This window comes from Cornus florida, unplaced genomic scaffold (assembly GCF_030987335.1).
Source record: "Cornus florida cultivar Cherokee Brave unplaced genomic scaffold, ASM3098733v1 CherokeeBrave_3.0.0_Hap2_Chr09, whole genome shotgun sequence".
NCBI lineage: Eukaryota > Viridiplantae > Streptophyta > Magnoliopsida > Cornales > Cornaceae > Cornus > Cornus florida.
In genome coordinates, this window is record NW_026775579.1 from 72,567,596 (window position 1) to 72,639,684 (window position 72,089).

At 34.6% G+C, this 72,089-nt stretch overlaps 3 protein-coding genes and 1 long non-coding RNA gene across 5 annotated transcripts; 3 read left to right on the forward strand and 1 right to left on the reverse strand.

Annotated features, from left to right (window-relative positions):
• The first annotated feature begins 26,826 nt into the window (after nt 1–26,826).
• On the forward strand, nt 26,827–29,128 carry LOC132273346 (uncharacterized). Its single transcript, XM_059774313.1, has 4 exons — nt 26,827–26,966; nt 27,952–28,424; nt 28,543–28,593; nt 28,786–29,128. Coding segments are annotated over exons 1-4 (714 nt in total). The 5' UTR covers nt 26,827–26,964; the 3' UTR covers nt 28,974–29,128.
• Nucleotides 29,129–30,347: 1,219 nt separating this feature from the next.
• Nucleotides 30,348–33,948, forward strand: LOC132274383 (ankyrin repeat-containing protein ITN1-like). Its single transcript, XM_059775653.1, has 4 exons — nt 30,348–30,633; nt 31,499–31,546; nt 31,635–32,119; nt 32,772–33,948. The coding sequence occupies exons 1-4, from the start codon at nt 30,510–30,512 to the stop codon at nt 33,402–33,404; spliced, it is 1,290 nt and encodes a 429-aa protein (XP_059631636.1). The 5' UTR covers nt 30,348–30,509; the 3' UTR covers nt 33,405–33,948.
• Nucleotides 33,949–41,686: 7,738 nt separating this feature from the next.
• LOC132274384 (uncharacterized) lies at nt 41,687–54,901 on the forward strand. 2 transcript variants are annotated; one of them, XM_059775654.1, is made up of 8 exons: nt 41,687–41,894; nt 42,680–43,152; nt 43,260–43,310; nt 43,500–43,649; nt 46,659–46,781; nt 52,888–52,935; nt 53,025–53,509; nt 54,131–54,901. In XM_059775654.1, exons 2-8 carry the CDS (start codon nt 42,879–42,881, stop codon nt 54,761–54,763), a joined length of 1,764 nt encoding a protein of 587 aa, XP_059631637.1. In that variant the 5' UTR covers nt 41,687–41,894; nt 42,680–42,878; the 3' UTR covers nt 54,764–54,901. The 2 variants fall into 2 exon arrangements, with proteins under 2 accessions (XP_059631637.1, XP_059631638.1); XM_059775655.1 differs by having other exon boundaries at nt 43,500–43,559.
• Nucleotides 54,902–60,472: 5,571 nt separating this feature from the next.
• Nucleotides 60,473–64,625, reverse strand: LOC132274386 (uncharacterized). Its single transcript, XR_009470410.1, has 3 exons — nt 64,538–64,625; nt 64,309–64,401; nt 60,473–61,150 (listed from the first exon to the last, which is right to left on the reverse strand). It is a non-coding gene; the product is annotated as an uncharacterized LOC132274386 (long non-coding RNA).
• Between the last annotated feature and the right edge of the window lie 7,464 nt (nt 64,626–72,089).

The following is a 72,089-nucleotide window of genomic DNA, read 5'->3' on the forward strand; positions in this document are numbered from 1 at the left end:
AAGAAATTGGGTTTGAAGACTATGAATAGAGATGAGTGTGAGATGTTTAGAGAGAGAAGAAAAATGTAAGGGCGGTAAGTGTTGTGAAAAGAGGAGAGAGTATATGTAATTCCTGTTAATGCAGCCTTAAGAAGAAAGGGGTCCTGGTGTTTGTTCTTAATCCAGAAAAGAACAAAAAAGTGAGGAGAAAAGAGTGAAAAAGTGTGTGATTTTGACATCTAGTTGTATATTCTCTTCCTTAATTTATGAAAATGAAATTTTATGTCTTTTCATTTTCTTTGCTTTGGTTTTATATAGTTTGTTTTAAAAATCTACCTATTGTTGGAGGATCCTTCCTTGCCATATCTATTTAAGCTATTATTGATGTATTAAAAGGCAATTTTTGATGAATTTGAATGATACTTAAGCTTTTGAATTCTTAAAAAAGAATTCTTCTTGTTATCCTTACTTTGTATCTCTTGGTAGATTCTATAGAGTGGTCAGGTAATTCTTTTTTTTTTTTTTTTTTTTTTTTTGGTCCACTTGTCTTACGTGTCACTAAAATAATAGAAAATTGTATTGATCAATTTCTGTGAGATCTTGGCCAAAAAGAGAATGCCAACAATGTTCAAGTTTCACTCTCAAACAAGAAATTTAAGTGGACTTGCTTTAGGAGGGATCAAGTTGCACTGAATTAAATTTAAGTGGACTTGGGGGTAATAATCACTGGCCTACCAACCCATCATCAATTGGACTAGGCTGAATCGTGGGCCTACCAAGTTACCAACCCATCATCAATTAGACTAGGCAAAATTGATTGATGTTTGACTATCAATGGTTATAGATTCCAGAACTGCAAGAAAGTAAAATAAACGCATACAAATCATCACAAAATAATGGCAAGGTATGAAGATAGGGAAATGAATTAGTGAATTATTAATTGGACACTAAATTATTACACATAATTGTTCACCCTCAAATACTTATTTTTAATTAAATTTACGTTCGAACCCTTCATCCTTGAGGATGAAAAAGTAGTACCACTTGAAGCTAGAATGACCCTAAAATTTCCATATGATATGTCACAATGATTGCTTGAACTCTAAAACCAAGGTATTGAGTTCATATTTTCAGCTCCCGTGACCGTGTTCAGTTCTATAGGAGCTTCCTTTATCAGTGAACTTTTAGCTCCCGTGACTCAAATTTTTGACTCAAATAAAGTCCCATGCTTGCCTTCTTTCTTTATCAGTGAACTTTAGAGTACTATATTATGAATTTAAATACAATCAGTGATATATAAGGAAGCAAAAAAATAAAACAGGAGTTGGTTTCACAAGAATCACAAATCATAAAACAAGCCGGCGAGCATCCTCTGAAGTTGCTATCCCTGTAAATGTCCTGAAGTTAAGGTCGCGTTTGGGATGGGTCAATAGATCATGTGATTGCTGTTTACTTTAAACGCTAAGTTGGGGATAAAAAGTAAGATGTGGCAGATAGGATGTGAGCCTTGTTGACTTTTGAACCAGTCATTTTCTGCAGAAAGTTTTCTCTCTACCCCTGTTCGATCATTTTCTTCTCCCCTGTCCCTCTCATTTCACCATTGTTTCTCCAATTTCTTCTTCCATTTTTTCTCCCACTTGATGAAAACCCCGACCTTAAAAAGACTGTTCATTTTCTTCTCATTCCGGTCCCTCTTATTCCACCATTATTTCCTCAATTTCTTCTTCCATTTTTTCTCTTCTTGTTGTTCACCTTCCATTATTCACGGTTGATAAAAACCCGGACCTTAAAAAGACGCAGTTACCCAATACAAATTCATCTTCCTCTATGAAACATGGATATGGACAATACGAAACCACAATGCTTAATATATATATATATATATATATATATATATATATATATATTAATATGTATGTATGTATAATGTATGGATTAATTTAAATAATTATTATATATGTTCTATATATTGTTATTAATATATTTTATTAAAAAATATCATGATTAACCAAAAAAAAAAAAAAAGTGACATATTGCATATTTTGCATTAATAAATTTATTTTAAATCATGATATATATTTCTATAGTCCCTTGTTTAAATAAACTTTTAAATTTTCTTAATAATTATATTATAATATTATTATTTGAAAAGTTACTTTTTAAATTATAACAACATATATGTGGTTCCACTGCGAATTAAAAAATACGGTATACTATGAATATATTTAAAAAAGTAAACACGTACATATATTCATTAATGTACAACAAGTTGAACAGATGGAACCTCTTCAGCATTTAGCAATCTTCAATAACTTGAGACACAACCTAACATGAGTTGGTAGAAGTGGGATGACGATGAGGGCTCTCATGGCGAATTAGATCGTGAAAGATTTAGGTATCTGTCTGTCACGCCCCAAGACCGAAACCGGATTGTGAACACCACACAAATAAGAGTAATTTACACAGACCTCTCCTATGGTTTGCTATAATTACAGGCAGCACCCTTCCTGTTTCGAAAATTACGCGGACTTCCCTTTCGTTACGGTCACCGCCAGTCAACGACGGGAATTAATGATGTCATCTACTATTTTTTTAAAAATTCCTAAAACACCTTTGTCTATATATATATATATATATATATATATATATATATATATATACACGCACACACACATATATAACCGTTCAAGTCCCTCAACGGTGGTGAGCTCCGGTGACTTTTTCAATCCACGGCGAAGTCGTGGCCCTTCCCTAGTATGATCTTCGGTGCCACGTAGTCCTCCGTGGCATTTTTGTAGGACGCCGGTGATGGCGGTGCATTTTTGTAGGACGCCAGAGCGACGACAGCTCGAGGTCTTCTCCAGGTCCCTATGCGAGAAAGAAAATTTGATAATTTCACATTTTGGATAAGAAGGATCACTGAGATCCCAAGCACTTTAATTTTGTTGTTTTTTCTTTTTTTAGACGGCCTTTACTGTCTCTCTCCTCTCAACCTTTACTCTCTTTCCTCTCTTTTTCTCTCTAAACTAACCTTTTCTCTTCACCGCCGCCGCCCATAAACACCACCTCTACTGCAAAATTCATCCAAAATACCCATCATGAATCAATTGGCTGTGGATCAGATGGCAATGGAAGCAAATAATTTGATCATGAATCAAGCGGCTGTGGATCAGATGGTAATGCCGCCTTCCAGTTTCTTGGCTTCTGACCAGAATTATCAGAATTTTTCGTTAGAAGGCACTGGTTTTGGTGATGATTTTGATTTTGATTTTGGTAATTATGATTTTGGTAACTTTGATTTGGATTATTAATTTCTAGTTTCTTGGATTTGTGATTTTGATTTTGGTAATTGTGATTTTGGTAACTTTGATTTAATTATCAGAATTTTTCGTTGGAAAGCACTGATTTTGGTGATGATTTTTATTTTTGGTAATTGTGATTTTGGTAACTTTGATTTGGATAATAAACTTCTAATTTCTTGGATTTGTATGTAAACCCTAACTTTGAGAAGGGTCTGCTAGTGCAGCGCTTTTGGAGAAGACAAGCTGATGTCATGCTTACTCAATAATATATGGGTAGTTTAGTAATTTCAAATATCAACGAGAGGGTATTTCAGTAATTTTGACAAGTCCGTTAATGTATTTAACGGTCCGTCACACATAAGGGAGGTCCGTGTAGGATATTTTCAAAAGTAGGGGAGGTCCGCATAATTTTCAAAACAGGAAGGGTGTTGCATGTAATTATGGCAAACCATAGGGGAGGTCTGTGTAAATTACCCCCACAAATAACCACAATCTCAAATACCAACATCCCTGTAACCTGTCTCACATATACACCATCCACCTATCCTTTTTCTATTACAATTCCATGCAAGAAAGTATACAAATAAGATACATCATTTACAACTGTAAGGTCTCAAAGTCTGTAATAAAGTTTATTACACAACATGAATGTACTGAACTAAATTTATACAACATATTGTCTCACTATTATACATTGTCTGTTATACAGAAGAAATACCACAACCACACGCCCTGACTCTATCTATAGCTGAGGAGGAACATCCTCCACGACATGCTTGCCACGACCTGAAAAGATATGTATAAAATAGGAATGAGCAACCACAACTCAACGGGAGTTGCCTAAAGCGCACTCCTTAACACCTCGATAAATCCAAACATAGAACAGATACAAGATAAATGAATCATATAGGCTCGGGAAAACATAATATCATGTGAGATAATAAAGTGAAGTGCAATGCAATGCTAATGCCAATACCAAAGACACTTTCCACTTCCTGAAACCTCATCCAACAACCCTACAATCACATAGTTAGTGTAACCCGGTCCTAGTCATCCCCCTGGCACCTCGAAGAGAAAATTTGTCATCTATCACTGGCCTAGGTTATCCCCTTAGCGCCATTTGGGCCCTAACGACTCAACCACCCGTAGAGTATTTCCCTACGTCTCCTCTAGATTCCACTAACTACACAGACACAAGTCATCACCTTGCCGTCCGGTTTACCCCAATTCACATTCTTTTCTAATTATTTTCTCAAAAACCATTTAATGAGATGTCTTCATTCCCAAACTCATTCCAAAATCATGCAAAATGAATGTACATTTGTAATGATATAATGTACAACATTTTAAAACCAACTATCCAATCTCAGTTCCATATACAATAAACATGGTTATTGCAATTCTCTTAACATACTAGCATGCTCATTAACAAAATAACATCATATAATCACATTATGTTCTAAATTGCGTTGTTAATGAACATAACACATAAAACATGTTTTCTTCCTCGCATTTATATTATAATAATAATAATAGTGCTCAATAATAATTCTAGCATTCAAATACACCTTCCCACATAGAGAAATCTCAATTAAACCTTTAAATTTCAAAAGAAGCTTGAAACTTTGCTAGAATAATCCAAAAGCCACACAAAGGAAGGATTAAAGCCACAAAATGGAGAAAAATGATGAACACTATTCCTTTAAAATATAACCCGACCCTCTTCTTCCAAGATAGCTCTTGTAACCCAAAAGTGAGGAAACGTATACAAACTTGATAATAGAAGGAAGCTTACAACCCCAGAAACATTTTTCATTCACCAAGTTACATCAAATTCTCAATACGAAGGCACCAAAAATGCATTCTAAGAAAATGACTATGAAAAAGAAGCAAAAGGAACGAAACTGACTTCTGCCGAACTTCTCCTCACACATATGCATATAGAATTATATCTATCACAAGCCAAATGTGGACAAGTGCCAAGCCTATGTGTCAGGCGCACATGATAGTCTTACATAAAACCTTGTGCAATGTCTAAAACACCCTCCAACTACTACCAAATTCCCTCCATGCCTCTTGCATAGAAAAAGTCCACAATACCTCTCTTAAAATAAACAATTGACATAAATATATATATATATATAAGATAAAATTTGAAAAGGGGTAAACCATTACACTGTCACTTACTCGAGTAAAGAGTGTATACATGATCCGGTGTGCAATGACTCTACTAATGTGATTTTTCATAAGATAATGATTGAGTGGGTAATCTCTATAATTGTACATCTTCATTGAAAAAATAAAAATAAATAAATAAATAAATAAAATAGTATTCTCTTTCCTATAGTAGATTTCTTCTTTATGTTGACATAGCAAGGTAGGGTCGAATCACGTTAAGCATTGTGTTATTATTATTATTATTTGTTTTGTCATTCAATCTCGTTTGTTTGTGATTTAATTATTTTTACTGTGCCGAAATGAGCCAAAGTTTTGTTATTCTTCACTTTTTAATGTAATTAGATATGTTTTGCTCAGCAATATCCCTTTTTTTCTGATGTATAACAGTGGTCCATTTTGTGAAAGAATTAAAGGTTGTTATAAGTACGTACAAGGGTACAACTATTCATATGGTTTCTGCTTAATTTCCCACTACTTTTAAATTAATTTTATTTTTTAATAATATTTCTACTCGAATAAGAATTGCAGATATTGTGGCTGAAGTACGGAAAATGAAGAAAAAAAACAAGGAAGCCCAAGAACTACTGAGCAAGATGTGTTCCCCAAGGTGGACTTTTGATCCTAATCATGTTGGAGTATACTTTGGGGCCATTAAATGTGGAAATGTTGAATTAATTTGTTGAGGAAATGCTGAGGTCAAATCCTGCTTTGTTATGGCGGATGAGGATAGTGGAAGTATATTTCACATTGCAGTTGCTTGGCGTGAGGAGAAAATATGGAACCTTATTTATGATTTAAATACTCAACAGAGAAACAAAATTGCTGGAAAACTGGTAAAATCAAACACCATTTTACATGTAGCTGCATGCCCACTAGTAACAGATGATCAATACATATGGGGAGGACTACTTTCAAAGGAAGATTCAAAAAATCAAGGAGAACAACAGTCCCAGCCCAAGGTATTCAGCAAAGCTAAAGATGCAGCAATGAAAATGCAGAGAGAACTACAATGGTATAAGGTATGTACATGGTATATGTATTAATATACATAAAAACTGTACAAATTATTTTGCAATATATATATATATATATATATATATATATATATATATATATATATGCATGCTTATAATGCATTTTAGATATTAAAGATTTTTGCAACTAGACAAAGTTTTGCTCCATATATATATGATGTTAATCACATATCATATATTTATGTCAAAAGCTTAGGCGGCTAGAAAGAGTGTAATAAACTTTAATATCTAAATATTTTGACAAGTATTTAATGTCTTTGAGGCCTTCTGTTGACCCATATATATAATTCAATTGTGGAAATTAATAATTAAGCTTCTAGTTATAGCTAGAATATATATTGAAAGTAGTAGTGATGGGACCATTAATTGTTAATTTAATTTGTTCTTTCTTATTAACTGTGCATGATATGAGGTGAAGAGGATGATACCATCTTCATACAAACTTAAAGTTAACAATCATAGAGAAACAGTTGGGGCACAACGGAAGCAAAAGAAAGAAAGAAAATAACAATTCAAACCATAACACAAGATATATACGTGGTTCACCCAAAATCAGGGTTACATCCACGGATGAGAAGAGATTCACTATATATGTAGAGATATTACAATAGTAGAGAATTTTAACACCGGACCATGCACACAAACTCTTGACCGAGTTCTCCGTGTACTCCACGAGACTCTCTCTCACCATCCGTGTTCACTCTATCAAACCCGTAACTCCCCCTACCATCAACGTACTCCCTCATAAGACTACATCTCTCAACGCATCACTCTTAACAATAGCCCAAGTATCCATTTATAGAGTCACATACCCAATTCCTTTGTGGACAAGGATTACAATTTCTTATAGCCCAATTCACATCTCTATAAGAAATTATCATAAAAATACACTCTAAAATAGAAACTAATAATGGGAATTTGAGACATAATTTCAAACAATCTCCACCTTGGTTCAAATTCTATTATGTCAATCATCACTTCTCATGGCAATTGAATCTGGACAATTCTCTGCCACTTCAATCTTCTCGATCTTATTGCAGAACTCGGATTATCCCCACTATACGTTGCTCAATCAGTCAAAAGCCCAAGACTCTACCTTGACTACTCAAGCTCCATGCCATGTAACCAAGCCGATTGACTCCACCTACAACTGAAGCCCGTTGTAGCACATGTTGAGACTTCTTGTGTTTTTTAGATCTCCTTCACCTTTGGCTCTAATACTAGTTGTTGGAGTTGCACTGCACAATCAACTAGATTTGATACCAGTTGTTGTGGCGGAAAAGCAAAATAAATAACACTGTTCAAGGAATAAACAAGCAATCATGAAGAATAAAAAAATCACACACAAGAACACAAGATGTACATGGTTCACCTAAATCTTAGGGCTATATCCATGGAGGACACCAAACAAATTCACTATGAAAAAGATAAAGAACTATAATAGAGAATTCTCTCTCAATCTCTCTCAATTGCTCTATCTTGTATTGGTACAAATTTATCTCTGATTTTTCACACTCTGAAATCTTATTAGAGTTGATATTTATAGATCCCAAACTTGTCATACAAGAACTTGTCTTTTATAGAATCCAAAACCAATAAGGAAGTTAAATCAGATCAGGAAACTGAATTTTCTTTAAACCAATAAGGAAGTTAAATCAGATCAAGAAACTGAATTTTCCTTAAACCAATAAGGAAGCTAAACCAGATCAGGAAACTAAATTTGCCCTAAAATTCAGTACTCTTGAAGTTTCCATATAATTTAATCTTCCAAAAAAACCAATTACCTAATCAGCTCCACAAAACCACAACAATCTCCCACTTGGAGGCTGGAGCACTTGTAAACCCATTCTATCTTTTTCTCATACATGTCCCATACATGTCGGTGCGCTTGTCTCTGTCTTCAAGCTAGAAGACCGACTGAAGTTGCCCACAACTTCAGTTTCTCTATGGTCACTGTCTTGGTCAACATATCAGCCGGATTTTTGGTGCCAAATATTTTCTCAAGTGTCAACATCCCATCTTCTAACAAAAATCTGATAAAGTGATATCGAAGTCCTATATACTTGGTCCTTGAATGAAATGCTGAATTCTTTACCAAATGTGTCGCACTCTGACTATCACTGTGCAAAACATTCTTCACCTGTTCGAATCCCAACTCTGTTAACAAACCTTGTAACCAAATCATCTCCTTGCTGGCCTCTGTCATCACCATATACTCTGCCTCTGTAGTAGATAATGCTACAATCCTCTGTATTTACGAAACCCAACTAATTACAGTTGTACCCACCATAAACACATACCCAGTAGTACTTTTCTGTGGTCCACCTCACCAGCAAAGTCTGAATCTACATAACCATGTAGCTTCACTTCACCCCTTCTGAAACATAAGCATCTGTCTCTGGTACCCTGTAGATATCTCAATATCCACTTTACTGCTTTCCAGTGTAGTTTGCCCGGATTCTTCATGAACCAGCTTACTGCTCCAACTGTATATGCAATGTCTGGTCTTATGCACACCATGCCATACATCAAACTTCCAATGGCTGAGGCATATGGAATTTTAGCCATGAAGTTTTTCTCATCTTCTGTCTTCGGACATTGATCTTGAGATAATCGGAAGTGATTAGCTAAGGAAGTACTTATCGCCTTAGCATTATTCATGTTGAACCTCTTCAGAACCCGTTCAACATACTCAGCCTAAGACAACTGCAAAGTACCTTTCTGTTTGTCTCTGCTAATCCTCATCCTAAGAATCTGCTTCGCTGCACTATGATCCTTCATCTCGAATTTACTAGACAACTGCTTCTTCAATTTGTTGATTTCTTCAAAATTAGAACCTGCCACTAACATGTCATCAACATAAAGTAGAAGGATAATGAAACTTGACTTAATCCTCTTAAAGTAGCAGCAATGGTCAGCGTTGCACTTGTTGTAGCCATGTCGCTAACTTCTTATACCATTGCCTCAGGGCTTGCTTTAAACTATATAAGTTTTTCTTCAACTTACACACTAGTTTCTCTTTCCCTTTGACTGAGAAACCCTCCGGTTGTTGCATGTAAATCTCCTCCTCTACGTCACCATAAAGGAAAACAGTTTTGATATATAACTGCTCAAGGTGCAACCCCTCTGCTGCAACAATGCTAAGAACTGAACGAATGGTGCTTAGTTTCACAATCGAGGAAAAAATATATGCGTAGTCAATGCCTTACTTTTATTGAAAACCTTTGACCACCATTCTCGCCTTGTACCTCTTGGAACCATCATGTTCCTCTTTCACCCTGTACATCCATTTGTTGTGAAGAACTTTCTTCCCCATTGGCGACTTGGCTAGTTCCCATGTTTTGTTGGAGATAAGGGATTTCATCTTATCTTCCATTGCAAGCTCCCACTTGCTAACATCTTCAACCTGACATGCTTCATCATAGCATTCAGGCTTACCATCATCTATGAGCAACATATAATCTAAATATTTTCTATTTGGTACATGAGGTCGCGTAGACCTTTTGGGTTCAGGCTTAGGAATTGGAATCTGCAGTGAACTATGCTTTGTGAGTTCTGGCCAAGAATCCTCATCTGTCTGTTCCGCGTCAATACTTTCTGGATCATCATCCAACTCAACAAACTCAGGCTTACTCTGTAACAGGACTAGTTAACTGCATCTCTATCCTTGTACATCACCTTTTCATTGAAAATCACATCTCTACTTCTGATGATTTTCTTGTTCTGATTATCCCAGAGTCGATAACCAAACTCATCTCTGCCATACCCAACGAAGATGCATTTTAGTGACTTGAGGTCGAGCTTTCCCCTAACATGGTCACTAATATGCGCATATGCAATACAACCAAAAACTTTCAACCATGAAAGATTTACCTCTTTGTCACTCCATACCTCTTCTGGTATTCGATACTCCAAAGACACCGATGATCCACGATTAATTAGGTAGGATGCTGTATTGATTGCTTCTGGCCAAAGCTATTTGGGTAGACCTGAATGTATGCGCATGTTTCTGGCTCTCTCTGTCAATATTCTGTTCATCCATTCTGCCACCCCATTCTGTTGTGGGGTTTCTTGCACAGTCCTCTCTAATTTGATCCCATTATCAAAACAGAACTTCTTGAATCCGGTGTCTTCATACTTACCACCATTGTCTGACCTCAACCTCTTGATCTTCAAACATGTCTCATTCTCCACCATGGCCTTCCACTTCTTGAACATATCAAATATATCAAATTTGTGCTTTAAAAAATAAACCCATACCTTCTTCGTGTGATCATCAATGAAAGTCACGAAGTAGGATTTTCTGCCAATGGATGAAACAGTGGCTGGCCCCCAAACATCTGTGTGAACTAGCTCAAGTTTCTCCTTTCTGAGATCTCTGCCACTCTTATTAAAACTGACCCTCTTCTTCTTGCCCATCAAGCAACTCTCACAGAAGTCAATATCAATTGCCTGTATGCCTGGTAGTTTCCCCTTTGAGTGCTTAATCTTGAGCCCCCTTTCACTTATGTGACTTAGTTTTTAGTGCCAAAGGTTATAATATTCTTTGTTTTCTGTAACTACTATAGACCCACAAACACTAGTAGTTGTGTAGAGAGTGCTAGATTTCTTACCACTTGCAATGGTCATAGCCCGTCTGGAAACTTTCCACGAGTCTCCATTGAAGGTTGTAACAAAACCTTCATCTGACAATTGTCCCACCGAAATCAGATTCTTCCTCAAGTTAGGGATGTGTCTCACATCCTTTAACTTTCAAGCTAACCCATTCAACTTGATTTGCACTTCACCCTTACCAATGACGCTGCAAGGCTGATCATTACTAAAATACACCTTGCCAAGGTTACTCGGTTCATAGCTATTAAATAGCTCTTTGCTTATGGTGCCATGAAACGATGTACCGGAATCTAAAACCCATGACTCCGTCTTGCTCTCCAAAGAGCATATCAATGCATCATATGATTCTTCTGAGACAACGTTTGCTTCAGTTTTTCTTTTGGTTCCTTCTTTAGAAATCTGCAATCAACACGGTAATGTCCCTTCTTTCCACAATTTCAACATTCAACGTCACTGAGATCTGTAAAATTCCTGAAATTTTGAGACTGTGTCCTTCCATTCCTTGACTTGGATCTGCCTCTGTTTTTATTATTGTTGCCCTTCTTCTTGTTTGAACCCTTGCCTTTGCTTTCAACATTCAACGCCGAACCACTGGTGGAAACACCTACTGTTTGCCTTCTGATTTCTTCAGTCAGAATCATGCTCATAATTTCATCAAACTTCAACTTGGTCTTCCCTACAGAGCTACTGATCGCTGAAACTGTGCCACTCCAACTCTCGGGTAACTGCTCTAGAATTAGCAGTGCTTGGACCTCGTCTTTAAAGTCGATATTAACATACTCTAATTGCCCAACTATCTCGTTGAGTGTATTTAGATGTTCGTTGAACTTATCACCTTCGACCATCTTCATGTTGAACAACTTCTTGATCAAGTGCACCTTGTTCATTGTAGAAGGCTGTTTATATATACTAGAAAAAACTGCTATGAGAGACTTCATCGTTTTCTCATTCTTGATATTAAAGGCGACTGACTTTGATAACGTCAATCTGACGGTGCCAATATGAAGTAATTCCCAATCTGCATCCTTTGTATCCTCTGGCTTCTCTTCCAAAGGACAGATCTAATCGAAAGACTTTCATAATTTCGTCAAACACCTTCTGTGGCCTAGGTTCTCAACCAAACTTAAAGCTAACAATCATGGAGAAACTTCTTTGGATTTGCACGCAAGCTATCACAATGAATTAATGAAAGAAGGAGAACAATGGATGAGAGATACAACAGGATCATTTACAATCATTACGGCTCTCATTGTCACTATTATGTTTGCAGCAACCTTCACATTACCTGGTGGCATCGATGAATCGGGGAATCCGGAGTTCCTAAAGTATACCTCATTTATGGTGTACGTTATAGCAGACGCAATCTCTCTATTGACATCAACCACTTCATTGCTAATGTTCTTGAGCATTATCACTTTACCATATATCTAACAAAGTTTCTGATGGTCATTACACACGAGACTGATAATTGGTTTGGCCACCTTTTTCATTTCTATTGCAACCATGATGGTAGCTTTTGGTGCCACTCTTATTATGGAGCTTGGCGAACGAATTAGTTGGTTTACTACTTCAATCACTTTGTTTGCTGGGGCAGCTAGTGTCCCAACAGTCATGTTTGGTTTGTTGCAACTTCCGCTGTTTGTAAACCTAGTCTTATATACCTATAGACAAGGTGTGATACCCCTCGGATCTGAGACACGGGTTGATCAGGCCTAGGCCCAAACCCGAGGGATATCGAACAATTAATATGTTATAACGAACACAGATTATAAAATGAAATAAGAATTAAAATTTTAAGAGCTGAAAGAAACTAAAATATAAAATCCCTTAATATTAAATATACTTAAATCCCACTAATCCAAAACCTCCATAAGTTAAACAACTCGGGAATCCATATCCAGTGGACCCCTAATAAAAATCCCAAACTGAAATGAACGTAAAACTGAAGATAAAATCCAAAGCTATTATCTGGAAAGAAGTCCTACATCGTCGGTAGAGTGGAAGATCGTCTCTGCTCAGCACGCACAAGTTCAAGCTTGGAACTGACGTACACCTGAAAAATAGGAGTGGGTCAAGCCCATGAACAAGTTCTATCCTACTACAATCCAAGCAGAAACTCGATACGTATGTACATACTAAATAGTTCAACAATATCTAATAATCCGTACATAAATATATTCACACTACTGGACTTTCGCTAGACTATGAAGAGGGTCTCAACCTGAATAGAAGGCATCACACAAAACGCACCTGAGTGGGCATGAGTACCTAAACCTAAACAGAGTATACCTCAACCCTCACAGCCAGCTATACATCCAACTGCATATACGCCCCCTAACCGTCGACTTTGTGACTCAAGCTCATGTGACGGTAACATAAAAATATATTTAAATTCCGTTCCTAACCATCCACAAGAAATCCAGTAAGTCGTACGGCGTATTCAACCGCATTGACTCATATATATAAGGAGGATTTTATTTAATAACCCGTACCTTTATTCCAAAATAGGTAGGACTTTAACAACTTATGCTATTCCAAACCTAGTATGACACCGTCCCATACCGATGCATACAATTCCATCCATCCAACAGTTGATAAGGCATTAACAGTTAAATAACGATATCAACAATTCCATACTAAGCATTTTAGAATACATTATCACATATGATTAAATAAATCCAGCAGTTGATGGAACATTGACAACATAAATATCAATTTCAACCATTCCATGATAAGCATGAGAACATAATAAATATAATATTTACATGCTTATATAACACCGTTACATAGAAACCATCTCATAGAAACACATCACAGGAACTAATACTTAACCCCGTGAAGCTGTGTTTGTAAGTATAAAATTACTTCCCAGTATTCATAATTAACAGAGCCTAAATAAATATTAGGTTACTTAATTCCTTAACCTGTATAATAAATTTAGGCAATTTATCATACCTTTAACCTCCTGTTCAACAAAATGATGCATTAAATTTTACAATTTGACCATCAATTAATCCTTAGCAAACTATAGATTTCTAGCATGTATTTCCATTCCACGAATACGTAATTAGCAATGGACAAGCTCTCACAGAAATTCTTATTATAATTAAGAAATATAAATGCCCGAAAACAAATAGGTCTGCAAAGCACATAAGAAAATCCATACAGTTTTAACGATTAAAACTCGGTATTTAAATCTGTATTATTCAATCCTTTGGAACTTTAATCCCACTCCAAACCACTGTTAAACCATCCATTACAGTGTTTAATTCTCTTAGAACACTTAGAAATTCCATAACCAAGCACCTGTCTCAACGAAAACCAAAGAAAACCAATAGAACGCAGAAAACTGAGAAAAACAAAAATGGAGCAAGCTCCAAAAACATGGAGCTGCCTCCATTGGCCTTGGAGCCGGCTCCAAAGGTGTTGGAGCCGCCTCCAAACCAAGAAGAGTCGGCTCCAATCCAAAGAGGAGCCGGCTCTCTCCCTCCTCTGTCTCGTTTTCTTCTTCAATCGTCGTCTACACCTCCGGCACTTCACAGTTTAGGTTCCCAGAGATTTTAACTTAGTCCCAGTAGATTCCAACCCTTGTTTTAGTCCTTATTACAATTACTAACAGGGATTCAAATAGAAAACAATGTAAGAAAGTTTACAATTTAACCAGTTAAACAAGTATAACACGCACTGCTACAATTTAAATTTCAAAGATGTAAACAGACAACGTTTTTGTTTTAAAACATGTAACTCATTCCTGGAACTATTTACGTATGCAAAGAACATGAAGCCTAAGGGAGAGAGTTAAGACAGAACTTGTCTTACACCGACGTTCGTCTCAAATTTCCGGCGAATCCTCCGTTTGCTCTCTGTTCTTTCCCAACCGTCTCCAAAACTTCTCTCAACCTTACAATGTCGTAAGTTTATTCTAAAAACCCTGGGTAAACAACTTAGGTGAATATTTATAGGCCACACTAATCCTAGGCTCCTTTAAACCCTAATTGAAATTACTCGACCCATAGAAAACTACGTTAAATTCAATGTCGGCTAACCTATATACAACCAATCCTACAGTCACGATAACTGATTAAAAATAATTAAAACATAATATTGAAGCAATAATTAAAACAACAAAGTACCACAAAATAATTAAATAACAATTAAATAATTAATACAATTAAATTAATAAGGAAAATAGTAACGCAAATAAACAAATTAACGACAACCAAATCAATAATTAAAACAAGTACATAAAGTAACAACCATCAAAGCAATTAAACAATTAATCATTTAAAAATTGCAATTAATAATTAATGAAAATTTCAGGACTATCCTTTGTAAAATTAGGGGTATTACACAAGATCTCTTCAACCGTAAAACAAAATGTTCCTTCTACCACAACCTACATGATCCTTCAAATTAAACCCAATGAGCCGTAGGTATAATTAAATATTATTATGCAATTAATGCTTGTGGTGTGGTGTGGTGTGGTGTGGTGTGGTGTGATTCAATAAATTGTTATTTGTACTTGTAATTATATGGATGATATATGCTTCAAGCAGAATAAGAGTATGCTTATATATTTCTGAATTATGAAATGGCTAATTTTTAATTTCTCAATTATTTACTTAGTTGTTAAAAAAAAAAAAATTTATTGTCTAGGTGAATAATGCTTCTTTCCTGAAAAACTCTGAGGTATGTTGTGGTGATACTAGATTGTTTAATTTGAGGAGTTTATAGCTACCAAGTTGAGATTTCTTGAGAACTCCAATGCAATGCAAAAATTCAAAAAATGGTTTTGATCCCGTCTCAGTCCTAGTTTGGATGATTCAGAGGCATTGGCATGGTATTATTGTTTACGATAGAAAGAAGTAAGAGAGAGAGATAGAGCTGGGGGGGAGGGGGGGGATCTTTTGTGCTAGAACAATTACGGTATTACCTATAGAGAAATGGCTTTGATAATATATTTTGATGTCATGAAAACGAATTATGTTGCCTCATTAATTTAGGACAGAGTTTAAAACAAACAGATAAAAGACATTGAAATAAACAAGCAAAAGAATAATAAATAAAGGATATATATGTGGTATGAATTCAAGTCTGCCTCCATAATCAAGAGAGGAATTAATTTGACTAGGAAAATTATATTGTTGCTTATAATTCCAAAAGATTCTTCATTTCTTCACAACCAATAACTCAAGCCAGCCTTTAATAAATATGGGATCCTTTTCATTTTATAATTCTGCTAGGAATATAAGAAGGAATCACATATGAGTTTATAATAACATTTATGCAAAACAATTATACTTATATATATATATATATTTGGAAGCTTAAACAAGTATTATATTGGGATAATTCCATAAAAATGGAGTTTTGTGGGTCAAAGGACAAAAGAATGGAGTCGTCAAAATTAAGTTCTCCAAATTAATGGAATTTTCTCAAAGTCTGAGGTAGACATGAAAATTTATTATACATCATCTTTTTATTCCCAAAAGACCTTTCTGTTATGGATCTCTTTCTGCCTCTGCATTTGACGCACAGTAAACCCATTTCATCATCAATCTATCTCACACCCCTAAACCAGCCCCTTCTGAATGTGTTCATCTGCAATGGCAAAAATAATTCTTTCTTTTTGATTGGACATCTCTCTCTTTCACCCACCTAACTAGTATACCCATTTAAAAAAAAAAAAACAGCAAATCCATTTAATCATTAGAAAAGTACAAATGACTAGAAGTTTTGGATGAATTTCTCAGGTTTGTTGGTTGTTCGTTTGGGAAGAAGGGTTGCCATAGATGGGTATCTCTCTCTAGATATGAGGGGTAGTAACATAATTTCATAGCAACAATAGAAGTGTATTTTGGAAATAAAAATATGTTGTACAGTAAATTTTCATGTCCACATTAGATTTTAAGAAAATTCCATTAATTTGGAAATTTTGATTTTGACTCCATTCTTATGCCCTTTTGACTCCCAAAACTCTATTTTTATGGAATTATTCCTATTATATATAAGTAAAAGTAATTACAACGGGCTTTAGCTTGGCCTAGAGCAACAAAACCCAATGGGCCCAAAGGAAAGTGCATATATAGGCCCGAGGACACAAAACAACTGAAATGATCAGCCGAATAGAATAGTGTGCTTAATATTAAATTATTGCATGTGATCTGAAATGCTCAAGTGCTCCATTGCTTATAGCTAGCTTTTAAATGCTCTTAAAGTGCAGATTGGTAGAGGATTTCTTAATTTTCATAATAGTGTTTAATTGAGATGGAGTTATGGGACATCTTTGTTTGCGGTGAAGTTATGAAGAAGCACATGAAGACCGAATTCAAGTCAATGTGGAGATTATTAGGTTTTGTGGCTCGAATTCGGTATACCAGTAGCATTATGACATAAATAGATAGGTTTAAGTTATTTGGAACTGCCAGTTCAACTTTCTCTTGAACTAGTTGGACGTGATCGTAACTCCAATTAAACCAGTTCAAGAAAAGTTGATTCAATTGGACGTGAAAGCCAGAAAACTACTATTTTAGAGTTAAAACTGATATGATAAGTACTTGTAGGCAAGTTGGGAAATACTTGTCCAACAGAAAATTGGGTTTGAAGACTCTATAAATAGATATGGGTGTGAGATATTTAGAGATATAGAAGAAAGATGTAAGGGGTGGTGAGTGTTGTGAGAAGATGGGAGAATATATGTAATACTTGTGGATGTAGCATTGAGAAGAAAGAGGGGGTTCTGGTGTTCTTAGCCTGGAAAAGAACATAAAAGTGAAAAAAGAAAAGAGTGAAAAAGTGTGTGGTTTTGACATCTGCTTGTATGTATTTTCTATTCTTTGATTCATGATAATGAAATCTTTCTCTTCATAGAGGTAACCCTAAAGTTTAGTGAATCATGTAAAATATTGTGTTGTGCATGGATGTGTATGATTATTATCTCCATATATGTTTGTGTGTGTGATGAATGGGGGATTTAACTCTCAACAGCAGCCGACAGTTGAGTGAGTTAGAGGGAGTTTAATATCCCCTACATATAGACCTATCAACGAATCAGATTCAGACCGGATCTAGCCTGATCCGATCTGTAATACCCCTAATTTTAAAAAGGCTATTTCTGGTATTTAATTTATGATTTTTATTACAGTTTTTTATTTAATGGATTACTTGAATTAATTGACTTATTTGCTTTAATTAATTATTTGCATTATTTGCATTAATTGTGATTAATTGAGTTAATTGTTTTAATTATTTATTTGGCTTTAATTTTCATTAAATTGTATTATTTGATTTAATTACCTGATAAAATTGTTATTAATTAATTATTATTATTTTTTAATTTACTTACTTATCGTAAGTTAGGTTTACAAGTTTAGGTTTAAATTTACATGGGTAGCCGACGTTGATTATAACCTAGGTTTATCTATGGGCCGAGTTATATCTTTATGGACTTAGGGTTTCTGTAGTGTTTATATATATGTGTGTATACGTTGGTTTAGGGTTACAAATAAAACCCTATTCACCATAGTCACGTATACAGTGAGATAGGGGGAAAATAGAGCGAAAGATTGAAGGGAAACACAGAGTGAACTTGGGTGGTTAGCAAAGCATCTCAAGGAGGAAGGAGCGGGGTAGGGTGGAACTACAGGGTAGGACACGAACATATCACACAGAGACGGTGAATTAGAATTTCAAATATGAAATTCAAAGGCAAGTTCTGTTCTTCTCTCTCCCGTTAATTCATGTTCTGTGCATGACTAGTTGGACTCTAGGGGTTAAATAAAGGTTAAAACAGATTTAAACCAACATAGTAACATGTTTTATGCATACATGAATTTAGTTTAATCTTTGAATTAACATCGTGAATTATCTGCTTTGAATAATTTTTGATGTTCTGCTATTTGTATCATGTATGGTGGATGTTTCAGTTTTGTTGCGGTTGGGATTAGTGATGTGATTAGATGTCTTGTAATCACTCTAAGACTGAGTTTGAACTCTAAAACAAGTGCTTAGAACAATATTTAATTGCACTAAATTAAACTGAAGTAAATTCTGTTGGAACTTGCTTAGAATTGGACAACAGAGGTTTTGTAATCATAGCTTTTAAGCTTGTGTTCCATGCATGTTTTAGTTGAATATCAGTGGTTTAATATATGCCTAGGACTGAGTTTGAACTTGAACAAAGATTTAAAAACATCTCAGAGACTCTGTAATCACCGGAGTTGGAGCAGACGAAGCTGGATCAGGCAACGGTTGCAAAGGGGAAAGGAGCAGGCTCTAAATTACCAATAGAACCGGCTCAAAGTGGATGGAACCGGCTCTATAAAGGACTTGGAGCCGGCTCAATGTTGAAGGAGCCGGCTCTAAGTGAATTTTAGAGCAGGCTCAATGTTTTTGTTGAGCCTGCTCTATTCGTGCCTCGCACAGTAGTGTTTTAAGGGGCTGTTTGGGTTTTCTGGGTTCTGCACTTCATTTAAATTGTTTTAGGTGATGTATGGAACTGTATAAGACTGGTATTATGATGGAAAAATATAAATTCATAATTGGATTGAAGGATAGAGCAAGGAGAACCTAAGAGGAAACGGGTAGCTTGCACACTGTCTAGTTGGTTTTAATTACTGTAACTTGGCAAAGATATTTTATATAATTTAATTATATATAATTGTGATACCCCTCGATTCTAGAACCACGGGTGATCAAGTCCGGGCACAGATCCGAAGGATACCAGATAATCAATATATAAACAAGCAGGAATAAAACTGAATTAAGAATAAAATAATGATATGTTGAAAAGAATTCAAATTGTAAAACCTCCAAAAATAAAAGTTTTAATATAAATTAACTTTCCAATCCGTACAACTCAGAAATCCAACTAGTGGACCCCTAATAATCTCAACTGACAAAACTTTACAGAATAAAATCCAAAACTAAAACCAGAAAAAAAAATCCTATTTAGTCGGAAGAGTGAATGACTGTATTTGCATCACCACGAACAAGCTCTAAACCTGTTATAGACGATCACCTGAAAAATAAGGGTGGGTCAGGCCCACATGCAAGTTCCATGCCACTACAATCCATACATAAACCCGATACACAGATACATCCTAGATAGCTCAACAATAGCTAAGATAGTCCATATAGATATAAGTACACACTATAGGACGTTCACCAGCCCACATAATCCGTCTCAACCCGAGTAGAACAACCAAGGAAACATCATCAGGCCTGGTTATCAATCCTAGGCGATATACGCACCCTAACCATGATCAGGAGACTCAAGCTCGTATCACGGCACTTAAGTATATATTTAAATCTCTTCCAGAATACAGAAAAGTAAAGCAACCATCCATTATGTCGTTCAACTGTTTTAGTTGACAGGACATGCATCCATGTAGGAGTTAACTGTTTGAGTTAATCTATTCCATATGTATGAAAGGGGTAGGACTTAGCTTTTTTTGATCTAATCCATCCCTAATATGTCACCGTCCCATACCGGTACATATAATGCAAATGATCCATCAATGATGCACACATGTTTGAACATCAAATCCATCCGGAAACCAACACAATAGAAATCAGATATTGATAAGATCCTATCCTGCATCCAGTATATGTTTATAATCATAGATCCTCCTTTTAAATTGTTAAAATAAACAATTTAAACCATCCATTTCCATGTAATTGACAGAACCAAAATTAAGACAGTTCAGCAATTATCCTCCATAACATAATATAATGAATATCAGAATTTTAAACTGCACATTATACTAGAATTCCAAATCAACACATCCATACTAGTTCGTTTTAAATGTTAAAATGATGACTAGCATTTACATCATCCCAAATCCTTTACGGCGTGCAATCTATAATTAAAACTCATGGCATCTATGTAATTCCCCATTATAAATTCTATGTCGGATATAATGACACTCCAAAGTTTAAGTACATCATATGAAACTTCAAAAGTATTTTATACTAGTTTCATTTAATTTGCTAACACGAAACTAGCAACTAACCTTCCACTACTCCCGACAATATACAACTTATTAGATACGAGTACATGACGTCATAACCAACATTCCTGGAACTGAACTATGCTAAATATATCATTGATATAAATTCTAATAATAATTACAATGTCAGTCCAAATTAAGTTGTCAAAACAACTTAGCAAAACAAGCATTCTTCCTTCCTTGACAGTAGGCCTATTATAAGCTTATGTTTTATAACATGCATTTAGGTTTAGCACCTTAGCATAAACCAACTATTTGAAGGCTTTAACAAGTTAATTTTAATCATTTAAAACCCCCCATCACTTTCCAGTAATTACCTTTAAACCCCTGAACTTCAGAAAAATTGCATAAAACACCCGTAGGGGTTTTTTCCCATGGGAGCCGGCTCCCCTTTATTGGAGCCGACTCCTAGGCTTCTAGAGCCGGCTCTCCCTCATGGAGAGCCGGCTCTCTCTTCATGGGAGCCGGCTCCCACCATTTAGGAGCCGGCTCTCACCCCTGAGAGCCCCTCTCTGCTTCACTGCTTCGTCTTTGCTTCCGCCAGAAGTTCCAACTGTCTGTCCTAAGTTTCTTAAGGATTTTTTAAATGTTCAATTTAAGCCTTAATACTCCTATAACTCCCTTGATTCTACTACCAATTGTTCTATAAAAATCCAAACAATTACAGGGCAGTTGATGCAGAAACACTCACCGTTCCAATTTCAAAAACGCAGAACTAATTACAGAAATACTCTAACCTGCATACAATCCATTTTAAAAGTTTAATTAACTTCCTAACCATCCTAGAAACTCTTTACATTCCATTCCAAATTAATTTACAGAGGTTTAACTCCAGCTCACAATAGTTTATACATACGAAGTAACTTCAGTTACAGAATGTGAAACAATTATACACAGATTACAATTTAGTTTGTCATGCATACACATCTGTTTTAAAGTTTACTTAACTTCTTAACCATCCTAGCAACTCCTCACATTCCATTATGAATTAATTTACAAGAGTTTAACACATAATCCTCACCGTTTATGCAAAGAAACAAGCTTCAGTTATTTCAAAGGTTCCTCAATTACAGTCCGGCAAACATGCATCAATTATTAGTTTTAAAACTTTAATTAATCCCTGGAGACTATTTAGAATGCACAGAACACAAGTTTACAGGAAGGAGATAGAATGAAACTTGCCTATGAGATTTTGAATTAAAACCTCTACACCGTCTCTACGTTTCAGAATTCCCCAGATTGTTTTCCTCATTTGATAAACCTTCTATTCCTTTGTTGCTTCTTGACTTACCCACGAGCAACTCCTCTGCTCGTCCTCTATCCTTCCTCCATTAGCCTCACAGATTCTCTCAAGAACCCTCTCTGTTTTCCTCTCAAAATACTATTTCGTGAATAGGGTTTTGTTTTTGTTTCTCCAACCCTAGCAGACCATACAGTTTTATATATATAGGCTATTATTTAACCTATGTTTAATTCAATTAAATTTACAAGTCGGCTACACCATGAATAAATGAAACCCTAACTTAAATTAAAATAACCCTAAAATATAAACCATATAAGCCATAAACAAGACACGTCAGTTAAAACCAATTAAATTAAAATAAATAAATAATTAATTTAAAACACCAATTCAATTAAACAATTAATTTAAAACCAATAAACAATTAAAATAAATTAATTTATCTAAAACAAATAATTCACATTTAATCAATTAAACAAACCAATTCACTATATAACAATTAAGAAAACAAAACACATAAGTCACATAATTAAAATAAAAAAAAATGCAATAAAAATCAAAATTAAATCCCCATTTTATCCTTTTGAAAACTAGGGGTATTACAATAATCATATATTTTTACAGTGTTATGAGTACGGTAAATTAATTACATTTAACTATACTTAGCTTGGATTTAAATTGATATTTAATTTGTATCAATTTATTGGCTGTTTTGGAGGATTTAAATGCTATGTCTTATTCTAGCTACTTAAATGATTGGAGCATGATATTTTGGTTCTGTAGTGAATACCTAATGTTGGTATATGTATGAATTTATACAAATGCATATACTGGAGGATGGTTGTTGATTATATAGTGTTATTTTAATAACTATGTTATAATGGAGGATTGTGTGTATCGGTATGGGATGGTGACATACTAGGTATGGATTAGTCAAACACTAAATCCTATCTAATTTGGATTAAGGTATGGATTAACCCTATGAGTTAAGTCCATCACCTACTGGTGTCATATCAATCAAATAATTGAATGACTTAATATGGTTTCAGGATGGATTTGCTTTACATTTATCAAACCACTTTTCAGATGGTTGATATTTTGTAATAGGAGGACACGGACTTTATATATTTATTATATGTGCCATGGTATGAGCTTGAGTCTCAGGACCATGGTTAGGGTGCGTATACTGCCTAGGATGGATAGCTGGACAGAGGTGTTGTTCCCTGGTAGGTCTAGATACACATGACCACAGTATGTGCGATTTGCATGGTATCTCTATTCAGGCTGAGACAGACCTTTTTGGACTAGTGAGCATCCTATAGTGTGTACTTGTACATATATGGACTACTCTAGATATTGTTAAGTCTTTCTAGTATGTATCTGCGTATCGGATTCCTGTTTGGATTGTAATAGATCAGGACTTGCATGTGGGCCTGACCCACCCTTATATTTTTCAGGTACTCGTCAGTTCCAGGGTTAGAGTTTGATCGTGTAAAGCAGATACAGACTTCTATTCTACCGATAACGTAGGACTTCTTTCCAGATATTAGATTTGAATTTTATCTTCAGTTTTCTTCCATGCAGTTTGGGATTTTATTAGGGGTCCACTAGAGATGGATTCCCGAGTTGTTAAACTTATGGAGTTTGGATTGTCAAGATTTAAATATTTATATTTGAGAATTTATTTTAGTTTCTTTCCGCTCATTATATTATTTCTTTAATCACTTTGTATTTCGTGTTCGTTTTTAAAATATTAATTGTCTGATATCCCTCGGATTTGGGCTTGGGCCTGATCAACCCGTGTCTCGGATCCGAGGGGCATCACACGATCCGAATCCGATAAGCATTTTACTCGATCCGATAATCCGATGGATTTTTTGTAAGTGAATTCATATCCGATTTGTTAAAAAACGGATATCCAATCCAATCCGATAAATGTGTAGTTTTTTTATTAAAGAAAAAGAAAATAAAATAAATTAATGTCAAAAGAGAATAAAAAATATTCATTAGAAAAAAAAATTATAGAAAACAAAAGATAAATAAAATATAGAAGGAAAATTTTTTTTACTCTTTGTTAATGAATAAATATTATGACATTATTAGTATGTATATTATGAAATTTATTAGTACGTGGGTGAGATTACTTACACTATTGTACATATAACATTATGATATTATATATATATATATATATATTGGTTACCTCTAATACAAATCTAATAGGAGGATTGATATATATATATAATAAAATATATAATTTTATTTGGATTCAATATTTATCGGATCGGATTAATATAATTTATATTCGATTTGTTAAGTTAATAGGGTATTGGATTCGGATCGTAATCTATTTATCCTATTTTTTGTTCAATTCATATCTGGCTAATCAGATCGAACTGGAATGGAATTTAGATCAAAATCCGATTCATTAATAAGTTTATGTATACACACGGATCTACTATAATCCAAAATTTGTTATTCCACTTATATTTTTGAGGTTCTCAATATTATGTTTGGAGAACAATTTGGAGATACCAACTACAAAATTTAGAATGAGGAGATACTGTATGCAAGCACGGAGGAGTAAGCCCAATTGTGGCCGATTCCCCCACTGTACTTTATCAGTTTTCAAGTTTATTTTGCTGATTTTTAGGCCTTCTTTTGATGGACTTTTAAGTCCTTAAGTCTAGTTAGGTGTGAGTCAAAGAAATTTTATGTCTTTTCATTTTCTTCATAGTTTGTTTTGAAAATCATCTATTGTTGAAGGATTATTCCTTGCCATCTATATTTAAGCTGCTATTGATGTATTAAAAGGCAATTTTTGATGAATTTGAATGATATTTGAGTTTTTGACTTCTTAAAACAGTGTTCTTGTTATCCTTACGATGTATCCTTTGCTGGATTCTATCTGGCGCTGAGTAATTCTTCCTTTCTTTGTCTACTTGTCTTACCTTCTATTTTTCTAATTTTGGGCCACCAATACGTGTCACTAAAATAACAGAAAATTGTATTGATCAATTTCTCTAGATCTTGGCCAAAAAGAGAATCTAACTTCGTTCAAATTGCACTCTCAAAGCCTGCTCTGGGAGGATGAAGTTGCATTAAATTAAATTCAATGGACTTAGGGGTAATAATTACTGGCCTACCAAGCAATCAATTGGACTAGGCAGAATCGTGGCCCACCAAGTCACCAACCCATCATTAGGCAAAATTGATTGATTGATTGATGTTTGTTTATCAATGGTAGATTCCACAACTGCAACAAAGTGAAATAAACACCCACAAATCATTAGAAAATAATAGCAGGGTGGGAAGATAGGGAAATGAATTAGTGGACGCTAAATTATTTACACACAACTGCTTTTATTACCCTTAACAAGAAGAAACACACGCTTGCACACTTATTTTTTACCATTTGTTATAGCCCTAAAATTTCCATATGATATGTCATAATGATGGCTTGAACTCTAAAACCAAGGAATTGAGTTCATATTTTCAGCTCCCGTGACCGTTGATCAGTTCTATAGCTTCCTTTATCAGTGAGTTTGTAGCTATAGCTTCCTTTTCCAGTGAACTTGTAGCTCCCGTGACTCAACTTTTTGACTCAAATAAAGTCCCATGGCTTCTTTCTTTATCAGTGAACTTTTAATCTGTCTTTTTCTTTTTATAAGATTATGAATTTAAATACAATCAGTAATATGTTCTAAACAAGGAATCAATGAAATAAAACAGGAGTTGGTTTCACAAGAATCACAAATCATAAAACAAGCAAGCATCCTCTGAAGTTGCTATCACTATCCTGAAGTGTCCTTAAGTTAAGGTCGCGTTTGGCCTGGGTCAATAGATCATGTGACGGCTGTTGACTTTAAACCCTCGCCGTTCACTGTTAAGTTATATAATTTTGTAAAAAAAAATTTTTTAAAAAACATGTGACAAAAAGTATAGGTGATGTGAACGTTGTTGACTTTTGAACGCATATGGAGTCATTTTCTGCATAAAGTTTTCCCTCTACCCCTGTTCATTTTCTTCTTTCCGGTCTCTTGCATACTTTGCATGAATAAATTTTATATTAAATCTCTATCGTCCCTGTTTAAATAAATTTTTAAATTTTCTTTATAATTATAGTATATTATAATATTATTTAAAAAGTTACTTTTTAATGGTCAACAACATATATGTGGTTGAATTATCCTCCACTACGTGTTAGAATTTAAAAATAGAGTATACTCTGAATATTTTTTAAAAAGTAGAAGTATATGTATTTATTATTGACACGACACCAGTAACTCACGTGTAAAAATATGGGGTTCTAGTATTATATATCTAGGTTATCACATGCGACTTTTATTAATAGCTGTCAAAGTTAAGCCAGAGAATTTGAACAAGTGTCTTGAATGGGTATATTATATATATATATATATATATATATATATATATCTCGAATATCAACAGTAACTAAACAACTAAAAATCACACTCAGGTAGATCAAGACATGGGTATTGGCAGGTTCTCTAGGAAGAAAAAATAGACCAAGCAGCATCAGAATTCTCATTTTATTTCAAAAGAGGACGAAAGTGGAAGAGCGGCCACTTTTGTTTTCAGTAACCATGTAAGATATTTTTCTTTTAAGTTTATAAATATATATTACATTGTTGATTTAATTGTTAGATTTTTATTTTTTTGTCTTTATCTTTACTACTCCATATATTTTTATGGTATTTAATGAGAGTTGTAACCATTTTGGTTTTTGGTTCATTTAATTTTCTGCAAATGGTGATGGTCAGAGTTGTTTCAAATCCTAAGAAATGAAAGAAAATATGATACTTTACACAATTTTCAAACTCAGATAGAAAACAGAGAGCTTTGGCATTGGCATATAACATGCTATTATGGGTGAGAACCTGGAGGAAAAAAAAAAAAAAAAAAAAAAAAACCACTTTCTGAAATAATTTTAGGACGACACAGTTCAATTTTGTGTGAACCCTTTGATTGTCGTATAATTGATAGTGGATAATAGTAGCTCTGATATCTTATTAATATTAGTTTGGTAAAAATCTGACACTGTAGAATTGTTTGAACAATCAGATTTATTGGAATTGCCTATCAATGTTTAAGGCTAGTAATTACTGAATTAATTGGAGTTCTCCTATGTTCTGAAGCAAACAAGGTATGGGATTTTGTAGTGAAATATCATCTGTTTTTTTGTGTAATATTTTCAAAGTATACAGGTCTTCCTTCGGTGCTAGAAGTTGTGTGTTGGATTTTTTTGTGCTTTATTTTTCATTATTTTGTAATTTTGTTTGTAAATCTATCTATATATATATATAAATTATTCCCACCTCTCATTCAGGTTTATTTACCCATGTATTCTATTCAAGTATTAAATTATTTTCTGGATCCCCTAAATGTTACAGATGCCAATAATTGTTTGAGAATAGTGAATATACTGTATTATTTTAGAATTTTTGTCTTTCTGTCTGTTTGTAAAATTCTGTTGTAAAATTTGATAATTATAGAATAATTGTAGTTGAGATACATTAGAATGTAGGTCCAGGATCCGGTAAGTAACGGTATTCATGTGCATCCAATTTCAGGTCATCAGAGATTTATAGAGATACAACTAAATATTCACCCCTACATAAGGCCTTGGTGAAGGGTGACTTGGAAAGTGTGAAAGCTTTTCTGGAGAGAGATCCAAATGCAATATCAGTTCCGATTTCGACGATAGGGGAAAGAGCTATCCATATTGCTGTTGCGGAGGAGCACGTGCAGTTGGTGGAGGAACTCGTGACGATGATTAACCCTGTATTTCTCGAATTTACACAAGATGATGGTGACACAGCACTTCATATTGCTGCTAGAGGTGCAAACACAACAATAGCGAAATCATTGGTGGAAAGCAATGGCGAATTGGTAAAAATCACAGATCAAAATGGACATGTCCCAGTCACCCTGGCTGCAATTTTTGGTAACACAGAGATGTTTAATTACCTACATTCAGTGACTTCACAACAGGATATAATCCCTAGAATTGTTAATATCCACCGGCCGTACTTTGATTACCTTAGTGAGCTTCTTAATTTTTTTCTATTATTATTATATATGATTATGAAGAATCATTTTTTTCTTTTCTCATAGTCAACGATGATATATTATTGATTGGTCTCTAATTGTTTGATTTGCAGATTACAGGGTATATGCTATGTTCATTGATTCCATTAAGGGTGAGAACTATGGTAAGTATCTGGACTCTAGTAAAAAGTTATGTTGATGTATCAAACAAGTTCATTTATGCATTAATATCATCCGAACATTGCATTGGGATGACCTACCTTAGATGACACCAAATATATACAGCTGCTATCCTGATGCATTTCTGGGATTGTGCGCATTCAACAGACACCTCTAACTGACTGTTTCATCCATAGGTTTTGCTCTGAACATGCTGGAAGTCAATCCGGAATTGGCGTCTGGTGGGCTTGGCAGGGGTATAATGGCCTTATATACTGTGGCAGAGATGCCCTTTGCTTTCTCAAGCAGAAATCGACTTGGAAAACTTAAAAGATGGATGTACAACTGTAAATGTCTTTATTTTACCATCTCACTCTCCCTATGAATATTTGATTTGCCTCTTATATCTGTGTACATCTTTTAAATCCTTCAACACCATACAACTTCTATTGTTCCTTAAGTACTATGTGTAGCTCTAATAGCATCATTAAGTGCCGTTGTTACTTTAGATATTCTGGATTACTGTAAATCAGATAGAACGGTGTAACATTAGAAAGGTATCTGGAGACTTTGTAGTTGAGGCTCAGAAGAAGGCTAGAAGGCCATAATATCGATTGAATTTCATATGGGCTTAAAGGACGTTTTAAATGTTTGTTTAAGTTAATCACTATATTTACCAAAAGTAGAAAAGGGAAAGAAAAGAAAAACTAATACTACCACCACCACTTCCCCATAAACCAACCTATCACCAACACCTTTGTCGTGCAATTTCTTTATAGCAAAAATTAGTTGGTACGCAACACCACCATCACCAGCACATTCATCGTCAAACATAGCGCGAACAATTGAGTATGTATATACAAATATTTGTGTGGTGTGTGTTTGTTTATACACACTTAAAAACCGAAATCGTGAGACCCCAACATTTATGGATATCAAATTAAAAATTTAGGCAATTCTACTCATATAATTGAATTATGCGTATGGTGATTTGGGTGGGTTGGATGGGGTTGATTTTAGTAGTTCGATAGGGTTATGGTGGTGATGGGATGAGTTTAGTTGTGGTGGGTTTGGTAAGCCTGGTGGTTTTGTGCTTGGATGTATGGCTCTCTCTACTCTCTGATTATTGAACTTGTTCTCTCTCTCTTTCTGATAGGGTAGCTGTCTCTTATATATGATTAAAAAATACACTTGTATGTGCATAGATATATGTTTATATTGTGGGGTTTAATGGTGGAGTGAAGTGGCACTGGTGGTAGGGGTTTAGCTGGGGGTGAAGTGGTGAAATGGAGGAGGTGATGACTAGATGTGGAGTTGATGATAGAGAAGATGCAGGAAGTGGTGGTAGTGTTGGTTTGGCAATAGCGTATGGTGACTACAAGGCGATGACGGTGTCTATGGAATTTTATACATATAGAGAGTAAAATTTAAGGGTAATGCACATCCAATTTCTGTCACTTCGCTGTCATTAAGGGAAGAGGTTAGTTTGAGTGCATTCCAAAATTTATGTGTTTGTTGAATCTACAGGCAGGCAATTTAAATTTGGTGAAAGCGTATTTTCTCCAAAATTAATTATAACATGATGGCTTTATAATCTCGCCTCACAATTCCTAAGTCTAGCCACTCTACTGATCCTGCTATCAGCGTAATAGGACATCAGTTGCAATTGTCGCCAGCATTTCTCCTATATATTTATTCCAACTTTTGTAACGTTATATAACAGATGATGGAGTAAGTTTCTATTGGCTGTTAAAATACATGCTTAGTTAGAGTGATTAAAACTGTTGCATTTACAATCTGTTTTGTAGTATTGATAGTGTGACATTTTTTTTATCTTTTTGAATGAAGTACTAATAATCTTAAGTTTCAAAATGTGTTTCTATTTAGATGATATCAGCCTTTCTTTTCCTTTCTAATAGGTATGGATGTTCAACCAGTGAATGTCTTTTATAATAAGTACTGCGATGAAGAAAATATTCCCGAGCCCGCCAAATCTCTGTATCATTCCAATTTCAAAGGCTTCAAAGATGTAATGTATTTAATGGGTATGTTATCTTTTTCTCTCTCCCATGTTGTCCAATGTTTTTCTTTAAGGTCATGAATGCATCCATTATAGAAGAAATCTTGTCATGTGTCTACTGAAAAAGACTCAGATATTTGGTTTCATGTCAACTTACATATATTTATAAAAGAAGAATATAGAAACAGAGGAATCTGTTCATTTCAAATTATCAAATGTGAGCAAAACATTTTTTATAAATGAGATGCGAGGGAATCTTTCACTCATCATCCTCTTTGCTCGTCCGCTTAAATGAGGATGACATTGCAAAATGGTTGCAATTAGTTTAGAGGTTTAATGTGGATGGTCAATTGTCTCCCATGTTGACAAAACTAGGTGCCTCCTATGTTATCTGGGATCATGACTTCTTGTAGCACTCTTTGGGTCATCTACTTCATGCAAATTATGCCAAATATTAGGCCTGTATCTATTCAGCCCCTCTGAACATTTCATATTGGCTGGGTCATACAGTATTTGGACCAAATATCTCTCTCCTAAATGCACCTTTGTAGTAGTTTCCATTGCCCTTGTAATTTAAAATCCCGTCGTACTCTGTGGAAGACCCATACGTATTGTTGGTCATCTTAACCTTGGTAACTTTTTTTTCTCTTCTTGTGTCCTGGCAAATATTCTGTAACTCCCACAATGATCTTGGGAGACTCGAACACTCTAGCTTTGGCTTTGAAAGGAGAGGAGAAACCCATTGGGCCATAGAACTTGGTCTTAAACCTTGGTGACTTGAGGGCCAATATAAGGAGATGCTAGGGTTCAAACTCATTCTATGTTGTATCTTTTAGAAATGTTAATTAGATATATTCTGACGGTGTTACTGTTCTTTTTTATCATAACAGTGCTCCGTTGTCTGAAAGGACTAATGTCGAATGTTCTTAAAGTAATTGGTATGTAGAGTACTACTATTTATATGGTTATTGTACTGGTAATAGTTTTTATATTTTTAAACTATTTCTTCTTGGTTAAGAATTGTAGATGACAAGCAAGAAATATTTAACATGAAGAACAAACTCTTCCAAGCCCATGAACTACTCAAAAAGATGTGTCATCCAAACTCGACTTCTGATCCTCAACAGATTGCAGCATACTTTGAGGCGATAAAAAGGGCCATCAAATGTGGGAATGTTGAATTTGTTGAGAAAGTTCTGAGGTCCAATCCTGCTTTATTATGGGGGAATAAGGAAAGTGGAAGCATTTTTCACATTGCAGTTGCCTGCCGACAGGAGAGAATATGGAACCTCTTCTATGGTTTAAGTACTGCAAAAAGAAACAAAATTACAGAAATTCTAGTAAAATCTGACAGCATGCTACATATAGCTGCATGTCCTGCAGTATTGTCTAAAACCCTAGGAAAACCAGATGGAAACTCGGAAAAGCAAGGAGAACAACAGTTTTGGAAAGTATTCAGTAATGCTCCAGGTGCAGCTATGGATGTGCATAGAGAACTACAATGGTACAAGGTAATCCATTCTTAACTTTCTATATCATCATCCAAACCTCTGGTTTTAGTTTACTTTTGTGGAACTTCATGCCATAGATGACATTTTATATGAGTAAATTTTTAAATCTCATGCAGCATACTTTCTGTGGGAAAGCTTTCAAAATATTTTATTTCTTAAAGAATATAAAAACCATGATTTATAAACCTTATGAGAAAACCTAGGTTTATACAGATGTTAGACATCTTGTAGGAGTGGTTTGATGGGTTGTAGGTTCTAACATATATTGGTGCTTTTTAAGATCTAGCTCCTATAATCCCCTAGCTCGTTGTTGTAAACCTCAACTTCTGAGAGATTTGGCAGAACCTTTTCAAAAAACTTTGGCCTAGGTAGATGCAATTCGCTGTTACAGAGCGTGATGGGGTTGATTGATTTCTGCGCTGCAATAGAAATGCTAAAAGGTGGGGATAGGATTCTTAGGTTGGAGTAATTCATTCCCATCCATTCGGAGTATGGTTTTCCTTTCCAACTTCAATATTACCTATTGATGTTATTATTAGTGTCTTTGAGCCCTCCCATAAACTCATATATATAGTGGAACGAAGCTTTTAGCGTGACTGTAAGTACTTGTGAACTGACATTATTCCGTTCTCTTTCGTATTGATAATGATAGGAGGTGGAGAGGGTGGTACCGTGTTCACAAAAAATTCTCGCTAATGATAATGGAGAAACACCTCCAGCTTTGTTCTGGAAATGGCACTATGAATTAATCAAAGAAGGAGAAAAATGGATGAGAGAGACAGCAACATCTTGTACAATTGTGGCTACCCTCATTGTTACTGTTATGTTTGCAGCAGCCTTCACATTACCGGGTGGCACTAGTAATGATTCGGGGAACCCCATGTTCCTATGGCATAACTCCTTTATGGTTTTCATTATATCAGATGCATTATCTCTATTCTCTTCAGTTACTGCAGTGTTAGTGTTCCTAAGCATTCTCACTTCACGCTATGCGGAAGAAGATTTTCTAAAGTCATTACCCAGGAGACTGACAATTGGTCTGGCCACCCTTTTCTTATCCATTGCCGCCATGATGGTAGCTTTTGGTTCCACTCTTGTTATTGTGCTTGATGAACGAATACAATGGGCTGCTGCTCCAGTCTCGTTGTTAGCTAGTGTGCCGATAACCTTATTTGTTTCTTTGCAATTTCCTTTATTTTTCGAAATGGTTTCATCTAGCTATGGACCTGGCATCTTCAAGCGGAAAACAAAAGGCTTGTTTCTTCGACAACCCAAACTACTGTGATCCAGCTTAGATAATAATTAATTTTTTGCTTGTTGGAAATTTTCCCTATATATATATATATATATATATGTGCAATATACAAAAAAAGAAAAAAGAAAAAGAAAATAAAAATAAAATTGTACTATTATGTCATTTAGATGCTTATCAAAGGTTTTGCTTTATTGTTATTTGCACTTCTAGTTACACGGAAGCTTAAAGTAGAGTATAGTGTGTGCTTATTTCCTGAATGATGGAATGAACATTCTTTCAAATTTTATTACTGTATATAGCTGCAAATATCTTTTCGTGAAATAGGAAGAAAATTGTATTCTGACATTTCAAACTCAAGAAATAGGAAGAAAATTGTTTTTAAAGTCGCTAACTCTATTATGATCTTGAATTTTTGAGGAAAATGAAAAAATCGAGTATGTTGCAGTCCGAAGGTGGAATTATTGAACCACTAGTGTGAGGTGATTGATCATTGGTAATTCCAGTTGGAGACATTGCTAATTGAAATGCGATATATATATATATATATATATATATATCCTGTTAGAGACATCGTTGATGGGAATGTGACATATAATGAGGTGAACAAAGGTGGTCTTTGTTTTGATGTGGAAAATAGGGATTAATATTTTTTAGGTTTGCTCTATCCCTCCCTCCCAGGTTCTGGAGATAGCATCCTTTTACCATTTCGAGTATCTATTATGAGTGGTGGTAGTTAATTTACAAAATGAGGTTTTTGTAAATACGTGATTCACCCTCACAAATAGGGTTACATTCACGGACGGTAATGATTCGTATCACTATAAAGAAGAAGATTACAAACTGAAAAACTTTTTAGTTCTTTCTCACAATAATCTCTCTTCTCATATCACTAACTCACTTATAAAGAAGACTCACACAACACTCTCAAGAAATACCCAAATAGTATATGATTTACACGGAGAGAAAAATCCACTCAAAGACAAGCTTCAAGTGTCACTTAAAGATAGCACACACAAAAGGATTTCCTCACACACACAAAACCAATAGACTCTCTTCATCCGAATATTGTCTCTTGCTTGGATATTATTCATCGAATGAGTGCAAGCAAGGGCGGATCCAACCTTTCTAAATAGGGTGGACTAATTTTGGACTAGGTTAACTTTGGACTGGGCTACCATTATTATTATTATTTTTTTTTGGTGGGCTGAAGCCCAGCTTCACCCACCCTTAGATCCGCTCTTGAGTGCAAGGCTATATATAGCCCAAAAATACTTGGTGTCCAAGCATATTTCAAAGCTTTCTTTGAAAGCCAAATGGCACTTCTTGTTGTTGCCCAAGAATTATTCTTGTTGTCCAAGAATTTCTGAGCTTCCTTTGGAAGCTAATTTGGAAGCTTCATCGTTACACTTCTATAGCCAATAGATTTTGGCCATGTCATAAATGAATTTTAGACAAATTTCTAACACATGTTTGGGTCAACATGTACACAGAATTTGCTTATGATGTTTTTACATGTTGATGTTACTCAGGCCCTTTGCGTCAGCTTATCTACCCCAACATGGCCTCCCTACCCTGAACCGAAGCTGCACATCATTCGTAAATTCAACACTGTGTTCTCTGTAACAGTGAGCCCGAGTCCCATGATCAATTGTTCTTCAAATGCTCCTTTGTCAATCCATTGTGGTCATTTCTACGAACACGTTGCAGAATCCATATTCTACCTTCATCTTGGTCAGAGCTCGTTTCAAGACTCGCCCTCGCATCCCTTGTTTACAATGTCCGGTTTGAACACAACTACGCAAGGATCTTCAAGAAGAAAAACTCTCGCCGAACTCAGTTCCGATTTAAAAATGACAACTTCCCTCACTGACTCACAGGTTGCTAGACGTACACCAGCGAAGCCACCTGATCAACAAACTTGAGGAGTCCTGCCTCAAATGGCTGTTTCCGGATTGAGGATCTGCTGCTCTGTTCCAACGGTCTACTCCATTTGAAATGCTGCTGGTTGGCCCTCCAACCAATTGGGCCTGGTTTCCCTTTTCGGGTTTTGCAAATGTTATGTTTATTGGTTAGTTCCTTGGGCTAACCATTTCCCTTTTTGGGGCTTGTACACTTTGTTTACTACGTATGTATAATAGGAGTATATATTTTTTTAAATTTATATATATATATATATATATATATATATATATATATATATCTAAATCACAAGACTCAGAAGTATAGCTAAAGTGAATATGTAAAGAAAAAAAAAGTTAAATTTGTGTGAAGTGATCATCACCGTTTAATTAATGTGTGAAAAAATATCATAGTCCAAGCATTAGAATTCCCACATTACCAGGAAAAAAAATAATGTCCTGAATTGGAGAGCAAGGCAGAATCAACTGTGAGAAGAATTAACACTTTTATTTGTTTGTCTGGCGGAAGAGGAAGGAATAATATATATTAATATAAAAGGCAACTGTTGAACCTAAACCTATTTTATATAATTATAAACTTACAGAGGTGGACGAAAGTGAAGAGGAGTCTCAGCTTTTCCTTAATCCCATGTAAGAACAGTCCATCTAGGTACTTCAATTCTGTAGTATGTATTTCTTTTTTGTTTTTTGTTTTTACAGCATGTGGTATGTACTGATTATTTCTGTAAGTAGTAATTGTTATACATGTGAGTGTGTGTGTATATTGTGATTATATATAAATTATATATTTATTTATTTTTGAAAAAATAAAAAGAAACTTAGGATCTGATTGGTTCAATTTTTTAAAAACAATTTTTATGAATTCAAAAAATTCAAAACAATTTTCAGAAAACTACAAAAGACAATTATATGAAATCATGCGTGTGTGTAATTTTTTTTTTTTTTTAAACAGTTTTTTTAAAACAATTTTCAGAAATTGTCAACAACAAAAAAAATTTATACAACTTTCTAATGGAAAATGTAGATGAACAATTCCCACTCACCCTCACTGCAATTTACAATAATTGAGACATGTTATTGGCTTTAGTTGATAGCTCACAGAGCTATTGGGCAAACATGACAGAGTGCGTATACATTATCAACGTCATTCTTGTCTATATTCTGTACAAATAATGAAACACAAAAGCAGGGCAGATGAAGGTGAAGCATAAATGAAATTGAAAACTATGACAGTTTATTTCATGAAACAACAATAAATACAGTATATGTTTTACTTTGCTGACATTACCAAAGTAAATGACTCTTTTACTCCTCATTAAGCTATAGTTTGTCTTCTAATGTTAATTAGCTTGAAACATCATTATTTTATTTTTATTTTTTTTAAATTTTTTTTTATGTGTGTGTGTGTTTAATCAGCAAGTAATAAAATAACAGAAATTCCCCCCCTCTTTATTATTTATTTTTGTTGAGTTCATTATCTATTTTAAATTGTTGAAATGATTAAACACTTATCAGTTTCCCAATTAAGTACGTTTGAAGGTCACTGAAAAAGGTAAGTGACACTTAAAATAAGCTAAAATTTCAAGTGATAGAGATAATACTTATTATTGAATGCTGAAAATTCAAAAAATATATAAATATATATTTATTTATTAGTTAACGTTTAAAATTTTCAGCACTTAAGATTTTCAGTGCTTAATTTTCAATTTATCAAACAACACCTTAGTTTGGTTAGACGAAATTAGAAAGAAATGAAAAATATTACTTTGGTCAGCATGAAAAGAATTTTTTTGAGAAAAAGTAACTTTTCATAACCACTTAATTTCCCCTTAAATTTTTCTTTAAAAAAAACACAAGAAAATTTGTTTTTGTTTTTTATATCTCTCTAAACTAAATTGTGTTTATGCATAACATTTTATATTAATAGTATAATACTTTATATATCTCTCAAAATGTCTTACATAGTTATTTATTTCGATTTTTATATTGTTTTTATTTTCTAAAAAGACAAAGTATTTGTATTTAGACTTTTTATCTTATTTAATAAAAAATAAGGACAATATAGGTAAAACATTACATTTTATTGTAACTTTCATGTTATCTAAACTTTGAAATTCATAACTTTCAAAAAATTAAAATTCATGCTAGGCAAAAAAATTTATTTTTCGTATATTTATTTATTTTTTTTTACCTTTCACTTCTCACTATTACTTTTATCTAATCAAAACTGACCCTCTAAAAATTTTGTCCATCAATTTCTAAGAGGGCTTGGGGAAATTTTTTTACCCTTGTATATTTAGTTTTACACTACTCCCAATGAAAACTCCTTATATTATGTTTGGGAGTATCGAATTGGTACCTTGAATTTAGAATTAGAAAAATGCTTAGTTCAAAATTTGTACTAAATTTTCTCTAATCCTAAATTCAAGATGTTCGATTTGGTGCCGTCGAACAAAGCATTAATTTTTTTATTAATACGAAATAACAATTTCTCATTGGGTTTACCTGGGCCCCTATACTGAGTTAACCATCATTGGCCAACTAACCCATCACTAGGCAAAATTGATTGATTTTTTATTGTTAGTGATCACCGAACTTCCTAACATTTTCGTAACATATATTTCAAACTATTCTCACTATTCTGTAACATTTTTACTGTTGCGCCGGATAAGATTTTGATCTCAGATTGCATTACAATAACAATACTGACCAATTATTGAACTTTCATCAATGTATAACAATATATATATATATAGTGTAATTCCGAAGATTGGTATATATAAACACGATATTGTTATAAGTGAAAGAAAAGAATTTTACTTTTAGAAAAGGATAGGAATAATAAGAATTCCTTCTATATCTGCCTGAAGAGAAAGGAATATTAGTAATACTTACTATAAAGGGCAAGTGTTGGACCCATTCTAAACCAGTTAATCTTAAGTATTTCCAAAAGAGGACCAAAGTGAAGAAGAGGGACCACTTTTCAGTAACAATGTAAGCCATTTTATTGTAAGCTTATATATATCATGCTTTTGTTGTTGTTATATTCCCATTTATTTATTTTTTTTTATTTTTTTTATTTTTCTTTCAGAAATTATATGTTAGATACATATTTCTGCTAAATATACCACTAAGAGTTGTAGCTGACAATTAGTAGAATCAATGGCAAGATGATCACAAGAAAATAAACAAATAGATATATCTTAGGGAAAATTATATTTTAGTGATCATATCTAATTAAAATTGTTGAAAGTGATAACAAAGTCAAGAAAAGATGAATAATCACCAATTTTAAAATATAATTGTTAACAAGTGACCTTTCAAGAATAATTTAGTTAAACAATTAAAAAGTTTGAAATTTTTTTCATAAATGTTAGGATTTTAATTGGACGGTGGATTAAGGCTTTCACAAACTTTATCAGACCAATGATACTATGGAGATTAATGTAGTGCCAGTTTTTACTTTTTAGCTATAATTTCGATAATAAGTCTTCGATCACTGTTCTTCATTTGATCCTCTTGAAGAAGCAAAGGCTATTAAACAAAAACCTCTCATTGTCAAAGGTTGATATAGTGCCAAATTTCGACTGAGGAGCCTCCAACGAGGGTATTGTTTACTTGAACATAAAGAACCCCCTCTTGACGCACAGGTGCAGTGTCTGTATCCAAAAAGAAGAAGATAAATACAATATTTAATTAGTTTTTTTTTTTTCCCTTCCAAATCAACGTTTAAGTATATATATAGTCACCCAATCCATCCAAAGAGTTCCGTTCTTAAGTTTCGCACGCGAATTTGTGATTTGTACAAAATTTGTTAATTTAACTTTTACGATTTGTGAATTTGTTTTTCTAATTCACCATTTTCAAATGATTTCACTCCATATAAATATATTACTTACACTTCGAATTATATGACACACTTATATTATTATATATGCATTAATTACTTACAAAACTACTCCATTTAGGTATTACTAACACTCCACGCTAATTCAGTAATTACTAAGACTCTCACGTGTGTCCCAGCTGTATCGCACAGTTATATTGTTGTTACACGTGATTTGAAGAAAAGAATTTTACTTTTAGGAAAAGATAGGAAGAAGAAGAACTCCTACTGTATCCGCCCGAAGAGAGGAATATTAGAGCTATTTACTAGTTACTACTACTATAAAGGGCAAGCGTTGGACCTAATCTAAACCACTTAAGATATACATTTCCCAAAGAGGATCAAAGTGAGGAAGAGCGGCCACTTTTAAGTAACCATGTAAGAAATTTTATAGTAAGTTTTTAAATATTATGCATTTTTTTCTTTTTCTTTTTTATATTCTTATTTTTTTTCAGAAATTATTTGTTTGATATTTATTTCTGTCTCTATCTTTACCCCTTTTAAGTCATGTTTGCATCTAGGGAGGAGCCATAAATTTGTTTCGGTGGGTCAACTTTAAACAATAATAAAGTAAAAAAAAAAAAAATCAACTAATAATATTTAACTTAATTAAAAATTGAAAATATTTTCCCTCAATAAATTGACAAATCTCCTCAACTAGATTATTATTATTTTTTTTTAATATTATCTTCGACTAGTTTTTATGTTCGCAAAAAGTTGCTACACTAGGTGCTATATACTATCAAGGGTTGTAGTTCGGTGGTATTTATCCTACTTTTAAAAATGAAAGATTGAGAGTTGAAATATCTACAAAAGTAAAATGTGTAGGTGTGTTATTTTTAGGGGAAAAAAAATCCACACTGCAAAAATTGTATTTCTCAATCTCGACAATGACATTTTATTAATGGTAGAATCAATGGCAAGGTCACAATCAAATAAATAAATAGACATATCTTAGGAAAAATTAGATTTTAATGATCATACTTAATTAAAATTGCCTGAAAGTGATCACAAAGTCAATAAAAAATGAATAATCACTAAATTTAAAACATGATTGTTAGCAGGTGACCTTTCAAGGATAACAAATAAAATGTGTGAGAAAATTTCATAAATGTTAGGATTTTAATTGGACGGTGGATTAAGGCTCTCACGAATTTCATCCTATATATATATATATAAAATGTTTATTTACTTTTTCAGGGAAGAGTTTGATCGAGTTCTTGGCGGCTATTTGTGTGTGTTGTAGGAGTGTGAGTAATAGAAGGGAAAATCTGAAATGAGAGTTGTAACCAACCATTTGGGTTTTGGTTGATTAAATTTTTTGGAAATGGTGATTGCCAAAGTTGTTGCAAATTCTATGAAAATAAAAGAAAATGACATTTTAAAAGACTTTTGGAGACCAAACAACTTGGCATGAGAGAAAAAAAGCAAATTATGACATCAACTTCGTATTAATACATAATTGCCTAGTTAGTTTGTATAGTTGACCCATTTAGTTTCCTTCTATACCAGTGGGGTGGATAAGGGATACAGTCTACAATAATTCTCAAAAAAAAGAAAAAGAAAAAGGACACGTGTATGAAATGGATACGTAAAATAATAATAATAATAATAATAATAATAATAATATATCATTCTATATATATAAATTTATTTACTTATTTGTCATTTTATTCATATAATCATAAATAAATAATAATCATATTTTTGTTTTCTTAAATTTTATATTATTTTTTAATTGACCCATAATATATTTAAAATTGAGTATATTATGAAAGTGCCTAAAATATATCCTTGTCATGTCCATGCCGTATCTCAACTGTATCTGACCAGAAAAAAAAATTTTAAACACATGTCCGCATAATATCTACGTATTCGAAAAGTGTCTAATTACCAATACAACACCTTAAGAGAAGTATCTGTGTTTTCAAACTTCTTTATTATTTCTCGAAATACAATAGTTTGATACCTTACCTTGTCATAGTGATAACTCTAAAAAAATAATGTTTAATACCAAGTTTACTAATGCCTTATTATTATTATTATTGGTAATTAATTATTATTATTATTGTTATTATTATTATTATTATTGTTATTATATATACAAATACATAAATAAATATGTAACAAAATGGGTTTATAAAGAATTTCAAAAAAGGTCCACAATTATTGTAATTTTGTGGTATATCTTTGCCTTTAAAAGAAGAAGCTCCAAGGTTCGAGTTCCTCTAGGGGGATTATTGTAATGGGTGTGTGAGTTTATGCTAAGGTTTAAAAAAAAGAAAAAGAAAAAACAAATTACAAAAATACAAATGGGCAAATTACATGCTAGTAATGTAATAATGATAAAAATGTCCGCTTTCAATTTTTGACACAAAACTATCATTAATTGTGAGTAATGTACTACCTAATAATGATAAAAATATACATTAATATAAATTTAATTTTTTTTTAGATATTTTTAACAATGATTTTAAATTTAGTTTTTTTTTTTATTTAATAGAACTAATTACACGCACTTTCGTGTTCTTGACCTCGCACATTGCACCAGCAAACGCTTCCCCTATGTACGAGCTTCGACACACGCTTTGTATAACACTGAGATGGTTTGGTGGTCGTCGTCCAAAAAAAAACCCCTTGTTTTCGTTTCAATTTTCAACTCAGAGAGCAGAGCAAAGAGCTTCGGCATGAGCACATACATCTACGCTATGATGGGTGAGACCCTGAATCGAAAACCCTTTTTGAAATAATTTTTGGACTACCCATTTCGATTTCGTGAATGAACCCTTTGGTAATCGTATATATGATAGTGGATAATAGTCAATTTGATGTCTAATTAACACGATTTTAGTAAAAATTCAACAGTGTAGAATTGCTTGAACAATCAGATCTTATTGCCTATCTTGCCAAAGTTTAATGCTAGTAATTACTGAATGAATAGGAGTTCTCCTATGTTTTGAAGCAACAATGTATGTGTTTTTTTAAGTGAAATATCTCGTGTGTGTGTAATATTTTCGATGGAAGTATGCAGGTCTTCTCTTTGTGCAAGTAGTTCTGTATTGGGTAGGTAGTTCTGTATTGGGTGCTTCTGTGCTTTATTTGACATATATTTTTAATTTTGCTTGTTTTAAAAAAAAAAAAAAAAAGGTGTAAATAAGGGAAAAATTCAAGAGGCCTATTCACCTCTACCCATCCTTCAGGTCTATTCAAGTATCAAAAAAATTTCTGGATCGAGTAGCGCAATGCGTTCCAGTTGTAGAAAAATCGAATCTCTTAGTATAGGAAAATGATATTCTTACTTATGATTTTACACTAGAGGTTACAGATGCAGAACAATTCTTTTGAGAATAGTGAATATTATTTTAGAACTTTTGTCTTTCTATCTGTTTTTAAGATTCTGTTGTAAAATTTGAGAATGAGAGAATAATTGTACTTGATATACACTAGAATTTAGGTCTTAAATCCTGTAAGTAACGGCATGCATATGCACCCTATTGCAGGTCATCAGAGATTGATAGAGATACAACTAAATATTCACCCTTACATAGGGCCTTGGTGAATGGTGACTTGGAAAGTGTCAAAGCTTTTCTGGTTCAAGATCCAAATGCAATATCAGTTCCAATTTCCACGATAGGGGAAAGAGCTATTCATATTGCTGTTGCCGAGGAGCACGTTCAGTTGGTGGAGGAACTTGTGAAGATGATTAATCCTGCATTTTTGGAATTTGCGCAAGATGATGGTGACACAGCACTTCATATTGCTGCTAGAGGTGCAAACACAAGAATAGCGAAAGCATTGGTGGAAACCCATGGGGAATTGGTAAAAATCACAGATCGAAATGGACATATCCCGGTCACCCTGGCTGCAATTTTTGGCAACACAAAGATGTTTAATTATCTACATTCTGTGACTTCACAACAGGACCTAATCCCAAGAATTGTTAATATCCCCCAGTCTGACTTTGATTACCTTAGTGAGCATCATAAATTTTTTGTCATTATATATGAAAATGAAACATCTTTTTCTCTTTCTTATAGTTAACAATGATTATTGATTGGTCTCTAATTGTTTAATTTTCAGATTATAGAATATATACTATGTTCACTGATTCAATTTTGGGTGAGAACTATGGTAAGCATCTGGACTCTAATAAAAAGTTATGTTGATGGATCAAACAAGTTCATTTATGCATGAATATCGGAAAATTGCATGGGGATGACCTACCTTAGATGACACTATATATATACAGCTGCTATCCTTGTGCATTTCTGGGATTGTGCACATTCAACAGACACCTCTAACTGATTGTTACATCCACAGGTTTTGCACTGAACATGCTGGAAATCAATCCGGAATTGGCATCTGGTGGGCTTGGCAGGGGTATGATGGCCTTATATACAGTGGCAGAGATGCCCTTTCCTTTCTCAAGCAGAAATCGACTTGGAAATCTTAAAAGATGGATGTACAACTGTAAATGCCTCTAGTTTATCATCTCACTCTCTCTATGAATATTTGATATGCCTCTTATATCTGTGTACATCTTTTAAACATTAAAGTGTAATTAGAATTCCATTTAAACTTAAACATTCTAATTTGAATCTTTTGAAAATTGCATCTAGATGTAAATTAAATGTTATTTTATATATAATCTAAAAACTTGTTTTAGTATTGTAAGTATTGTTTAAATCCACTTACCAATAAAAGAAGTATTATCTAAGACATCCTAATTCAAATCCTCTGATTACTTCCTAAAATTTATACAAATCAATGTTAAGCAAAAGTAGGAAAGGTGGAAAGAACATTTTTTCTTCTTGGAAATCAACTACTGGCATTTGTTGGTTGAATGAGTTAGTGTGGTAATGGATAATAAGTTATACAATATTATGCTTTGGCTTTTGATATAAGGTTGTATGCTTATTGTTTTGTACTCTCAAAGGTTGTTCTTTAAAATATAGATACATTACATGTTCACCCCCTGAATTTATATATAATCTAAAAACTTGTTTTAGTATTGTAAGTATTGTTTAAATCCACTTACCAATAAAAGAAGTATTATCTAAGACATCCTAATTCAAATCCTCTGATTACTTCCTAAAATTTATACAAATCAATGTTAAGCAAAAGTAGGAAAGGTGGAAAGAACATTTTTTCTTCTTGGAAATCAACTACTATTGCTTGGCATTTGTTGGTTGAATGAGTTAGTGTGGTAATGGATAATAAGTTATACAATATTATGCTTTGGCTTTTGATATAAGGTTGTATGCTTATTGTTTTGTACTCTCAAAGGTTGTTCTTTAAAATATAGATACATTACATGTTCACCCCCTGAATTTAGGTCTGAATTTGATATCGCCTCCTATAGTTAATTTTTCAACACTTCAAATCCTTGACAAAAACATATTTGACTGATGGAATAGGTGGAAATTTTAAATTACCATAATACCTATATTTTTATATAGTATTCACCTCCATGAACCAAATCAATCACCATTTCTTTCGATTTACTCTCTCTACGAACATAATCTACCACCATCTCTTCCATTAACCAAACTCATCAAGATTACCACTTCCACCTATATTATGCCCCTAAAATAAACCCACCATCACCACCATTAATGATAACCACTACCACCGTCACAACTTCCACTCACTTTCTCTCTATGAGAAAACGCACCACTGTTGTCACCACTTTTTATCAATTTGTCTTTGGAGGTTTGATCTCCCTTTCAAGTCAAAGCTATAGTTTTGATACATGTGCTTATATGGGGAACCTCCCAGTGATGCTACACTTTAGTGATTTTAACATTTTCCATACAACTTCTATTGTTCCTTAAGTACTATATATAGCTCTAATAGCATCATTAAGTAGCACTGTTACTTTAGATATTCTGTATTACTGTAAATCCGATAGAATGGTGTAACATTAGAAAGATATCTGGGAGACTTAGCAGTTGAAGCTCATGAGAAGGCTAGAAGGCCGTAATATCAATTGAATTTTATATGGCCTTAAAGCCTAAACAGACATTTTTAATGTTTGTTTAAATGAAGTCACTATATTTACCAAAGTAGAAAAGGGAAAAAAAAGAAGAACTAACACTACCACCACCACTTCCTCCATTAGCCAAACTATCACCAACACCTTTGTCATGCAATTTCTCTATAGCAAAAATAAGTTGGCACGCAACACCACCATCACCAGCACATTCAACATCAAAACATTTCGCCACCAATTGAGTATGTATATACATTATATGATACATATGTTTGTGTGTGTGTGTTTGTTTATTTATACACACCTTAGAACCAAAATCATGAGACCCCAACATTTATGGATATCAAATTAAAAATTTAGGCAATTCTATTCATATAATTGAATTATGCTTATGGTGATCTGGGTGGGTTGGTTGGTTGAATGGGGTTGATTTTAGTAGTACGACAGGGTTATGGTGGTGATGGGATGAGTTTAGTTGTGGTTGGTTTGTTAGGTCTGGTGGTTTTTTACTTGGATATTTGGCTCTCTCTACTCTCTGATTGTTGAACGTGTTCTCTCTCTCTCACTTTTTGAAAGGTTAGCTGCCTCTCACAATACACATTATTTATATATGTATTGAAAATACGTATGTATGTGCATAGATATATGATTATATTGTGGGGTTTAATGGTGGAGTGAAGTGGTACTGGTGGTAGGGCTGGGGAGAAATGGTGAAATGGAGGTGGTGATGACTAGAGGTGGGGTTCATGATGGAGAAGATCTATGAAGTGGTGGTAGTGTTGGTTTGGCAATAGCATATGGTGACTATAAGGTGATGATGATGGTGTTTATGGAATTTTATACATATAAAGAGTAAAATTAAGGGTAATGCACATCCAATTTCTGTCACTTCGTTGTCATTAAGGGAAGAGGTTAGTTTGAGCACATTCCAAAATTTATGTGTTTGTGTTGAATGTACAGGCAGGCAATTGAAATTTGGTGAAAGCGTATTTCCTCCAAAATTAATTATAACATGATGGCAATTAACTATAACATGATGGCTTGATATCTCGCCTCACAATTCCTAAGTCTAGCCACTCTGCTGATCTTGCTATCAGCCTAATAGGATTTCATGGAGTAGTGATTTTGATTGCAAGTTTTATTGTTTAGTGTAATGGAGAAATATAGAGACAGTGCTGCAGATCTAGAGTCTTGTGGTACCCACCTCATCCTTAGCTGAGGGACATCAGTTGCAACCGTCACCAGCATTTTTTATATAATTATTCCTAGTTTTGTGATGTTATATAACAGATAATGGAGTAAGTTTCTATTGGCTGTTAAAATACATGCTTACTTAGAGTGATTAAAACTGTTGCGTTTACCATTTGTTTCATAGTATTGATAATTTGATACTGTGACTTATATATATATATTTGAATGAAGTACTAATGCAATAAGTTTCAAAATGCGTTTCTCTTTAAATGATATCAGCTTTTTCTTTCTGATAGGTATGGATGTTCAACCAGTTAATGGCTTGTATAATAAGCAGGATGAAGAAAATCTTCCTGTGGCCTCCAGATCTCTTTATCTTTCCAATTTCAAAGGCTTCAAAGATATAGTATATTTAATGGGTATATTCTCTTTTTCTCTGCCAAATTGTCCAATGTTTTTCATTGAAATTTTTTGATTGGTCACATATACTTGCATCCATTATAGAAGAAACCTTGTCATGTGTGTCTATTGAAAAAGTTTGGGATCCTACAATAGGTCCTAGCCAAAGATACATCAGAGTAAAGCTAATATTGTTAAATTGAACGATAACCATAGCATAATATATATATGTGTTTTTGGCGGCTCATATTTTACATTGCAAGTAGCAATATACATATAGATGATAGTTGTGGCATCATCACATAAAGCTATCGCAGCATTCATTGCATGGAATCTGAAAGTAATCTTCTACATGCATGAATATTTGGTTTTTTTTGGGGGGGGGGGGGGGGGTGGGGGGTTGGTTGTTGTGGTTGGGGGGATGGTACTTGAAAGTCCATCTCACTTTTATCGAATGTGAGCAAAACATAGTTTGTGAATGAGATGCTAGGGAATCTTTCACATGTCATTAACTTTGCTTGTCTGAGGATGCATTGCAAAGTGGTTGCAATGAGCTTAGAGATTTAATGTGGTGAATTGTCTTCCATGTTAACAAAACTAGGTACCTCCTACGCTCTCTGTGTCACGCCCCAAATCCTAGGCTCTGGTGCATGAATGGGTAAAACCCAAACCCGACCTGACACCGAGTCCGAAATGCTGAAGCTAAGGTCAAAATGGTCATTTACCGAAGAGATTAACACCCTAAATCATCGATACATAGCCTAAACTAGTCAAGGAGTAGCTCAAAGGAAGGTCCAAGTCAGCCTAAAGTCAATGGCCAACCGGCCTCAAACCGGCTGGCCGAAACTTGAATCGGTCGACTGGTTGAGGAATCCTAGAATGGATGCTCTCTGCCAACACTGTTCAAATTAAATGGAAGGATACCAGTCGGCCAGTATTTCCATTCGGCCAACCGAAAGTTCCCAGGTCAGCCAGAAATGTTCTTTTCATGATGCTAAGGCCATAGTGTCTGTCTAAGTCGCATATATGCAATCCAAAGGGTCTAAAAACGATGCCTAAGTCTGGGATCATGACATGGTTATTGTGAACCCAAAAATGTGTGTACAAATACATGATAAGTGTGCAATTTCATAGAGAATACTATGCATTAAAACGAAATGGCCTTATGGCCTCAGTTCATCTTTTGTTCGAATACAGATACATAGATGATAAAATAGGAATCACTCGGGAGCTCCAAAAGGTGTAAGTGAGTTCCCGGGCCATTTTCCTCTTCAAAAGTATATTACAATTAGCCAAATGTCACTAAGTTACATGTCCCAAGAATACATATAAAAAAATATGTTATACTAAGCATGGCAAAAACACCAACATAAGCCTCATCCGAGCTAGGGAATGGGTAGACCCTCGTGGGCAATGTCCTTAACTGAAAAAGATGAATTCAACGGGTGTGAGCAACGAATTGCTCCATAGGAGTATGGCATGAAAATAAACTACGTCTTTTCGAGTCCTAAAAGTGTGATGGAGCTATACAATGCAATGGGACATACTTCCTAACGTATAGTCACAAGGGAACCTAGAAGGAAGCATCATATACTATCATGTAATAACAAGATCATCCATTTCACTCTAAGTAAACATAAGCACAACAGTGAAATAAGTATAAGTCACAAGTTGCAATACCACATGAATGCCAACTTGAAAGTAAGATTCGAAATCAAACAAATGGGATTACTCGGAACACACCCACGCTCTCGGTTACATAGACAAGCTATGCGCCTAATATAAAATAGTCTTTCCCGGGCTATTAACCCTGCCTGAAACTAACTGAGTGGCCACTAAAAATTAGGGAAACTCATGTTTCACCCACGAGCTTGGAACTAGCTGAGTGGCCACTAAAAATTGGGAAAACTCATGTTTCACCCGCGAGTGCCAAGCTTTTGCATTCTCAATGTAACAAACCTTCAAGTATATCCCAAAAATCATCATCCCATTTCCACAAGGTAGCACATGCCGTAATATACCCAAATTGCACCTCACAAGATCATGCAACTTATGCTCTAGAGTCCGAAATTCTACAATGGCATGTTATCCAATGCAATGACATTTAATATGGCAACATAGTCATTTGAGCTCATATAAGCATTAACCCAATTAACTTCACATAACCATACTTTCAAGAACAATTTCACAAGTAGGTCAAATAACAAAGCATCATCAAAGTTATCTCATACATTCATTGAAGTGAGTCAATTAAGCATTATATACATGGATTTCAATACAAAGCATCATTGAAACACTCATATCATGCAATTACATCATCAAGACTACACTTTAATTCAATCCACGCATACATATGCATGTATGATACTATGTCACGCACCAAACCCATAAAACCCTAAAATTTACCTAGTTTAGAATCATAACAACCCCTACCTCAAGTCTAGGAGCAAACCCTAGACATTCCAAAGAGAAATGTGCTCTAAATCCGAAATAAAAACAAGGGTTTTGTTGCTCTTGTTGTCCCTTACGGTTTTCTCTTCTGAGGCAACTCAAGAAGCCTAAAGCATCTAGGTGAAAGGCATGAAGGGTTGAAGGAAAAGGAAAAATGGTGAGGGAGAGAGAAAAGAGAGAGATCAGATGAGAGAGGAGAGATGAGAGTGGTTTGGGCTCTCTCTCTCTACACACATATAAACATATATCATATATACCTCACACACAACCTCCGCCACACAATCCTCACCAAGTCAAACCGGGCCCCACCATCATAAACAAAATGCATTAAAGCCCTAATGCTACAAATAAATATGTAAATGTGTATAAAATGCCCCATAAGTGCCATGAATGATGAATGTGACCCCAACAAAAAAAATGGTAAGTGTCAGTATCTATTCCTGAACACTTGACCCAACCCAGGCCACATGACCTGAAAATGAAAAATGCAATAATATAACTGTGGGAAAATGGGAAAAGAACCCCGGTCCTCACAACTTCCCCAACTTAAAGGGATTTCGTCCCCAAAATCAAGTCATACCTGAAGTCGTGAACAAATCCGGGTACTTAGAACGAACCTTTTGTTCCCGCTCCCAAGTAGCCTCCTCAACGCCATGGTGTCTCCATAAAACCTTGACCAAAGGAATGGTCATGCCCCTCAATACTTGCTCTTTAGTGTCGAGAACCTGAACTAGTCCATCCTCATAGGATGCATCCTCATCAATTTCCACATCTGTTCATCTCAAGACATATGACAGATCCGGTTCATACTTCCTTAACATATAAATATGGGAAGACATTGTGAATCCTATCCAACTGTGGCGTTAACGCCAAGCGATAAATAACCTCACCAACGCAATCCAAGATCTCAAATGGCCCAATGAACATAGGAGACAACTTGCCACTCTGCCTGAAACGAATCAATCTGTTGCGTGGTGCAATCTTAAAAAGCACAGGGTCTCCCACTTCAAACGACAATGGTCGTCTCCTTCGGTTGGCGTAGCTCTTCTGTCTAATATGAGTTGTCACCAACCGTTGCCGAATCAACTTGATCTTCTCCGTGGTCTCAATGACAATGTTGGGTCCTAAGGTAGCTATCTCTCCTACCTCAGTCCAATAAACTAGAGATTTACAAGCTCTGCCATATAACGCCTTAAACGGTGTCATCTCAATGCTGGCCTAATAACTGTTGTTGTAGGCAAACTCCACCAAAGGTAAGTGATCCTCCTAACTACCTCCAAAATCCAAAATGTAAGCTCATAGCATATCCTCCAATATGTGAATGGTACACTTTGACTCAGTCTGAGGATGAAATGCAGTGCTAAAATGCAGGCCTGTGTCAAGAGCCTCCTGAAAACTCTGCCAAAATCGTGAAGTGAATCGGGGATCCCTATCTGAAACAATGGACACTGAACCCCATGAAGTCTGACAATCTGCTTTACATACTGCCTACTGAGCTTCTCAGCATCATTAGACACTTGCATAGGCAAAAAGTGAGCTGCCTTTGTCAATCTGTCGACTATAGCCTAAACGGCGTCATTCCTTTTTTTCAACCTCGGAAATCCTGTCATAAAATCCATGGTAATGTGCTCCCATTTCCACTCTGCTAGCTTTAATGGTTGCAACAAACCCGCTTGCCTCTGATGCTCGGCTTTCACTTCCTGACAAGTAAGGCACTTGGCCAAAAACTGCGTTACATCCCGCTTCATACCATTTCACCAAAACTGGCACCTCAAATTGTGATACATTTTAGTATCACCTGGATGAACTGCAAATTGAGAGTGATGAAACTCCCATAGAACACCATTACGACAAGGCTAGGGACAAACATCTTCCCCTTCAATCTTAGACCTCTATTAGAATGCAATGTCTAATCCTCCACAATCTCGCCACCCAAAATCAAAGTGTAAACGGACTCCATCTTGCCATCCTGTTTTTGTGCCTCATTTACCCCGCTAACAATTGGTTGAGCCATTAAGCTAAACAAAGTAGCTGGTGCACCATCATCACTGAAATAATGTCCCATGTCCGCAAAATCCTCCATCATCTTCCATTTCCAAATGGCAATGCTAGCCATAGTCCCACGTGACTTTCTACTCAAGGCATTGGCCATAACATTGGCCTTTCCCGGGTGACACTGTAAATCAAAACCATAATTCTCCATATACTCTATCCATTGTCGTTGCCTCAAGTTCAATTCCTTTTGCGAGAAAAGGTACTTGAGACTCTTGTGGTCGAAGAAAACTTCAAACTTCTCTCTGTACAAGTAACGTCTCCACCCTTTCAAGTTAAAAATCACTGCCGCCAACTCCAAATCATGAGTCGGATAATTCTGCTCGTGATACTTCAACTGTCTAGACCCATAAGCAACTACCCACTCTGTATGCATCAAGACACATCCCAAACCATCGCGCAAAGCGTCAAAATAAATCACGAAACCTAAACCACGCTCGGGTTTGATCAAAACTGGAGCTGAAGTCAATCTGCTCTTCAACTCTTGAAAGGCTAGCTCATAAGACTCATTCCATATGAACTTGATTCCCTTGCGGGTAAGTCATGTCATATGTACCGCTAAACGCGAGAAATCCTTTACAAATCTCCGGTAATAGCTGGGTAGGTCAAGGAAACTCCGAATCTCAAACACACTCTTTGGACTCTCCTAATCCATCACTGCTTCCAATCTTTGAAGGATCGACTGAAACTCCTCCTCTCGAGACATGTCCAAGGAACTTCACTTCCAATAGCCAAAACTCGCATTTCGTGTACTTGGCATACAACCGGTTATCCCTAAGGATCTGTAACACCGTTCTCAAGTAAGACTCATGCTCCTCCTCCGAAGATGAGTACACGAGAATGTCGTCAACGAGCACCACCACAAACTCATCAAGATAGGCACTAAACACACGGTTCATCAAGTCCATAAAAGCTGCTGGCGCATTGGTTAAACCAAATGGCATCACAAGGAACTCATAATGGCCATACTGTGTGTGGATGAGATGGTAGGGAATCTTTCACTCATCATTAACTTTGCGTGTCTGCTTGAATTTAGGATGCATTGAAAAGTGGTTGCAATGAGTTTAGAGAGTTAATGTGGATGGTGAATTGTCTTCCATGTTAACAAAACTAGGTCCCTCCTATGCTATCTGGGACCCAATTAACCGGACTGCCTATGCACATTTACTTGTGTAAATTTATACAAACAGCTTGGGATCATCATTTTTGTTTGTATCACTCTTTTAGGTCAGTTACTTCTTGCAAATTATGCCAAAGATTAGGCCTGTATTGATTCAACCCCTCCGAACGTCCCATATTGTCTGCGCCGTACAGCATTTGGGCCAAATATTTTTCTCCCCTAAATGCACCTTTGTGGTAGTTCCCATTGCCCTTGGAATTTAAAATCCCGCCATAGGTGTATCTGTAGAAGACTTATGATGCATACATATCATTGGTTGTCTTAACCTTGGGTTTGAAAGGAGAGGAGATGCCATTGTACTGCGTTGGTACATCTTAACCTTGGTAACTTGAGGGGCTATATAAGGAGGGTGCCAGGGTTCAAACTCATTTTTTGTTGTATCTTTTCAAAATGTGAATTAGATATATTCTGATGGGATAATTGTTCTTTTCTATGCATAACAGTGCTCCGTTGTCTGCAAGGACTAATGTCAAATGTTCTTAAAGTCATTGGTACGTAGAATACTACTGTTTATATGGTTACTGTGTTGGTAATATTTTTAAGTATTTTTAAATTATTTTTTCTTGGGTAAGAATTGTAGATGTCAAGCAAGAAATATTCAATATGAAGAACAAACATATCCAAGCCCATGAACTACTGAAAAAGATGTGTCATCCAAACTCGACTTCTGATCCTAAACAGATTGAAGCATACTTCGAGGCGATAAAAAGAGCCATCAAATGTGGGAATACTGAATTTGTTGAGGAAGTTCTGAGGTCCAATCCTGCTTTATTATGGGGGAATAAGGAAAGTGGAAGCATTTTTCACATAGCTATTGCTTGCCGTCAGGAGAGAATATGGAACCTGTTCTATGGTTTAAGTACTGCAAAAAGAAACAAAATTACAGAAATTGTAGTAAAATCGGACAGCATGCTACATATAGCTGCATGTCCTGTAGTATTGTCTAGAACCATAGGGAAACCAGACAGAAACTCGGAAAAGCAAGGAGAACAACAGTTCTGGAAGGTATTCAGTAATGCTCCAGGTGCAGCTATGGAAGTGCATAGAGAACTACAATGGTACAAGGTAATCCATTCTTCACTTTCTATATAATAATCTAAACCTCTGGCTCTGGTCATAGAGTGTCATTTTGAGTAAATCGTGGTTTAGTTTACTTTTGGGGAACTTCATGCCATAGATGACATTTTACATGAGTAAATTTTTAAATCTCCTGCAGCATACTTTCTTTGGGAAAGCTTATTTCTCAAAGAATTATAACCGTGATTTATAAACCTTATTAGAAAACCTAGAATGATACAGATGTTAGACATCTTGTAGGAGTTGTTTGGTGGGGTGTAGGTAGACCACAACTTTTGAGGGATTTGGCAGAACCTTCTAAAAAAACTGTCCTAGGTAGATGCAATTTGCTGTTACAGAGCGTGATGGGGGTTGATTGGATTCTGCCTTGCAAAGTTGCAATAGAAACGTTAAAAAGTGGGGATGGGATTCTTAGGTTGGAGCAATTCATTCCCATCCATTTGGAGAATAGTTTTATTTTGTAACTGCAGTATTACCTATTGATGTGATTAGTAGTGTCTTTGAGCCCTCTCATAAACTTATATAAATAGTGGAACAAAGCTTGTAGCCTGACTGTAAGTACTTTCGAACTTACATTTCTCTGTTGTCCTTGCGTTTTAATTATGATAGGAGGTGGAGAGGGTGGTACCATCTTCACAAAAAATTCTTGCCAACGATAGTGGAGAAACACCTCCAGCTTTGTTCTGGAAATGGCACTACAAAATAATCAAAGAAGGGGAAAAATGGATGAGAGATACAGCAACATCTTGTACAATCGTGGCCACCCTCATTGTTACTGTTATGTTTGCGGCAGCCTTCACGTTACCAGGTGGCACCAATAATGATTCAGGGAAACCTATGTTCTTACATAATAACTCCTTTATGGTTTTCATTATATCAGATTCATTATCTCTATTCTTGTCAGTTACTTCGGTGTTAGTGTTCCTAAGCATCCTCACTTCACGCTATGCGGAAGAAGATTTCCTCGTGTCATTACCGAGGAGATTGACAATTGGTCTTGCCACCCTTTTCTTATCTATTGCCGCCATGATGGTAGCCTTTGGTTCCACTCTTGTTATTGTGCTCAATGAACGAATACAATGGGCTGCTGCTCCAGTCTCGTTGTTAGCTAGTGTACCGATAACCTTATTTGTTTCTTTGCAATTTCCTTTATTTTTCGACATGGTTTCAACTAGCTATGGACCTGGTATCTTCAACCGGAAAACAAAAGGCTTGTTTCTTAAACAACCCGAACTCCTGTGATCCTGCTAAGATATTATTTTTTCCTTTTTGGAAATTTTGCATATGTACATGTGGTATAAAATAAATAAAAAGCACTATTATGTCATATGCATGCTTATCAAAGGTTCAGCTTAATTGTTATTTGCACTTCTAGTTATACAGATTCTTGAAGTAGAATATACCGTGAAGTAGAATATACTCTGCGCTTATTTTTCCGATAGATGGAATGAGCATTCTTTCAAATTTTATTACATGTTCTATCTAGCTGCAAATATCTTTTCGTGAAATAGGAAGAAAATTGTATTCGGACATTTCAAACTCAATAAATCAAAATTGTTTTTCAAGTCCCTAACTCTATTATGATCTTGAATTTCCGAGGAAAAAAGAAAAACTCCAGTACGATGCCAGTCTGAAGGTGAAATTATTGAACGAGTATAGTGATGTGATTGATCATTGTTATCATTTCCAGTTAAGAGACATTGTTAATGTGAATTTGGTATGTGTGTGTGTGTGTGTAGATATATATATATATATATATATCCTGTTCGAGACATTGTCAATGGGAATGTGATATATATAATGAGGTTAACAAAGGTGGTCTTTGTTTTGATGTGAAAAATAGGGATTAATATCACATGCATGGTGGATTTATGTATTTTGCCAAGCGTGACAATGCGATTTTGAATCTTGAGAATAACAGTGCAAATATTGTCGAAGGTTTGCTCTATCCCTCCCCTCCCAGCTTCTGGAGATAGCGTCGCTCAACCACTTCGAGTATCTAGCTACGAGTAGTTGTAGTTAATTTATGAACTGAATGTGTCTTGGAGGTTTTTGCTTCTCAGTATTCTGCTTGGACAAGAATTTGAGACACCAAGCACAACTGATAGAGAGCGAAGAGCAAACATGTTTAGGTCAACATGTGATCCTGTATACACATGTACACAGAATTTGCATTTCTGATCTCGCTTCTGATGTTTTACATGTTAGATGTTACAGTTTCCAACTTCATAAATGATATCTGACAAAAAAGGTGGTGTCCAGGAAATGTTTAAGTTGGTAAGAAGATGTTGAGTTCGAACACACAATAGTTAAACCTTCATTTAACAGCATATAATTTAACCTTCATATATATGTTTGCGTGTGTGTGTGTGTGTGTTTGGAACAGGAGGAAACTGCTCCAACCCAGGGCAGCAATACACGACCTCTTGTCAAGTTTGAAATTGGTAATAAGCGGGTGTCACTTAGGCCCTCTACATCAGCTTATCTCCCTTCCCCCGAGAGCTCATGAACACTGTAATGGCTCATTACACCACATAGTATAATATTGTCCGCTTTGAGTCTGAGCTTACATGGTTTTGCTCTTGGATTTCACCCCAAAAGGTCTCATACCAATTGGAGTGACACACCTACATATAAACACTTCACTTTTCTTCTACCCAGGCGATGTGGGATTGTGTACCCGTAATTCGCCAGGGTGGTAGCTTGCAAGTGTCTCTTACACCCGTCCACAGCACACCCGCTCACAAGGTCATCACAATCCACCCCCCTTGGAGGCCCGACGTCCTCGTCGGTACATTTCTGGCTGGGTCAGACTCTGATACCATTTGTAACGACCCACTCCACCACATGGTATGATATTGTCCGTTTTTGGGTCTGAGCTCGCACGGTTTTACTCTTAGACTTCATCCCAAAAGGCCTCATACCAATTGGTACAAGGCCTTTTGGGATGAAGCACAAGAGCAAAACCGTGGTATGAAGCCTTTTGGGGTATGAGGCCTTTTGGGGTGAAGTCCAAGAGTAAAACCGTGGTATGAGGCCTTTTGGGGTAAAGCTCAAGAGCAAAACCGTGCGGGCTCAGGTCCAAAGCGGACAATATCAGACCATGTGGTGGAGTGGGTTGTTACAAATGATATCAGAGCCTGACCCAGTCGGAAGTGTGCCGACGGGGACGTCGGGCCTCCAAAGGCGGGTGTGCCGTGGGCGGGTGCGAGAGACACTGTCAGGCTACTACACTGGTGAGTTACGGGTGCACAGTTCCACATTGCCTGGGTAGAGGAAAGGTGAAGTGCTTATATGTAAATGTGTCACCTCTAATTGGTATGAGGCATTTTGAGGTAAAGCCCAAGAGCAAAACTGTGCGGGTCAGGTCCAAAGCGGACAATATCATACCATGTGCTGGAGTGAGTTGTTGCACTTCAAATGCTCCTTTGTCAATCTCTTGTGGTCATTTCTACAAACACGTTGTGGATTTCATACTCTACCTTCATCTTGGTCAGAGCTTGTGACATGGAGCTCCCATCATTAGAGGGCGAACTCATCAAACCACAGTAAATTAGTTTCAAGACTAGCCCTCGCATCCCTTGTTTACAATGTTCGGTGTGAACGCAACAAAAGGATCCTTAGGAAGAAGAAACTTTCCACGAATTCAGCTCTACAAACTCGAGGAGTCCTCTCCAATGGCTGTTTCCGGATTGAGGAGCTGCTCTGTTCCAAGTTCCAACTGTCTGCTCCATTTGAAATGCTGCTGGTTGGGCCTCCAACCAGGCCCAACCAATTGGGCCTGGTTTCCCTTTTCGGGTTTGTCAAATGTTTTGTTTATTTTGTTAGTTTGGGCTAACCATTTTTCTTTTTGGGCCAGTACACATTGTTTGTACATACAATATATATATATATATATATATATATATATATATATTAAAATTTACCTTTCAAAAAAAAGTAATAATAAAAAATCTAAATCACAAGACTCACAAGTATAGCTAAAGCGAATATCGACGCCATATATCATTATATGTAAAGAAAAAAATTTATATTTGTGTAAAGTGATCGTGACAGCTCAATTAATGTGAAAATACATCATAGTCCAAGCATAGAATTCCCACATTACAAGGAAATAAGACGGACAATCACATACCAGAAAATAATAATAATAATAATGTTCTTAATTGTCAAAGGTTGATATAGTGCCAAATTTCGACCGAGGAGCCTCTAAAGAGGGTATTGTTTACCTGAACACAAATATGACCCCCTCTTGACGCAGAGGTGCAGTATTCGTATCGGAAAAGAAGATGAACAAGACAATATTTAATTTTATTTTTTATTTTTTCAAATCAACGTTTAAGTATATAGAGTCACCCAATCCATCCAAAAAGGTTTTGCTCTCAAGCTTCACACGCGGATTGCGATTCGTACAAAATTTGCTTATTCAATTTTTGTGATTTGTGAATTTGTTTTTCTAATTCGTCATTTTCAAACAATTTCACTCCATATGGATAAATTACTTACACTCTAAGTTATATGGCACACTTATATTATCATACATGCATATATTAATTACTTACACAACTACTAAATATATGCATTACTAACACTCCATGTTAATACAGTAATTACTAACGCGCCCACGTGTGCCCCAACTGTATGGCATAGTTGTACCATCATATATGACACACACACTAGTCATAATACATAATTGAAAAAATACCAATTCCGAATTGGAGAATATTACAAATAACTCACCACTAACTTAAGCCACACATCAATTAGTGAAATAAGTTAGCTTATTTATTACATACATCATTAATGAAATAAATAATAATAAATATATTGCATATAGATTTAAATAAATAAATAAAAATTGCAAAACTTATGTCATGATATAATTCTTTTTAAACTTAATATACGACACTTGTGCTTTAAATTTTTTTACACTTCGACACTTTCATGCTCCGGCTCCCACTCCCGCTCCAATTGAATTACATATAAGAGTAGATTTGTTAAATTATAAAATATATATATATACCTAATACACCATAAAATGGTTAAATTTTAAATTTTGTCACTATTTATCTTTCCATCTGTCACTTTATAGCAAAATATAATTTTACCTATATCTTATTTTAAAAAAAATTACTTTCAAAACTGTGCATAAAACTCAGTAGAATTAAAAAATTCCTGAGCCAAAAAAAGTTATCAAGTTGGCCCATATCCGTGATTGACTCATTAACTTGGTTGTAAAATAACAAAATTGACGTTGTTATTTAATGTTAAATTAAAATGCTGAGAATTATTATTTTAATAAAGGACCATTAAATAATGTTAAATTACAAATTTGTTTTAAATTGAAAAATTATTATTTAATGTTAAATTACAAAATTGACCTTGCTATTTTAAAATTACAAAAAAAAAAAAAAAAAAAATATATATATATATATTATTATCAACATTTTAATTTAACATTAAATTGCAAGGACAAATTTATCATTTCACAACTAAATTAACGGGTTAGATATGAGGGCAACTTGATAAACTTTTTTTAGTTCAGTGAGTTTTTTAATTATAATGTGATTTATAGGACAAAGAAATTTTATGATTTTAACACTAATTAAAAAAATACGAGTTGAAGATATTTATTTGTTTGCAACTGGAAAACCTGAAATGATAATTGTAACCATTTGGGTTTGGTTGATTAAATTTCCTAAAAATGGTGAATGTCAAATTGCAAATCCTATGAAAATAAAAGAAAATGACATTTTAAATGACTTTTGGAGACCAAAAAACCTTGGCATAAGAGAAAAAACTAATAATAAAAAATAAAAATAAAAATAAAAATTATGACATCACATCAACTTCGCATTAATACATACCGTGTTGTATATGCCTAGTCGGTTTGTATAATCTACTTATTTATTATTCCTCTATCCTCGAAAGTCGAAACACAATGGGTTCATCATATCTTGCCCCACGCAGTGCTAACTCTAAAATAATAATGTTTAATACAAAATTTACTAATGCCTTTTATTATTATTATTATTAATAAAATATATACAGTACATATATAAATAGGTAACAAAATGAGTTGATAAAGAATTTAAAAAAATGTTCAGAGTTGTTGTATTTTCCATCTTTAATAGTAAAAGATCTTGGAGTTCGTTAAGGAGAGTATAGTTATAGTTGGCTTGTAAGTTTAACACTCTCCAATTCAATATTTTTGACACAAATGATAAAATTATTATTTAATTATTGCAAAGTGATGTTATATAATGACAAAAATATTTTTAATAAAAAATTAAAATTTTAAAACAATATTTTCTTTATTTATTTATTTTTTAAATAGAACGAATTACACACACTTTCTTGTTCTTGACCTCGCGCACCTTGCACCAGTAAACGCTTGCTCCATTAAGAGCTTCGACACAAGCTTTGTATCACACTGAGATGGTTAGGTTGTCGTCGTCAAACAAAAAAAATAAATACAACTTGTTTTCGTTTCAATGTTCAACTCAGAGAGCAGAGCAAAGAGCTTCGGCGGCATCAGCACATAACATCTACGCTATGATGGGTAAGACCCTGAAACGAAAACCCTTTTTTTTGATATAATATTTGGACGACCCATTTCAATTTTGTGAATGTACCATTTGGTTATCATATATATGATAGTGGATAATATTAGATTTGATGGTCTCGTTTAGTAAAAATCCAATAGTGTAGAAATGTTTGAACAATCAGATTTATTGGGATTGCCCATCTTGCCAAATATTTATGCTAGTAATTACTGAATAAATAGGAGTTCTATGTTCTGAAGCATACAATGTATGTGTTTTTTAAAGTGAAATATCATGTGTGTGTGTACTATTTTCAAAAGAAGTATACATGTCTGCTCTTTACCCAATACAGTTCTGTATCGGGTACTTCTGTGCTTTATTTGACAGATTTTTTAATTTTGTTAAAAAAAAAAAAAAAAAAAAACGTGTAAATAGGGGGAAAATTTCGATAGAGGCCTATTATCAAATAATTTTCTGGATTGAGGAGCGCAATGCTATTTTCACTTGCGATTTTACACTAGAGGTTAAAGATGCAGAGCAATTCTTTTAAGGTGAATTTATTATCCAAGACATGTATATGCATAATGTACTTATTTTGTTATCATATGAAGACAAAACAACACATTGGTTGGTGGCTTGAGGATGAGATCAATGGTCAAAAAACTAATAAGGTTTAAGTGGTTGTCCTCATTTAATGGAAGAATAGACACATTTAATCAAGTTAGAAGCATGGGTTATTGCCTATTTGTGGTTACCATAAATGTGGTAATGTGAGAGTGTGTAAATATATATAGGACTTCAAATCGAAGTGTTCGGGCCTTAGTTTTACTTGTCAAGTATTCATTAAACTTTCAAATCTAAGAGAGAGAGAGAATAAAGTGGAATAGTTGTTTATTAGTCGAAATGGCAATCAGAATTGATGTTAAAAAAACACAAATTATAAATTCCATAAACAAAGAAATTAATAAAATGATGAGAAAAGAGGATTCACCAATCGAAAGTAGCACCCTCGATGTGCCCAGCCCCCTTGGGGGTACGTCTGTGGTCGGAGCATTATCAGCCACATCCAAGTTTTGACCCCTTCCTGTTGAATTATTATATATATATATATATATATATATATATAACACAAGGTGAGAAACATTTTAGAGATGCTTGTAATTCAATATTCAATTGAGAACTGAGAAAAAAATTCTAAATTAGCAATAAAGATTATATTTAGTGGGATGTTTGGACAAACCCTAGGGGAGGTCAGGGAATGGGTTATTTAAACTTACAATTTAATGACTATAATACCCTTATGATCAGGAAAAGACTCCATTGCCCCTTATCATTACACCAAAAGGTCCAAAACACACCCTTTAACTTACTATTACATCCAAACGCACCATTATCCTTATGTCCATATACATACATATATACATACATACATACATAGAGAGAGAGAGAAAACACTGTTCATCATCTTTTTCACATCTTTTTGATAAATTAATAAAAAATAAAACATCTTGTTGACCAAAACACACTGCCTGCTGTAAACAAGGCAGTGTGTTTATCCCCTTTCCTGATTACTCTGATCTAGTCCAATTACAGGGCATACACGTTTTGGGCGGCAAGAATAGGAGATCTTGTGGCTGTGAATTGATTGACTAAAAGCGACGACGAAGCCGAGGAATTGATTGTTGGGATCAGAGTGGGGGGAGCCGAGGAATCATTTATACTACATGATTTACCCATCTGCAATCCTTGATTTTCAAAATTATTGTAGCTGGTAAATCTAAACACCTTATAACCTACCCAAACACCACGTCTCTTCTCTCTGTCATCTTTCACGATCTCTCTATATATACACATACATATATATATCGTCTCTCCTAAGTCCTCACTGAAACTCTCTCACTATATATATATATACACACACATCCCTCTTTCATACTTATTTGACAAAATAAATAAATAAATCTCTGCAACTTAGCTTAACCCAATCTCCACCAATCTATCTCATCCACACACACTTCATTCACCACGTTGACACGTTCAAATTAAGCATGTAATAAGAAAACATAGTTCAATGCCAAAATCAATTTTTGTGATTAAATTTATCTCTAGATTACAACCTTCTCAAAGAACATAAATCCTTTTTTTATAACATAAAAAAGAACAAAAAGGTTGGGACAAAATGCTCAGGTGAATATAGGAACTAAGAATTATCAAAAATAAATAAATAAATAAAATTTATTTTAAAAAAATAAAATTATCAAAAAAAAAAGGTGAATATAGGAACTGAGTGGTCAATTTCAGAGTTGGGTTTTGAGAAGGATTGTGGTGGTAGTAATGGGCACAAGAGGAAGACCCACTTCGTTAGGTCTCATAATGAGAATTGGGCACCCAAAGAGAGGAGAATGAACAGTTATACCCAACTGAACAAGAAATCCAGATGTTTCTACAGTGACGAAGCCATCGACGACTTGATCACTCCAGAATTCAAAAACTTCACAAATTGCTCTGGATTCGATTTTGCCTCATCATGAATGGCATATTTTCAGAAACCCTTTAAATTGATGGTCATCACACCTTCGAGCAGTTCATAGGAAGAATGGCCATCGAAGTCATAGTTATTGAATGCTAGGGTTTCTGAGTTGGGACTATGGACTGTGAATTGTTCTTCAAAAGAAGGATTGTAAAGTAGAGAGAAAGAAGGTTAATTCTCTGCATCAGTGGGAGGTCCGGGATGGTGGTTTTTGAGAGCTCTGTGTACCATAACTTTAGAGAGAGAAAAAGGTGTTTGTATGTATGTATATAGAGAGAGAGACAACCTTATCACTATTGCTGTGTTGTCGCAATTTGATTGGGTTTTGAGATTGTACTTTACAAATAAGCAAGTCCATAAATCCTTGAATCTGGGTCGTTTTATAAGGGCAACATGGCCTTTTGGCTTTTTCATTACCGGAAAGTGAGTTGGTGGGGTAAAATGCAACAAAAACATAATTTAGGGGTTTTTTTGTAGTTCAAGGGGTTTCTTGCATTTTACCCTAAAGGCAGTGACTCAATAGTTAATTTTGATCTCAAAGACAAGGATCACCCACTAGTTATTTTCTAGATTGTATGAAGTTATTACTGTGAGTCAGAGAGTATGATGAAACAATAGTTTATAGGAGCATTATAAATGGGAGTTGGACCACTAAGGAGTTCCAATTGTTATCCGAACAGTCAGCTAGAGTATTTTTATAATTCTGTGTAGGCAACCTCATTTAGAGGCTCCATTACCTGATTTTCAGTGGAGATTGGGTTAGGATCATGCAATGGGATATTGAAATTTTTTGAAGTTACTTTAATCTTATTTATTTAGTTTGGTAGTGATATATGGTGGAATTTTCTTTCCAAAGTTCATTCGTGTGCTTGAAAGGGTAGTTATCAGTAGTTGACATGTTGAATGGTTTATCAATTCTCTATTCCTTGTGGATGTTGAAGTCTTTACTTGAAGCTGTGCAATGGAGGAAACTTAAAAAAAAAAAAAATATCTGAAGGGGACTATAACCATGTTGGAACTTGCAAGTCTGAAGAGGCAAACAACCATGTTGTAAAGTTTGTAGCAAGCAAGAGTTGTTTAGTTATTGCTGTCAACAATTTCTTAAATTTAGACGTTATGGTACTTGATCTGTTTTGGTCTCGAAATTTTATGAGCTCAGAATAATTTTATGATTGTTTGCATCCTTGTTGCGGGTTGTCTAATTTCTTTCCCTCAGATAGTTGTCATTGTTGTAGTTTGAATTGATGAGATTGAAGTTTGAAAGGACTCAAACTATTGCTAGGATGGAGAAACTTATGGTGGCTTTAAGGAATGATAATGTGCAAGCTTTGAGGATGAGATCAATGGTTGGAAAACTAATAAGGTTTAAGTGGTTGTTTTCATTTAAAGGAAGAATACAGCCATTTAATCAAGTTAGAAACATGGTTATTGCCTATTTGTGGTTACCATAAATGTGGTAATGTGAGTGTTTGTGTGTGTGTAGGGGTTGAAATCCTCTGTCTTGACTTCAAATCGGTGTGTTCGGGCCTTGGTTTTACTAGTGAAGTATTCATTAAATAAGAGAGAGAGAATAAAGTAGAGAATCAAGTTTTGTATATTTGTTTATTAGCAGAAATGGCAATCAGAATTGACGTTACAAAAACACAAATTAAAACAGAAATTAAATTCCATAAACAAAGAAATCAATAAAATGATGAGAAAAGAGGATTCACCGGTACAAAGTAGCACCCTAGATGAGATCAGCCCCCTTGGGGATAGATTGGTGATCGGAGCAGTATCAGCCACATCCAAGTTTTGACCCCTTGCTGTTGAATTATTATTATTATATATGTAAATATATATATAACAAAGTGAGAAATGCTTCTAATTCAATATTCAATTGAGAATAGAGAAAAAATTATGAATATAAAACAATTAAAGAAAAAAAAAAAAAAGATTCACCATTAGTCAATATTGCCCTTGATGTTATCGGACGCCTTGGGGACAGTACATTATGATGCACACTAACACTTTCAGTTCCAGCAGGACCTGTTGAGAAGAACGAAAACAAATTCTCAAATTCTTTTTCAAATAATCAATACAATTTTAACTTTCAAAATCGTGATTATAAGTTTATAAATGTAGTGCTTTCGATAATCAGCCTATAATTCGACACGAATGGGTCAAAATTTCATCGCAAGCCTAGATTGTGTTTCTGGGTTTTTTGTTCTACTGGTGGTAGAGAGAAGAAAAATGGTTTAAACAGTGATCTCGAAGGCAAGGATCACCCACCAGTTATTTCTAGATTGTAGGAAGTTATTACTGTGAGTCAGATAGTATGATGAAACAGTAGTTTATGAGCCTAAAATACAATACAGCCCAAAAGCCCATTTTTCCAAGTTTTGCAGTGAGAAAGACATAACTTGCTTGAACATGAATAGAAGTCCAACTGGTGGCGGATTTACTTCTTTAAACCGACTGCAGCTTCATCGCTGAACTAAGGCACTATGAATGTGTAGTGTGTATATATGTATATAGTGGTCGAAGTCCTCCGTCTTGACTTCAAATCAGTGTGTTCGGGCCTTAGTTTTACTAGTGAAGTATTCATTAAACTCAGAGAGAGAGAGAGAAGAAAGGTGGGGGGTTGGGTCTGGGTACTCAGATACTTTGGCCGGTGCCTGAAGTGGATGGTGAAGAAGAGATTTTAGAAGGTTCAGATAGGGACTTCCACGGGTATACTGTTTCAGGGGATTCTGCATGTGATGAGCCCAGTATTGATGTGGACGATGGTGAGATGATTAAGCGGGCTGCTAATTGGTAGATGAAAATCATTGCATGGTATAAATTATCTCAAGGACATGATATCAAATATTAGTTTCGGTTTAAGTTTATTATTTTATTTAATTATTTAATTATTACTTTATTTTTATATTTTATTAAATATTTAATTAATTATATCTTAACATATTATTAATTATCTCACAAACATATTGAAACATATATATTCCAACATATCCAAAGGTAACCTAAAATCAATTATAAATTTAAAGAGTACTTTAATGCTTAATAATATATTTGGATGAGAAATTAGTATTTTAAATACAAAAGACACTTTGTGTTTAAAAAAAAATTATTTCCTACAATTATTAGGAAATTAGGATTGTCAAACAACTTTTATAAAAAATATATACGTTTTTCTTCTCTCTCCAAAATCGGAGCCCTAGAAAGGTGTCCCCTTCTTATCCCATCGAAGTCCAAAAGCCAACCCATTGTTCTTTTAGATAGGCTTCTTCTCAAGTTCAGGTAAATCATAATTTCGATCTTTTTTGATATCCAATTCACTCTGATTTTTGCTGGAATTTGGAATGAAATTCATGGGTAAAAAGTGTGTTTTTTTATATATTTTTTTGTTGCAACTTTAATACTTTGTTACCTGTATCATCAATTTATTATAAGAAAAAGTGCAAAAAAATCATCTAAACTATGAGAAAATCTGTATCTAACTGAACTATCAAAAATACAAGAAACCCCCTAAACTGGGCCAAAAAGTTACAGATGACTCTATCTGGCCAAGGTCCGGTGAGAATTAACGTTAAAATTTGTTAAATTATTTTGAAAGACCATATAACCCTTATAAGCATGAAAGGACATAAGTGTCCTTAATTTTCAACCATTAGACCCCAATATCCCAGTCCTAAGCAACAAAGCCAAACATGGCTTTCCCAAAAAAACAAAAAAAATAGCCAAACATGGCTTTACCAAATTTCACCAAAAAATCATATTCAACCAAAAAAAAAAATCCCCAAATCACAAACTCGCTGCCGACGAACCCAGAAACGGCGCCGACGAGGTATCCTGCGAGGACGAACCCAGAAACGACGCCCACCAACCCAAAAACGGTCGCTGTCCTCCATAGCTTGCTGGGTCGCTACAGTAACGACCCAAAGCTCGCTACCATCCATGGCGAGAACCAGGTCACAAAAACAAACCGGTCATACTCTTTCAGGGCGACACAAAAATCGCTGTGGTGTTCTGATCAAGGCTATTGCTGAAGTTCATGGTGTAGACGCCGCTCTCGGTTTGGTGTAGAGATGAAGGTTTGCCTTTTGGTCTTCAAAGGAAATAGAGAAGAGAGAGAAAATTGGGTGAAGAGGATAGAGATATCCATAAACTGATTTAAGGAATTAAGGTTGTGCCCGACTATGGAGATGGCGGCATAGGCCAATCAAGGCCGTTCGAAGCCCTTCGCCCACCGCTGGGCCAGCCGAGCTTCTCTTGCTCGCCGGCTGCCGTCAAAAACCCCCTTACTCGCCGATAACTGCTGAGCTCGATCTCCACCATGACTGCGTAAGTGGGCAAATGGAGGGTATTGTCGGAGATGTCGATGCGAGAGAGGAGGGATTTGAGAGAAGGGTCGCGATTGATGAAGGCGGTAACGTAGCGCATGCCATTCTTAACGTTGGTGTGGAAGGTGAGGATGAGGAAGGATGAGGGGAATATACGCAAGGCAGTATGAAATTACAAGCAAGGGGTTTTTTTGTATAAGGGTAAAACTGTTTTTTATCTTTTTCGGCGGCCTGAGTGGGCAAATAAGGAAAGTTGGAATTCTCAATTTATTTAAAATGAAATTTTTTTAGTTTTTTCATTGGGTAAATTACATTGATACCTGATCAGGTTAGATAGAAATTTTAGTTTTAACTTACATACAAAATTTGAAGAATTGATCTGTATTTTACTTACACCCCAAATGTCTTTTTTAAAAGTGTCAAAACACTTTTGAATGCAAAATGACTATGTTACTTATTTGACTTATTATTGGCTTACAAAAAATGTATTTTAATTTTTAGATATAAAATGACATAATTACCCATATGACTCATTTTAAGTAACCAAAATGCCCCAAAATTAAGCACCTCTTTTTCTTTTTCTTTCACTAACTATATATATATCTTCTTCTCTCAGATAGATATATGTATATATATATATATATATATATTGACTTTCCCATAAACAAAGGGTATAATTTCTAAATGTAAGGTTAATAATTAGAGGGACAAATGAGTGCTTAATTTACCAATAAATAAATAATTTTTTTTTTTTATATAAATTTTATATTTTTATGATTACATATTATTCATATAAAATAGGATTAATTATGTTGCAATTTAATGATTTATTCTTTGGTGAGATAATGTTATTAGTTAATTGTAGTATTTTGGATATAAAGTGGGTGTGAGAGTAAAAATAAAAATGTCCATAGTCTTTTTTTTTTTTTTCTTCTAGCTACATAATAAGTGCACAAAATTTATTATTATATATATATATTTTATTAGTATTTTTATTTTTTAAATATTATTATATGTATATTTAATGTTTTATATGTGTTAATTGAAAAATGAGAAGGAAAGAAGCAAAAATGGAGAATTAGTGAAGAAATTAGAGAAAGCAAAGGTTACATTAATTATAATCAGTGGCTTGACACAAGTACGCCGCAGCAGACCTGTTGGTAGGGGGTGCTGGAATTATATCCATGAAGTTCTAGTGTTCAAATCTCTTGGGAGCAAAAAGATGTCCAACCTGGAAAGAGGAGAGAGTAAAAGAGAGTAAGTACAGTATTACATTTCATTTAATTTAAGAAATTGATGAAATGTTTAGATAAATATCTCTTATTTCTTGTATTAATTTGTCTCTAAGATAGTAGTTTTGTGAATCTTAATGATATAAACTTTTCAATGAATGTTCGGCTAAAAAGTAAAAGGATGAATTTTTCGTAATGGCTAATTAATGGACATACGGGAATGCCAGCTAATATTTACTTAGAAGTGGATAAAAATAGAGGGAGTATTCTTCGTGACATGTCACTTAGCGTCCATAGTAGTGTAGTGTAGTGCAATGGAAAATCCTTAAAACTATTTACAATACATTTACTAGAGGTATAAGGGCAGATTCTTCGGGGTGGCCAGATAATGGACATATAGGAAATGACGACCACTATTTATTCTCTCTGGCTAGCAAGAGGTAGTGAAAGAAGTCAAAAAGATTTTACAAGAATTTTTCTTGTAAATAGTTAAGTTTTAATATCATACATTCTTTCTTCTTCTCAAGTTCTAATTGGACTGGTGGAGTGTATATTCTTTGAGGAGAAATTATACATGAAAATTAGGTTATTTATTTATTTATATGTGTGGTGGTGGATTCCTGTCTCTTGAAATTTTCTTTATTTCTTATTTTGATTTTGTTGTCTTATTTGTGACAAAACCCCCAAAAATATGTTTTTAAAATAATTTTATTAACTGTGTTAAAATTAAATTAACTTGGATTCATATTAGTTTTTTGGATTAATTTCACTAATACCTCCTTAGGTTTGGCCAAATATCACATTGAAACAACTCTCGAAAATTATTATCACTCATAGTGCAAATATTTGTTCCGTCTTTCACTCACACCCAATCGTCACTTACACATGTGTCAGAGCTCGTAAAATGACTTAAATGTCCTTTGACTTTGTCAAAAAAACTCTCTAATTTAAATAATTAATTAATAGACCAAAATACCCTTAAATACTTTACAAATTTACAATTAATTGGTACAGATTGAACTGAACAAGAGTGTTGGTATATAAATTATACCTTTTCCGATTCTAGTTCGGGACGATTCCGGTTCTTTTTTATTTATTTTAGCAAGCCAATCACATCTCTAGATAGATTAACTTAGGATTCTGATGTTCATGAAAATCAAGCCAATCGCATCTCTATATGGACTAACTTAGATTCAACAATTATATCAAATCAAAAGAACATGAATTAGGAGTTGATGCACAAAGTTAAAAATTTTGCAAATCCCTATTACCATATGGCTAGAAAGGATGGACATATTTAGGGTATTTTGAAGTTTTCACAATTAAGAAAGACATGCTTGTAAGATGAAGATGGTACTTGAGTATCTCTATACACTCTAACATATAAAAACTAATGGTTAGAAGTTTTGACGGATGGATATATATATATATATATATATATATATATATATATATATATATTCTAAATTTCTCGAACCATGACTGTTAGATATCAATTAATAATTATATCAATATACTATATTTTCAATGACATTAGTGAAATACGAGTTAATTTAATCATATTTGTGCCTCGTACTTAATTCACATGATTTAATGCATGTAATTTTTATTCCAAGTCTTAATGGAGAATTTTTTATTTTTATTATTTTTTTATTTTTAACAAATTATCTCAAATCATAAAAAAATAAACTATTATATGTAAACTTATAATTATATTAATATATTTATAATTATTCAACACAAAAACAAAACAATATTTACCAAACAACTGTCATGTTATTGATTTAGAATTTTTGATAACAAAAATGACTTCTTTTGTTTTCGGATTTCTTGAAACACATGACATTACCAAATGCGTTTTCATGTATCTGATTTTGAATTTTTCGAAACAAATTTCCGATACCAAACATGGTTCCGATTTCTACTCAAAACATTCCAATACCAAAACGGTTGTTTTCGTATCGACTAAAACCATAAAGCCTAAAACATATCGCATGCCAAACGGATTGTGTATGAAATTTCCTAACTACCAATAAATACCAAAAGTGCATTTAGAGATTAATTAGAAAATCATAAAAATAAAAATAAAATATTTTCTTTCTTCCCCTTCTCACTAATTAATGGTGTGTTGGACCATTACTGCATCAGTGTTAATGGTGAAAACAACTTCGGACGTTCGGAACTTTGCATCAAAATATTGAATGTCTTGGTTCAATATCGCCTCCAAGTACTTGATACTCATTTTGGTTGATTGCCTCTGTCCTGTCCAAATCCAAAACCATAGTTTCTTCCAAATTCAAAGAAAAAAAAAAACTCATTTACACCCAAAATCAAAACCAATATTTATAGAGAGCAAAAAGAAAGAAAAAGAAATTGATGGAAGAAAGAAATGTGAGGGTGACCATGACCGTGGTCAGGCCAGTCATCGAAAAAGTGACGCTGACGAGATTTTGATTTGCTGTGTGAGGTGATCATTTGGATTGCTGTCTCTAATTGCTTGCACTTTGCGGTAAAAAAAGGTATGAGAATCATGGCAGACGTTATTGGCGACCAGAGAGAGAAGGTTCGAATGAGATTTCCAATCTGCTAATTTGGTATAATGTCATATCTCAGTTCCATCAAATAAAATTCTTTTTAGAATGGTGGATGTCTGGGTATTGTATGCCTTACCAGGGTTATTTTTTTTTATTTATTATTATTCTTTTATCATGTTCTTAATGATTCAACACAAATACTGTACATATATATTTATATGGTGGTGGTTAGTTGCTTGGAGTGGTGGCGACCGGTGGGTGGTTGGACTGGTGGAGGGGTGTGCGGTGGGTAGGGCTGCAAATGAACCGAGTTGAGCCAAGCTTTGGCTTGTTCGGGCTCGGCTCACCATGGTCAAAAGGTTGCTTAAGCTCAGCTCAGGCTAGCTTGCCTTAGCCAAGTTTCAGATCGGCTCGCCAATGTTCGAACAAGCTCGGGCTCAGCTCGGTTCAAGTTCGCATTGCAAAAAATCACAACCTTGTCTACAAACTACCTCCTTCATCCTCTAATGATGCCATCAAAGTTTTAAAAAATGGCAACCAAAAGAGAACATGGCTCTGAGAAGAGAAATTATAAATGGTTCAGAGACCTTCTAAAAGAAAAAAAAAAAAAAAGGGTTGAGAGCGAGAACATGGTTGTGAGAACAGAAAACATGGTTAAGAGACCTTCCAATAGTTGGTGTTGGAGAAAAATAATAGCAGAAATTGTTGGCAGAGAAGACGCAGACATGGATCTACCATGGACGGACTACGAAGAGGCTGTGGCAATAATATGAGATTGCAGACATTAGGTTTGCTGACATTAGGTGTATAAGAAGAGTTAGGGTGCGTTTGGATACATAGGAGAGAAAAGAAAAGAAATGATAGTATTAGTTATAAGAGAAAAGAAAAAAAAGAAAGGATAGTAATAATTTCTATTTATGTTTGGATAGATATGGAGAAAAGAGAAGAAATAATAGTTATTCTTGTTTAGATAAATAAGAGGATAGAAAAGAAAAGAAAGGATAATGACTAAATCACTGTGCTACCCTTTCATAATGTCGCTAGCTATCCCCTTTTATTCTCGTTTGTGGAGTCTATTTTTGGTATTATAAAAATACCACTTACTTTACTATGATTTCACTCTCTCTCTTCTCAAAATGAAAAAGAAACCAAATAAGGGATAGGGAGGGATATCTCTCTCTATCCTCTCTTTTTTCTCCACTTAACCCACCCAAACACACTCACACCCTATCATTTCTTTTCTTTTCTCTCCCTATCTCTCCAAATCAACCCATCCAAACACACCCTTACGGTTTTTATTTTATTTTTATTTTTTTTTTATGTAGATTATAACATGAATAAATGTAATCCAACTGGGCCAGCCGAGCTTCTCTTGCTCGCCGGCTGCCGTAAAAAACCCCCT

Excerpts from the sequence above, each read along its gene's own strand:
- LOC132274384 (XM_059775654.1), top strand. The coding sequence starts at position 42,879 with ATGATTAATCCTGCATTTTTGGAATTTGCGCAAGATGATGGTGACACA. Across the intron at positions 43,153-43,259 it reads GTCTGACTTTGATTACCTTA|ATTATAGAATATATACTATG; the intron begins GTGAGCATCATA and ends TTTAATTTTCAG. Across the intron at positions 43,311-43,499 it reads AATTTTGGGTGAGAACTATG|GTTTTGCACTGAACATGCTG; the intron begins GTAAGCATCTGG and ends TTACATCCACAG.
- LOC132273346 (XM_059774313.1), top strand. Across the intron at positions 28,425-28,542 it reads GCCGTACTTTGATTACCTTA|ATTACAGGGTATATGCTATG; the intron begins GTGAGCTTCTTA and ends TTTGATTTGCAG. Across the intron at positions 28,594-28,785 it reads CATTAAGGGTGAGAACTATG|GTTTTGCTCTGAACATGCTG; the intron begins GTAAGTATCTGG and ends TTTCATCCATAG.
- LOC132274383 (XM_059775653.1), top strand. The coding sequence starts at position 30,510 with ATGGATGTTCAACCAGTGAATGTCTTTTATAATAAGTACTGCGATGAA. Across the intron at positions 31,547-31,634 it reads GAATGTTCTTAAAGTAATTG|ATGACAAGCAAGAAATATTT; the intron begins GTATGTAGAGTA and ends TAAGAATTGTAG. Across the intron at positions 32,120-32,771 it reads GAGAACTACAATGGTACAAG|GAGGTGGAGAGGGTGGTACC; the intron begins GTAATCCATTCT and ends TGATAATGATAG.